This window comes from Bradysia coprophila, chromosome IV (genome assembly GCF_014529535.1).
Source record: "Bradysia coprophila strain Holo2 chromosome IV, BU_Bcop_v1, whole genome shotgun sequence".
Classification (NCBI taxonomy): domain Eukaryota; kingdom Metazoa; phylum Arthropoda; class Insecta; order Diptera; family Sciaridae; genus Bradysia; species Bradysia coprophila.
In genome coordinates, this window is record NC_050738.1 from 14,949,531 (window position 1) to 15,020,452 (window position 70,922).

At 35.3% G+C, this 70,922-nt stretch overlaps 8 protein-coding genes and 1 non-coding gene across 11 annotated transcripts in view; 5 read left to right on the top strand and 4 right to left on the bottom strand.

Moving 5' to 3' along the window:
- Positions 1 to 5,210, bottom strand: part of LOC119066447 (prominin-1-A) — an 8,196-nt gene extending 2,986 nt beyond the window's left edge. The window contains exons 1-4 of one of the 2 annotated variants that reach the window (XM_037168948.1): positions 4,811 to 5,210; positions 3,014 to 3,167; positions 2,865 to 2,935; positions 1,536 to 1,783 (exon numbers count right to left, since the gene is read on the bottom strand). In XM_037168948.1, coding sequence (XP_037024843.1) covers positions 1,536 to 1,783; positions 2,865 to 2,935; positions 3,014 to 3,149 — 455 coding nt within the window. In that variant the 5' untranslated portion in view covers positions 3,150 to 3,167; positions 4,811 to 5,210. Of the gene's footprint in view, positions 1 to 1,535; positions 1,784 to 2,864; positions 2,936 to 3,013; positions 3,168 to 3,243; positions 3,831 to 4,810 lie in introns of those variants that run through there. The other variant, XM_037168946.1, reaches the window with a different exon arrangement.
- A 6,345-nt stretch (positions 5,211 to 11,555) lies between these two features.
- On the bottom strand, positions 11,556 to 21,847 carry LOC119066435. Of its 2 annotated transcripts, none has more exons than XM_037168926.1 (11): positions 21,547 to 21,847; positions 16,240 to 16,653; positions 15,975 to 16,177; positions 15,689 to 15,905; positions 15,369 to 15,622; positions 15,183 to 15,303; positions 14,914 to 15,119; positions 14,441 to 14,848; positions 12,806 to 14,381; positions 12,622 to 12,741; positions 11,556 to 12,509 (listed from the first exon to the last, which is right to left on the bottom strand). In XM_037168926.1, the coding sequence occupies exons 2-11, from the start codon at positions 16,597 to 16,599 to the stop codon at positions 11,883 to 11,885; spliced, it is 4,092 nt and encodes a 1,363-aa protein (XP_037024821.1). In that variant the 5' UTR covers positions 16,600 to 16,653; positions 21,547 to 21,847; the 3' UTR covers positions 11,556 to 11,882. The 2 variants fall into 2 exon arrangements, with proteins under 2 accessions (XP_037024821.1, XP_037024822.1); XM_037168927.1 differs by lacking the exon at positions 21,547 to 21,847 and adding an exon at positions 18,538 to 18,557.
- Positions 21,848 to 24,345: 2,498 nt separating this feature from the next.
- Positions 24,346 to 24,857, top strand: LOC119086052. The gene is made up of 2 exons (XM_037196626.1): positions 24,346 to 24,365; positions 24,427 to 24,857. Coding segments are annotated over exons 1-2 (417 nt in total). The 5' UTR covers positions 24,346 to 24,364; the 3' UTR covers positions 24,843 to 24,857.
- Positions 24,858 to 27,150: 2,293 nt separating this feature from the next.
- LOC119086073 (serendipity locus protein alpha-like) lies at positions 27,151 to 29,813 on the top strand. Its single transcript, XM_037196649.1, has 7 exons — positions 27,151 to 27,377; positions 27,446 to 27,625; positions 27,684 to 27,872; positions 27,928 to 28,369; positions 28,424 to 29,224; positions 29,282 to 29,389; positions 29,673 to 29,813. Exons 1-7 carry the CDS (start codon positions 27,288 to 27,290, stop codon positions 29,753 to 29,755), a joined length of 1,893 nt encoding a protein of 630 aa, XP_037052544.1. The 5' UTR covers positions 27,151 to 27,287; the 3' UTR covers positions 29,756 to 29,813.
- Positions 29,814 to 34,250: 4,437 nt separating this feature from the next.
- On the bottom strand, positions 34,251 to 36,357 carry LOC119086078 (protein preli-like). The gene is made up of 4 exons (XM_037196654.1): positions 35,838 to 36,357; positions 35,443 to 35,656; positions 34,997 to 35,152; positions 34,251 to 34,930 (listed from the first exon to the last, which is right to left on the bottom strand). Exons 1-4 carry the CDS (start codon positions 35,927 to 35,929, stop codon positions 34,751 to 34,753), a joined length of 642 nt encoding a protein of 213 aa, XP_037052549.1. The 5' UTR covers positions 35,930 to 36,357; the 3' UTR covers positions 34,251 to 34,750.
- A 1,258-nt stretch (positions 36,358 to 37,615) lies between these two features.
- On the top strand, positions 37,616 to 37,705 carry Trnai-aau. Its single transcript is given in 2 exon segments — positions 37,616 to 37,653; positions 37,670 to 37,705. It is a non-coding gene; the product is annotated as a tRNA-Ile (tRNA).
- Positions 37,706 to 39,016: 1,311 nt separating this feature from the next.
- On the bottom strand, positions 39,017 to 43,044 carry LOC119086076 (importin subunit alpha-3). The gene is made up of 4 exons (XM_037196651.1): positions 42,672 to 43,044; positions 40,763 to 41,959; positions 40,525 to 40,701; positions 39,017 to 40,457 (listed from the first exon to the last, which is right to left on the bottom strand). Exons 1-4 carry the CDS (start codon positions 42,738 to 42,740, stop codon positions 40,365 to 40,367), a joined length of 1,536 nt encoding a protein of 511 aa, XP_037052546.1. The 5' UTR covers positions 42,741 to 43,044; the 3' UTR covers positions 39,017 to 40,364.
- Positions 43,045 to 46,377: 3,333 nt separating this feature from the next.
- On the top strand, positions 46,378 to 52,821 carry LOC119086077 (glutamate--cysteine ligase regulatory subunit). The gene is made up of 3 exons (XM_037196652.1): positions 46,378 to 46,698; positions 47,740 to 48,358; positions 51,342 to 52,821. The coding sequence occupies exons 1-3, from the start codon at positions 46,612 to 46,614 to the stop codon at positions 51,479 to 51,481; spliced, it is 846 nt and encodes a 281-aa protein (XP_037052547.1). The 5' UTR covers positions 46,378 to 46,611; the 3' UTR covers positions 51,482 to 52,821.
- Positions 52,822 to 63,589: 10,768 nt separating this feature from the next.
- Positions 63,590 to 66,002, top strand: LOC119086075 (alpha-(1,6)-fucosyltransferase-like). The gene is made up of 4 exons (XM_037196650.1): positions 63,590 to 63,930; positions 64,356 to 64,788; positions 64,859 to 65,624; positions 65,691 to 66,002. The coding sequence occupies exons 1-4, from the start codon at positions 63,701 to 63,703 to the stop codon at positions 65,990 to 65,992; spliced, it is 1,731 nt and encodes a 576-aa protein (XP_037052545.1). The 5' UTR covers positions 63,590 to 63,700; the 3' UTR covers positions 65,993 to 66,002.
- The last annotated feature ends 4,920 nt before the right edge of the window (positions 66,003 to 70,922 follow it).

Here is a 70,922-nt window from a genome sequence, read left to right on the forward strand (position 1 = left end):
ATAACTACATAAGAAGCTAATAACAATTTTTACTACCTTATCGCGGGTACGATATTAGATTTAAGGGTACGATATTGGTTCTGTTACTTCTTTTGATCTGAACATTTTCAAAAGATTAATGCGAAATCTATTACTTCATTTATTTTAGCAGTCACTCTAAAATTAAAGTCTTCATTGATTCAAAAGATGTCTTCGCTTTTTTTCGTTTCTATCGATAACAGATGAATAGCCTAAAACTATCAAATTTTATAGTTTTTCTTGTAATGCAGCAGCTACGGAAGTGCCCGTGTCCATGAACATCTAACAATTAGAAATATGTCTACAAGCATTTGAACAATACAGGGTGGATCACAATGTTTGTGAAAGACAGATAAAGATGAAGTAATGTGAGCATGTTAACAGGAAAATTATGATTGCACGTCCTGAGAACTTAGTCTGAGGCTTAGTCTATTACGACCTGATATTAGTGCCTTTTAACATTCTTACAATAGACAATATTAACAATATTGTAGAACATTATCTTAACATAAAATCATTGTTTCAATCTGAAATATGATAAAAACAGTGAAAAATTAGATGTTTCAAAATATTTCTTCACTTTGACCACATTTTTGGATCATGTGTTGTCCAAAAAATTTGATAAAACTTCTAGGGCTTAGGTAATTGAATTCTCTATCGATATCATCCATAAAAATACGAAATAATTTGTTCAGAGTGTTCGAAAATGGTCGAGAACTGAAATAGTGCACTCTAGACTTCCCCCTCCTTTTTCCCGACAAGTGACAGGATTTCAGCTTGGCACCCGAACTTTTCTTTTTCAGGGTACCAAGGGCTATCCAAATCACCCAAGACATCCCGTGCACCTTTCATGGACACGGGCACTTCCGTGGCTACTGGAATATTGGGCATTTAAAGAATTTTTCTCGTTATTTAGGCCTTCAGCATGAAAAGTTGTAAACGCATCTGTTGTGGACAGTTCATTTTAGGCATTTTCGCTAGTTGTAGCCCGAACGAAGTGACCGCCCACCACAGATACGTAAATAAGTATTCTTTCCAATCATAAGTAATTCTAAAAATGTTAGCCCATCAGTGTCTGCAATCCAAATGGTACATTAAACTTAATTGAAATTAATTGATAAAAATGTTCCTAACGTTTCATCGACGGCAAGCAGTTAATACAATTGTCGAATCTATCACTTGATTCGATCTTACTAATTGAAAAACAAATTTAGCGTTAGGTACTCATGGATACGAATATGATGAGTACCTTCATTGATCGGTTTTCGAAATAATATTTTCCTTTCCTCTAAAACAGCTGAATCATTAAATTGCTGATTTGTCTGGCGACAACAGTTAGGTACAATTTATTATTTCGCATTTCGACAACTATTCTCATAATTTGATTCGATTTTCAAACCCAAACTACTAAAAATAAATTCCGTTCAACCAAGCAACTAATACAGGCTATTTTATGATGCTAGCTGGCAATAAAAAACCATTAAATGAAAAAAACTAAAATTGTCTTATAAACTCACATCAACAACAATAAAATAAATTGCAACAAAAATTGCAAAACTTTTCTGCGACAATGAATAACATTTCCTACGGTTTCATCGAGTGTTAATGGATCAACTGGTGGAACGCCATCACCCACACCACAGTCATCAGTAAGATTTTTCGATCCTCGTCCACAGCTCCAAGCAGCCACGATTCCCAGTGGTATCAGCGATATTACCAAAAATAATGATATCAAGCAAATAAATCCCGATTCGATTTTAAGTGCCTTTTGGATGGGAGACAAGTTTTTTCTTGTTAATATTTTTGTTATAAAACCAAAATCAAATTTATGTTGAAAGTTTTCGCAGTTCAAATTTCAATATTATGTTGTTTACTCGCCTCGCCCTAGCGTTTCTTTTTTCACCCCTCCTAACCAACCATTCAACAGTCCACACAAAAAATGATGAAATATTAATCTGTTATGTCTGCAGAAATTTATTTCTTTTAAAAAATTTCGAAAGTTTTTCATAGGTCAACAACAGATGTAAATCTTATCTTACAACAATAATAATCAACGATGAACGATGACAAGTCTTTTTTTTCTTTAATAACATACAAGATTTATGCCAAGATTAAGATTAACCTGTCTATGTCGGAAAATCGGTCGGTTATAGAGATATTGTTATGATACCGTCAAACGACAACTGAAGTGGATACTTTGAGAAAATGATATATTCGGTTGTTCTATTGAAGAAAACTTTTGCGAAAGAGGAAGACAAGTTTTTGTCCGTCCTGTATCGTTTATATGTAAAAGTTGGCTTGCGATATTACATTGTGTTCAGACTATTTGTATAACAAAAAAAAGTTTCCGCTTAATTTCGCTGATTTTTTCTTCGGCTTTTTCTTTTACATTTTTTTCTTATCATTGAAACAGAGCTCTTCAGTCGCCACAATGTTGAGATAATGAAACAACTTATCTGATATTTTTCTACTTCTTCCGTTCAAACAACGAATGACGATTCAAAGAATTGTTTTTAAAAGTATAAGTGGAAAGAGAATAATTTCTTAAAAATTAATTGTTATGAATAGTTACAGTCGAGAAAAGCAAAGTTTAAAAAAACAATTCTTAGCTGATTTGATTAGCAATTGGAAAACTTTTATTTTAATCCGAGAGCCAATCTACTCAACCTTGGTCAGAAAAATGTAGCAGTGCAAAACTTATCCCTGAATAAATCTTATTATTCTCAATGAGTTTATCCTTAAAACTTTTTCTTGTTACCATAAAATACCAATAATAATTTAAAATAATGAGCTTATGTTTTTGCATAGTATGGAACCATTACAATCGAAAGTTCGGTTTCTCTTACCTCCATTAACAATTCCATAATTGACAATCTGGAATGAAAGGCATCTCGCAGTAATTCTAAAACACAATTAACTTAACTTGAATTATTGAAGCACTGCTCTTTATCCGACAACGATAAGAAAAAGGTTAGGCATCCAAAGTCAGACTTACCTACTGGCAAATCGTGTGGCGTAATGTAGGACAAGAAAGCATTTAGGTAAGTAAATATAAATGGTCCTTCATCCAGTCGCAGAGTAGGTAGGACATAATTGGCCGTTGCTGTTGGTTCAGGAAAATCGAGATCCATTGAAATGTTAGGCTTTTGCTGCATGATAAGAAAATGACTGTGAGAAGAAACAGAGAAATTTCGTAGGTGGAGTAGGTGCAACGTTATTAAATACCAAACTTTCAATATTCCTTTTCGTATAAAACAAAATCCTCCATGCACAATAAATACTCAGTTATATATCGAGTTATCCATAAATTATACCAGTTAGCACAGACACTACGATTCGGTGTATTAAATTAATCATACCACAACACAAGAAATCTGAACACGTAACATAAAGCGATGTATTACATCTTAAACGTTGCCTTTTATCTTTGCACGAAGAATTTTCTATTTTGTTAGTTATTATTGTAACGCATGTAAAGAGCTAGAAAATATTATATTGCTCGATATATTTTGTAGTATGTGGAGTTAAATTACACAAAAGCTTACGAAGACTGTATTTCAAATGTTGCATATAAAACACTTACGTTCCACTAAAAGCACTGAGCGCTGAACTACCTTCTTCGCTCTATTTTCATTAAAATTACAACTGAACATATGAACGAAACAGTAAATTACATTGATTGGAGAAACCATACATAGAATATATTTGTAAGATTATAAGTTGAGCGTCTGGAAATAATTGGAGAATTGGAATGAGAGTAATACAGCGTTGTTTTCAATTTCAGCAATTGCTATTGGTAATGACATAATAAATTAACCTTATACGGACGGCTATTCATCTATTATTGACAACGGCAAATTCTGCCTAAGGTGAGCTTACACATGCAAAGAAAGGAAGTGAAAGACTTTCCATCAATGACATGTTAGATCAAAAGAAGTAATAGACCCGATAACAACACAGCTGATAAGCTTGCAGTCTGTCAAAGATTAAAGGCCAGGCAACCGTCAGAAGATACCTCCAAGATACAACAGAACCGTACTGTCTTGACTGGAAATTTTTTGTTTCGACGTGTGACATATGTTCCTCGCCTTCGGATAATAATATAACAACCCTCCCACCTCAACAAAAAATTTTGTAGGAAGGCAATAATAGTACACAATTGGTCAATGAAGTAATTGCATTGGGTCCCCCTGTATGATTGTTCTGGGTCAGCACAAAGCGTTCAAAAGTAGATTCTGACCAACTCTTCTGTAAAACTTTCATTCATATTTCGAAACTGTACTGATTGATTTGTATCGAAGAATCTTGGGAACATATTAATTGTATATCGAGTCTGTTACTGCATTCGTTAGAAAAGCTTTCAAAATAGTTGAATTAAGAGTTTACTTTACCCAGACAGCGTCCATTACTTAATTTTGTTGTAACAGTCGATAATAATATGACAAATGACTAAAATACAACATAAGTGCCTTTTAAGCTTTTACAAATTGCAAGCTTTTCTTCATCGCTTATTGTTATTGCTGCTGACAATATAGACGACTAGCACATTGTAAAAGGTTAATGGAACATTAATCGAATAAACCTGAATATAATATGCAAATATCCAAAAATAATTAATTTACGTTATGGACAGGACAGGTATTATTAAACTATATGCGTTGCATAATCGTTTACACAATAAATTACAAATTACATCCCAAATAAATGTTTGATTAAATGGACTAATTAAGCTCAAACCCAATTAGCTTAAATTCGTATTCTATAGCGTTACGTAGAGCCAAACTTTACCCACCCTTCCACATGAACACACAAACCAGTTCGTCTACAAAACAGGACCGAAAAATGGCAACACTTAAAACCAACTTTTTCTGTGTGAAAATCACTTTCAACTTCGTGCGCAAACTTTTTGGAATTTAATTAACCAAGAAATCACTTCAGGCAAAACACAGAAGATTATTCGAATATTATCGAATCGAGATTCTATTTTATAATTTCGTTTCGAATAAATTTCATTTACTGTTCGGTGTGAAAAACTGGAAAGTTTTTCAGTGAAATGAAAACGAACGATATTTCCCGTCTAAGCATTTCGAGGTGACTGAATTCTTTTATAATTGAATACAATTAGCTTAATAAAAGTTACACGATTTTTTAGCTCTCGATTTCAGCGTCAAATTGAGTCAATTAAATTGAAAACTTTTTCGATCAAAAGGATGTAAATGGAATAAGAAAAATTTCGGCTACTCAAAGATTCACTCAAATAAGTTGCCGTATTTTTTGTCCGTAATGACTGACATAATAAACTTGTAAGTTAAATCTATTGAAAAATTTATATTTTACACACGTACAGAAGCAAACGTTGCCACAATTTATGTGTTAGAAGCCATAAAAATGATAGTTTGTTCCATAAATTCGTATATTATATATGCCCATCGAGTTACTTTACAAGTTGACTTTTGCTTTTGTACTCTACTGACACAGACACTTGTCACAATTTTTATTGGACAGGAAACCATTACTTATGGAATGAAAGTAGGAAAAGGTTTACGTTGGATTACCCTAAGAAAAGCACCATAACAGAGAAGAAGCGATGGAAAAGCTTTTGAAAATACGATCAAATTCATAAATTATAATTATGAGAATGTTTTGCGGTGAAGAATATATGAATGCGCGCATATTTGCACAGACCGTTGCAAACATACTTCAGACCTCAGACTACATTACCCTTCTAGTCATCTGTTATCGGTAACAATGAAAAAGGATAAGCGACTATTTTTGGCCAGTGAACTCTTATATAGAGCACAGTACAGTTAAACTGAAGAAGTAAAAGATTCGACGTCAAACACTATGAGTGATACTTGAAACAACAGAAGTACCAGATTTAATACTTTCATTATCGATTAAATGAAGGCATCGTAGGATGTACCCAATAAATATCTGCGAGGTTAATTTTTGTTTATTGGTTATGCGTGAAGATAATTTTATCTAGATAGCTCTACATTTGCGAGTGGAACGACCTTAATGCAAAACTCTCTCATCAACATTTCTTGTGCAGGATCAAGCATGGCATATTTGGTATCGTTGTAAAGGTAAGACCCCAGGCTATCACATGAGCAACACATTTTTATGCATTGTTATCTACCGGAAAGGTATCGAAGCGGCCAAATTTTACCGAGGGTAGCATAAAAGTATAATTTCTGAAAATGTAACAGAGAACTTCGATTCAAAAATATTGTTTTGATATTTGAAAGGGTTTGCAAAACTAGTCTGGGATTACCATTTAGAGGCTTCCTTAGTTACTTCGTAAGGGAGATATCAGTCTTTCAACATGCTGAAATTTTGACTTTCAGCTGCTGTTGCTCTATGAAGAAAATGTGTAGAGCAATAATTTTTACACTGTAAGTCTTAGAATTTGTCCCTCTATCAATTCCAATGTCTGTCTTAAGTCCTCAGTGTTTCACAAGCCCTGGCTGACTTTGATGTTGGTTCGCAGAAACAGCTCAGGGATTTTGGTAAAACTTCTTTACTTGAATAGCACTTCCCTCCCCCAACTCACTTATGAAAAAACCTAGGATGTTAACTTACACTTTTATTTAAAGTTCGTTCAGCCCCACCGTGTCTTAAGTTGCATAAAAAAGAGGTAACGCTCCAAATCAAGGATGAAGATCGCATTTAAAAAAATGTCAAAAATGACATAGTGAGCGACCTACCTGGTCCACATCACAAATAGAAAATTTTCCAGTCTGTCTTTTTGGTTGAAGTTGGTTGACTTTTCTCTACGTTGAACGCATCTCTGACTGAGGGAATAACTGAATTACCACCAATATGGGTTTAAACATTTCTTGAGGGACTATGCTAACAAATACATTAAGAAGTCGAATCCTTGTCGCTTGAGAAATATAATTTTCAGAGTTCATTGAAAGTATTCAATTTTTGATCACTGTAATAGTTGATCACTTTCCCAAAACATTATTTTCCGACTTCCTTATATAATAATATGTCTAAATCGTGAAAACGTGCCAAAATTTTAGATCTGACTCTTAACTGTATTTTGTTGACTTACTCCCTCAAGAATTAATTAAATCCATCTTGGTGGCAATTCGGTATTCCTCTAGTCAACTTTCAACGTTGATGAAACTCCGGCTTTTAGTAAATTTTCATCTTCGAAAAACAGCAGCCGGAACTCTTTCGAATTTATTTTCTAGAGAACTTGCTGATTTTAATCAGCACGGTCCTGAAGTCTGACTTGACATTGTCTTTAAATCGATGTACATATTAAGTGATTCTTCCATCGTCCCGGTGGTAGTGCATAACTATAATGTGACGGAGCTTCCATTACACCTTTTACTCATTTCTTTCAATTATACGATTGGCAGCTTCAAGAGGTATTAACAATTAACCATGAGTTTATCCGATTATTTCCAATAAGGGAATTCACGAAGGCAAATATACAGAAATATACGCCGTATATTTCTGTATATTTCGTATATTTCTGTATATCTCGTATATCTTATAACTCTGTATATATTTGACAACTGCCAGCTGGAAGAAAATGATATTTTTTACGCTACAGATTTTGATCAAACAAAATGCCAGTCTGTAGCGCGTGATCTCAGGAGTCCGGAAATGCAATTAGTTTTTCAATCGGACCAATATTTACCTAGCGATAAGACTTTGGAAAAACGTTTTGTTGCACATTGCAAACATCGTGTTTCCAAAGTCTTATCGCTCGGTAAATATTGGTCCGATTGAAAAACTAATTGCATTGCCGGACTCCTGAGATCACGCGCTACACACTGGCATCTTGTTTGATCAAAATCTGTAGCGTAAAAAATATCATTTTCTTCCAGCTGGCAGTTGTCAAACATATACAGAGTTATAAGATATACGAGATATACAGAAATATACGAAATATACAGAAATATACGGCGTATATTTCTGTATATTTGCCTTCGTGAATTCCCTTAATATTTTTATCGAATTGAGCCTCTCATTTTCATGGTTGTATAGAAGCAAGCCTCTGTTAACGCAACTCGATAAATACACAGACAAAAAGTTAATCAATTGTATTTTTTTATTTAAAACAAAAGATTGGTATAAATATGCTTTGTAGATAAAATAAAGAAATAATTTTCTGTCTATTTTGTGATAGAATTATGTTATGTTTAAAATGTTAAAATTATACAAAAGAAAGAAATGCTTTGCTTGTGAACACTTAAAACTTAAAATAAGATCAAAATTTTATGATTCGAGACTTATTTTGACTATTTCGTGTGCTATTATTTTAAACTTTCCACGCCATTTTAAACAATTACGCTCCAGAAATGGTTAGACATCTGTTATCGACAACGGCTATAAGAATAAGCTATGAACTCAGGATTATTGTGATGTTTTATAGCCCTATGTTATACACAAGACTTGTACAAGATTTTGTGTCTGCACTTCAAACAGAAATCAATGAAAATGCCCGTTATTTAACAACACAAAAGTTATGATTAACCCTTTTTAAACTGTCGCGAGTTTGATACCAAATCTTGTACTTCCTTACCTTTTCTTTACGGTTTGATATCTATGTGAAGCCTAGCCTGTGAAGATCACCATTTATTCTTGCCGTCGTTATCACTAATAGATTATTAGCCGTTTACAGGAGTAGCAAACTCATAAAACAAAAATCCCGAAATAAATGGTCTTTGTCTGAAGAAGTGACGTTAAGAAGGTCTTCAAAAATAGTTTAGCAAACGAAAAAGTCTGTCATTGTAATACGACCCGAACGAAGAAAATTTTAAAATACTTTTGTCCATATTCAGACGAGTATTAATAAATGTCATAAAAAGAAACTATTTCACTCGCTGCGCTCCACGAAAATTCTTCACTTCGTGTCATTTACATCAGTGCTGCTCAACATGGAACGTCTCGAGTAAAATTATAATCTACGGAAATTATTTGGACATTGTTATTTAAACCAGTGCGGAATCGCACGCGAGAAAATAAAAATGGCTAAACAAGATTTCTATTGTGTTCTTATCTTACTATTGTATCTGTACAAAATTTTAGATTCATATTATCCGATTTCGATGTGTTTTTGTTGTATAAAAAATGGCTGATTTATATAAAAAATACTTTTCTTCACTTAAAAATAATCATCAAATTTTTGTCTTTAATTTCAATTTTCTATTCCTTTAACTTGACATCTCTAAAAATTTGAAATGTTCATCTTACGGATACGACGACACAATTTTTTAATACTAAAACTTTCATAAAATTTAAGTAAAAAAAGATCATTTTGGACATTTAGAAGTTTAAAAAAAAAGATAGAAAAATTAAACTTAACCCGAGACTAATAACCTATTGAATGAACAGCAAATGAAATTATTATATGCGCAATGAACGAGGTAGAAAATTATTCTCTCATGTGTTGGCCTTTAAAACCAGTGCAGACGATAAAAGTTTGCAATCACACACAAGTTAAAAACATATTTTCTACTCAGTTTGAATGCTAGCTAAATGCACCTCTCTGGGAGCTTTGACACCAGACCTAAAAGACTTTATGTTGTGACAGGGAATTTTTGTGAGTAACCTACTTCATTTGATAAATTTACGTTAAAATTGCAATGCAAGCGGGATGATTGAGAACAAATTGACAAGATAATCAAGACAAATTAGTTTGATATACCGACACAGGATTTTCCAGTGAAGTTTGGTGAAATCTTGTGCACCAGCAGATGGAAAGATTCAATAAAGGGTTGAGAATCCATTAAAAATTGTAAAACTAATTCATTTGTGGCAGTAAACGGTTGGCGAAACAGTCTTCTTACAGTAAAATGTAAAAGGAGATCGTTGATTATTATTCATCATTTGAAGCAAGTTTTCTCTTTCCCATTAAGTAAATACAAAACTGGCGAGACCATTGATATTGTCCGTCTAATCTATCTGTTTCAATTAGACGACAATTATTGTTTTGATAAATAAATGCTGTTCGAGACCATAATTTTCAATGCGGAATTACTAACTGAAAAATAAAAGATTCGACTCGATTTGTCATTGAGTCCCTCATAAGGCCACGATTTGAAACCTTTGCCAAATTGTTGCATTATCCGATACGACAAATATTTGTTTTACGAATTTTGTAATAGGGCGCTAGAAGGGGTAGAACGAGGGTCTATCTAGTGTATATCTCAGCGGTTACAAACCAAATTCGAAAATCCAATTTGCTGTCAAAATGAAGAATTGGATTGAAAAACTAAATTATCGTTGGAGGGTTGACAAGTTGAAATTTCAAAAATTCTTGTCAGATGCGCCTAACTTGTTAACAGAAATCCTATTTTTCAATTCCACACTGACAAAAAATAGTTGAAAATCTTACCTGTTGCAGGGAACTTTGTCTCCAGGTAACCTACAATTACTGCCACAGCTGTAGCTCCCCATATGAAAAATACAGCTGTAGCAGATAAAATAGATTACCTGGAGGCAAAGTTACCTGCAACAGGTAAGATTTTCAACTCTTTTTTGTCAGTGCATTCTTCATTTGTTGCCAATACCTTCATTTCGACACCAGTTTGGATTTTCTACGATGTCTGACCGCTGAGATAAACAATAGGGCTACCTTCTTTCCAGCCCTTCTGGCACTCGTAGAATAGTATTTTTCGTACCAAGCCAGGAAATGACGATTTTTTCAGCACCAGTCCTAAGTTTTCCAGCACCAGTCCTAAGGAAAATTAGGACGTGTGCTGAAAAAATCGTCATTTCCTGTCGAGGTACGAACAACGTTTTGTGCATCGGACAACTGAAATAGACAAAACACATCAATTTACTTGAAAACATACACACTTCACATTCACCATATTAAATTTAATCAATCGTATAGTCATAGAAAAATTCATGTAATCCTTTTCCCGCACTATAAATCGTAAAGAAATGAAGTTTTTTCCCGCACGATATATAGTTCGGGAAAAACTGACATTTCTTAATGAAAAATCATGGCAAAATAGGTCGTATTTTAGTTGTCGGATGCACAAAAATGTTTTTCGTATCGGTTAAAGTAACTATTTGGTATAAGTTTCAAACTGAGTGGCCATATTAGAGACTCAAAGTGCCGTGGGGCACTTATCTACTTTGCGTTTTGAATAGTGTACAGTCTGACAATAATTAACAAAGAAAAAACAGAGAGAAATGTGCAGATTGTACAACTTCAAAAACGCAGATCTTTAGTTCGACTAAGGCTCCGAGCAGGGTAACTTTCAGGTCTTGAAAATAAATTCAATCGTCTTGCTTATGATCGCGATACTGGATGAAAGTTATCAAGTAATTTCTAGCTTTTGTTGCATAATGTCTGTGAACAACTGAAAGTTGAAAAGTACGGTAAAAGGTATACGATATGCAAAGGCACTGCGTCATTAACATTCACTGCCGTGTCCTCAAAAAAAAAAACGATTGAAAGTATGTTCGAAGACCTAAAATTGACCTGCTCGCCTCACGCTCGACCTTATCACTAAAAACGTTTCGTTTTAAACACAAAAGTGTAATTTCCATAAAATATTTTCTTAAAAAATAATTATTTTTTTGCTTTGATAAAATATCTCATGATTTTGATTAATAAAAAAAATTAATTAAAAAAACTACGCACAAAATGTCTTTAAACACAACCAGAAAATGGCCGTTCCTCTTAACTTTACTGTTATATATACTTAAACTAAGTATAAAAATGGGTACAATTTAACTACATTTTTAAAATGTAAAATTTTCCACCTAAAATTCAAACTAACCGACCACCATTTACACTAAATGTACAAAAGGAAAATGTACATAAGTAGATAGCAAACAATCATTACGAACATATTTGAGCGCCGATTCAGACTGCTCAACATGTGTCAAATGTTGCCGTTGCTATCAATGCCAATATCACTAAAAATTTGTAAATAATAGACCTCACCTTCGTCATCAATGGTCACGAATTTCGTGAATTTTTCATCGACGAAAATCTGTTCCGCCGACGTACCGATCAACTGAATACTGGATAACAGTTCCGGCTTCTCTGTCGGTCCCAATTTACCAGCCCACGGATTCGATTGCACATATCCATTTCCGTTTATCGGCTTCAATTCCTGCATTTTTTCCGTTATCGAACGGACGGACGCTTTGCGATCGAATCGTTGACTGCGCCTCAGTGCACCATTCTCGATGGGATTGTTTATGATGTAGGAAATATTCCAGAAACAAATCTGTTCGGATATGGTGGCTAGAATGGTGGGTAATGTGGACGCAGATGACCATGGGGAGAAAACCATGTCGTTGATCGACGTGTTTTTATTGGATTGTAATGTGTTCAGGTATTTGAAACCCTTGAAACTGTACAAATCAATGGAACCAGATTCACAGCCAATGGCGAAGTATTCTCGTCCCTGGTTCAGTTTAATGCATGTGATAGGTGATTTGGTATTGATGAACAGTTCTTTGTGTTTTATCGCTTCGAAGGGATTGGAGCCTATTCGCCAAATCTGGAAATGAAAGAGAAAATTTAGTCGGGGTCATCTTCAGATTTAGATTAGGTAAGTTCTGAAGCTACACAAGTCAATCTCATAAAACTTTCAGATATGTTAATGCACTTACATGAAGTAACGGAGTTTTGGTCCCAATTATTAAACAATCTACAGCAAAATCACAGCCACCGTAAATTTCAGTACATGTGTCACAAGTGCTGACAATTTCATTGTGCTCAATATTGTACATCTGGAAGTTTAAAGAGAAAAAGTTACCAATCGGAACATTCAACGCCTCACCCTTCCACACTCACTTCAAATGAACAATCGTCTTTGACAAGAATTAAATGGCCATTCGTTACGAAACTTTTGACTATCAACCTACTGGGTCGCTCCAATTCCTCCTGGCCATTGCGAATCTTAAAATTAGTTTTCGTTGCTGCTACTACTAGGCTCGGTGTAAAACATTTAAGATATTCGACGGATGAAGCCAGCGTAATAAACGGCTGAGGATTCTCGTATTCGAAGACGAAACCGTGCGCATAACCGAAGTAATACTTGTGATCGATTGCCGACATCACCGTTATTGGACTGTCCTGCGCCACAAAAACAAACTCGGACTGCATAAAATTGGAGAAACTCGTTCGCTTGTGAATTTCTCCCCGCGAATCGACAGCCATCAACTCGATTCTGTCCGCATCCATATCGTTCACATAAAACCATTTTCCACCCACCAGCCACGTATTCAATCGTTGTTGACTGCACAGATTGCTTTCGTTGATGGGCGAACCCATTCGGTCCGATGCCCATTGCATGATCTCTCTCTCGAAATTAAGTCCGGAAATATTTACAACCGGCGCGTCGCAAGTGGACCCACTAATCAAAATGTATTTGTAGATGTCGTTATCGAGGCCACATATGTCCAGGCTGGTAATACTGTCACTGACGCTGCTACGCAATTCTTCTGTCTTCCGTATCGGATCGAATACAATGATACCTTTGTACGTTCCCAATATCAGATACTTTAGGTCGTCCGACACAGCGCTGCATGAAATGGTATTTTGATCTTCGACTGTTGAATACAATTCGGTGAATTCAGTGTACAACCGGTTGCCATATTTGGCATATTTGGTGTATTTGATCTGCATTATTTTGTCATGGTACACAACGATTACGTATTTGTTGGCCGGGTCGTTAATCTTCGAGTCGTACACATTCAACGGGTGTGGATATTTTTGCAAACTAACCGTTGGTTCAAGTTTCGATGAATATTTCAAGTTGAAGAACGAAATGCTTCCTTTCTGGTTCAGTACAATGAAGTAGGGAAATGTGCAGATCATGGTCTTAATTTGCTGCATGTTCGTGTCGAAGTCGATGAGCGTTTTGCTGAAATGTGTCGTTGGATTCCAGTCGTACATGCTAACTCGACCACTTTCATGCGCAACGTACAGGCCAATTTCATTCAGCATATCACGGTGTATCAGATACAAGCAAACGATTTTCTCGGTAGAAGGGATAGTCTGACAATACGATCCGCGGTTAATGTTGGTCAATCCCAAATTCTCATATTGATTTTGACTAGCACCAACACGAGCACCATTACCATCCGATCGGCGTCGTTCGTTGGGTGTATTTTTCAGTGACCACACCTTGCACACTCCTTTCTCGTCCAATGATATGAAATAGTCACGCAGAAATATTTGAATGTCGATAATTTTCGCCGTATGGCCATTGTACTGCGTCGGCTCAACGGTGTAGGACAATGATAAATCGGTTAAGAGAATGGTGTGATTGTCGAGTGCGACCAGCAATGCATCCGGACCGAAGAATTTCATCAAGTACGGTTTCTTCGGAAGTTTGACAATTTGACGGTGCTTGGACAGATGATCACTGTGAACAACGGAATTTAGTGACGCGAAATCTAAACAAACCAACGAATTGTAACTCACTTGCCCCGGAACCAGACTCGATCCGTAAATTGTCGTGCCTGCTTCATGGCCTCTTCTTGCAGTACGCCACCTGCTGTCAAAGCATACTGTAACATGCATGTATCGGCTGACTTGCAGATCACTTCCTCGGAACTTTTCAAAAAATGAAGCAACTCGTCAAGGAAACTCTCGTTTTTCGGTATGTTATTGGTGATCAACTGGCGATATAGCTTCAAATCGCCAATGGTGTTGGGCAGACCAGTTGCACGGAGCTTCTGTTCGAGAAAACCGAAATCGAGAAATATTTTCGGAAACAACTCGAAACGCTCGGCTTCTTTCATGTGGTAGCCGATGTAGAAGAAAAAGTACCCATCGTCCGGCATAACAATTATGTTTGGTTCGGTGCGCTTATCAAGTGCATCAAGCACTCTATAAATAAAAGAGTTTTTGATTAATTTACGTATCATTGAGCGGCAACATTTTCCGTTAATTACTTGTAGCACGTAACCAGTTCAAGATGCATTTTCTTCTTTTCCGCTATCGGCACCTCATTCTTCAAAAACGAATAGTAGTGGTATTGCAACGAGCAGGCTAATGTCTCGTTCTTTATCAGGCCTTTTTCCACAAAATAGAGTTTGTCGAACTTCTTGATAATGTCTTCAACTTCACGTTCACTCTTTCCCCAGTACAGCTGAAGAAGCTGAAAGAAAATCGATCTCCGTAAATCGTTGTCCTAAAAAAAATCACCAGAGGAAAAACCTACCGATGCCGGTACGCTCACATCACTGTTGAATATAACCAAACTTCGAAAGCGTTCGTAATCTTCATCGCAGAGTTCGGTCAGCGATTGTTTAATTAGCTTATGGTATTCGGTGTCGGTGTGACTGTTTGATGAGAATCGATTTTAATGTCGTGTATCAGATTGCCGACATAATCTCAAATTACTCACCCGGTATTCTGCAAAATACTCTTCCATTTCAGCCAGCGATTTGGAGTGTTCGCATACTCTTTCATATTACCAGCAATCAATGAGATTAGAAACGGATTACCTTTGCATAGTCGATGAATTTCCGCTGCTTCGGAAGGCAATTCTTTGTATTGAATTCCCAGAACTTTGGCAAATAGTCCGAGACTCTCGTCAGCCTCAAAACCTTGAGACAATTGAACAGTTTTGGTGGTTCTGGTTGGCAACATATCCAACAGCTGTTGATTTAAGCAATTAAATAGTTTGTTATCGTTCTCAATTGTTTCGATCAACGGGTGGCATACCTCTTTGTTACGGGTCGTCATCAATATTTTACATTGCAGATCGAACGATTTCAGAGCCATTTGGTTCGGAACATCGAGCAAAACCAATAGGCAATTCTTATAATTTTCACTCAATGTTTCACGAAGATACTTTTTGAGTTTGAACTTTTTGCTGACGGCATCATCGAAGTTATCAAAACTTAGACTGGCTGGGCTCCTTGGGAGCATATTCAGAAGTCTAAATTACGTGAAAAAATGTGTAAATGTCGTCATCACATCGCAATTAGTAGGAATGTGGAATTCGTACCTTTGAAGTTTAGCGAATACTGTCTCGGGCGTCTTACATTTACCGACGTTCAGCCAAAATATATTAAAATCCATGCGCTTCATTACAGCATAATTACAGCATGCATCAAGGACTAAGTAGCGCTTTCCATATCCCAGATTTCCATGTACCACCAAATGTTCACGGGGTAACAAGTCTAGCAATTTTTGCTCCAGTTCATACAGCTAAATTGTTCAAATAAAATTTGCTTCAAGTCCTGCAACCTCAGTCTGCCAAAGAAACTTACATGTTTTGTGCGTTTTACATTCAAATCCAAATGTTTCGGCAATTCATTCCGCAAAGCGTCAACTTGCTTCCTAAACAATTCCATTTCGGCGGACTTATCCTCTCGTTTCAGCTTCTCAGCCAGCCAATCATATTTTTCGGACAAAACATCGATGAAAATGTTCAAATTCTTCCGGCCCTCCACCAAAATGTTGAACATTCTCTTGACCCGCTCCCGTCGTTTCGTATAGGACATAATGGTGCTGCATTCCAGTTCGGTGAATAAAATCGCTTGCACCGATTCCACTTGAATGTCAACGAAATCAAAATCTTCCGCAAAATCATCCTCCCAGCGGAAGAGAATATCTTCGGCAGAGTCCATTTTCGGAGTATGCTACGGACTTCCTTTTAAGTTTTCAATTTGTTTGATAATTGTCTGCAATAAACAAAATAAAAAAAAATCAGAAATTTCAAATGCACAAGATTACAGAACATTTTCCTTATGAAATACTTTGTGAATCAAAACCCATTAATCCGTGATCCCTGTCCTGTATTTTTGATACGTGCACAAAGAGACATTATGTACTTGTGCGTAAAACTATAAGTTTCAAGGAAAATTTTAACGAGAAAATAAATTTATAATTGCCACGGTGGTGTCAATGGATAGTTCTTTGTTATAGCGAATAGCAATTGCCAATGTTTGTTTAAAACTAACTTTATTGTAAAAAAAAAATTATCAAAAAAGAATTCATTCAAGGATTAGCAATTAATTAGGCGCATATTTGTCGCATATTTTCAGAATGTGTCAGTGTGTTAGTCAAAGTCAGATTAAAAATCTAGTTGAAAGTACAGTTAGAGACAATGAAATTTCAGCATGCATTTACTTGTTTATACGGTTGAAGCTGCTACACCGCTACACGCATGCGTGTTGTAGTGGTAAAACCGTATCAAGACGTTACTGTAAACACTGTTTATTAAACAGTTTTGATAGTTTGTGTGGATCAGATGAAAAACAGCTGAAGTGAATTCATGCAGAAATTTCACTGCCTCTGACTGTGGTAAATTTTATAAAAAAATTGCCTCATCTGACTGATTGTGTACACTAGTTTTAGTTAGTATTTGTTATTCTTTTCTTTAGAAAAGGAAATAATAAAAATTTTGCAAAGAAGAATTTTTCGTCGTAATAATAAAGTAGACTAAGTTGTATAAGAGTATAAGACGAAGTTAAGTATTAATGTACACATATTTACTCAGCAGTGTTTGCTTGTTTTTTGTTTATTTGTTTGCCATGTTACGATTTATGAAATTTATTTTATCTGAAAATAGCAATCATCAACGAGTGATATAATACCACCCGTGTCAATGATCTATTAAGATTGCGAAATTATGACGACCTTGTAATCCTGCGTAATATTTATGCGTGAATCGTAAAAAAGTGGGTAATCATCGGCTATTGACAATGTTTCATTAAAGTAAACGATACACTCTGGCTAGTGTCGTCTTAACAAGCAAAATGTTTATGTCATCAACTAATGAAGTAAAAGATTTTCAAAAAAGTAACAAATTGAATTATTAAATGATACGCATGCAGTCTGTAAAATTTTATAGGAAATGATTGGAGCTTTATTACTACCAATAATTAGTGGATTTAACAACTTCTAGACTTTCCAATTAAAGCGACTTTCAATCGTGCTATTGAAACAATTAAACGTTCAATATAAATTTTCTACTACGTCGATCCAAATCCACATCCAAATTTGATTTGGTCAAGGTGGTTGGTATTTCCTTGATGTGAAAATTCATTAACTCAGTTACTTTTGTAGATAACAATCAAGTATCTAAGCATAACGTACAAAGGAAGTGGAAAATATGATGAGTCGATTTCCATTGAAATAATTACGACTGGAGGTAAGGTATTCACAGAGATTTTTGTTAGTTTTATGAGTTTGTGTAAATATTTGTTTTGTAAATTGTGTACCCCGAATATAAATTTGTAATTGAGTAATCTGAGGCAAACACGAGTTAAATGACAGGATTTACAGAGCTTTGTGAGCATTAATTGTTAGCTCAGAACCACAGATATAGGAAATTAATCCCGTATGCTGGTTATAGCTTCAACAAATTTACAAATTTCAAACCATTCTGGGTAAAGAACAGGTATGCTAATCAGCCTTTATACGGGTCATCCATCAAGCCATCCTAATCAGTAACAGTGACTTTGGCTAGACATGATTACAAGATAATTTCTACTGTTTAATCTAAAGCTGATCAACAGTTTTTCTTATGAAATGCAATGATTGTCTTATTATAGATAAGTTACCAGTAAGCTCCAGTAAAAAACCATCAAAAATTGTTTTGGCGAAACAATTTCAATCGTTGTAAATGCGGACTAGTGTCCACAAGCAAAAAACAATTCAACCAATGCATTTTATATAAACTAAACACAAAAAATATTCTCAATTCAAAATATTCGACTGCATGTTCATGTTCAACAGCAAACTGAGAGATATAATATTCTTCTAACAACACGAAACACAATGCCTGACTAAACAGACATAACAAAGAAGAAAAACTATTACATGAAACGATCGCATCGCATAAGCGCACATAAAATTGGTTATAAGGTGGGGAGGAGCTCAATGTTGAGTGCATGATTCAAAAGAAATCGAAAATTGGAAATGCACGTGTGTGCAGTGCATGGTGCATGCATTGAAAAAGGTAATGTCCATACAAAAAAAAAATTGTTAAAGCTACCTGCTCAATATAATGGACGAGAGAATCGTACATTTTTATTGCTTCTGCGTAACATGTTTGTGCATGATTCATTCTTGCACAGTTAAGTAAATATTGATAAGATAGTAAATGGGTCAATTCAAACGCAGTGTGGAAGTGAATTATTTGCTGCGTATTAAAAAAAACGGTTTGATGATTTTTCGTTAGCATGTTAGCATGTATGTGAATCAGGTGATATATTGATGAGGGATCGAGTTGAAATGGTTGATTATAATATTTCATGACGTTCGTTTTTGAATCACCAGTATATTCTTGATTCGAAATGAGAGAATATTATGAGAAAAGGTAAACCATTGGGTATGGGTATCGACAAAAAAGGATGACCTACGAGTAATTTGGGAAAATTTAATAAAATAAAATGTAGAAACAAATCAAGTAAATGAACTCGCGTTTAGTCATCGAAGCTCCGTTAAAATAAATTTTAGATTTGTACGATTTTTATCGTGTTTTTTATGATATGTTTTTAGAAAAATCATTTTACGTAAAGATTGAGTAGGTCGAAGGAGTAACGTATTAAGCTATTCATGTGTGGGGGCGAAAACGGGGGTTTTGCAGAAATTTTCTCTGGTCACTTCGTTCGGGCTACATCTCGCGAAATTGCTTAATATCTACCGTCCACAACAGATACGTAAATAATTATTATATGCTTGATTATATGGCTCTCTACTGGAAACGAAAGGTGAAGAACGTAAGCCCAAGGGCCAAAGGTGACAGGAAAGTGTAAGAGACCAAATTACGCGAAACCTCTGTAACTTTGTCCCGTGGTTTTTCAATTACCTTCTCGGGTTTTCGACCCCTTACCCCTGAATTTTTTTTAGCATTTTTTTCGGACAATGGATTTTAGCCACTTTTTTGCATGTTGTAGCCCGAAAGTGAGTCAGTGAATTAGTTGTCCAAAACAGATTTGCAAATAACTATTGTTTGTAGCAGTTTGACTAGTTATGTAACCATATGTAACATAAGTGCTCTTATTATTGATATAGTGTTCGTTAGCACAGATTTTAACAGTTTTTAGAACAGGTAGCCGGCTAGTACAAAACCGAAACGAGCGAATTTTATTGATAAAATGGAACTGAAAACTCTTCATACTGCAGATCCGTATAAATCAATATTTTATTGATTGGCTTGATTTCCAAATTACTTGAGAGTAAATTTCGTTGTTTTTCTCTTGACAGCTTCGTACCCGCAGACTGACGGTTCTACTTTAATAAAACCCTCTATTTAAAGCAGGCTAGTTAAAAGTTTTTATGATTGTAACGCTATACCGTTCCTGAAAGACTAATAACCAATAGGAAAAAAAAAAACAAAAAAAATGATTTGAAAATGTACTGCCACGATGTAAGGTACCACAATTTTGAGTTATCTAATTAGTACAGTAAGCCAGGTATTACCGTACTAATTCGATTGATCTAATTAGTGCGAAAAATATTCTAATTATCGCCGGACAATACGGTAACCAGTTCAATATGATAGCGGTTATCGACAGTAGCGATGAGCAGAATATTCGGTTCAAATATTTAAATTAAAAATAAGAAAATTACAATTGGTGATTACGCTTGCCGTCTTCAAAAGCTTAGGAGCTATATTTCCACAACACAAAACGATTCGTTTAAAAAAAATCCAAAAAATTGTCAATTAAAACAGCAGCAAGAGACTAAAAACTTATTGCACAAATCTATATTTAGACTCAACAAGCAAAAAAACGATTAAATGTTAGGCGTTGCAGTGATTAAACACAATTAAGCGTTGATCTCTTAGACAAAGAAATTTTTGATTGTGACGACGGTTATCAATAAATTTATTAACCAGCGATAAACTCCAAATGCGAGGAGGGAGAAATATACCCAATGAGTTCGCAATCACAAATGTAGATCATAATTCCTGTTCTATTTATAATCTACAGACCACAACTGTATTGAAGATAACAGAAATTAACTTAAAAAAATAAGCAAAATCTCGATAAATTATCGTTTCCAGCAAGGTTAACAAATTTTTACTTGACAATGTCATGCATGTACACAGTACACATACATGCAGCTAACACTAAAAAAGACGAAGAAATCAGAATAACAAAATTCCACTTAATAAAAATCCACCATACACCGAACATTTTTGATGATTAATCCAGGTGAATGTACTGTCTCGTACGAAAGCTAGATATTTTGACTGTCAAGGCTAAACGAATGTCTTCTGATTTGGTATATGATTTTTTATGCAAATTGTCGATTGCAATTTTCGTTTTCTAAACACAAATTAAATAAATAAACCAGCCAACACGCGCTATTCGGTGACGTAGGCATTTCCTCATCAATGATTACATTAAAAAGTAAAACTTTTGTTTAGACGACACAAAAATGCATTCAAGTACGAAAACGTCATGTGCATTCAAATACAACAAACAAAAGATTCGAATTGGCTATTCACAAATTATCCTATTGAAAACACATGCAATACACAAAATAACAATTCAAGAATAAATTGCAGAGCACACAAAACACATCGTTGGCATTGTTCTAATCATTCACATAATATTTACCTTGCTCTTGCTTTTTTTATTCCATTTGCTCATCGTAGAGTAATAATTGTATAAAAATCACATAACTTTCATTGTTTGTTTTGTTGCACTTCAAATAATGACAATCTTTTTACGCGAAATATTGCACTTAGCCGGACATTTTTCACCGATTAATTGACGAATTTTAAAAGTAATTTTCTGTACAAATGGAATCGATTTAATTAAAATCACAATTTATCTAAAGAAGAGTGCGAATTCTAGAGATTACGTGCAGCAAAAATCAGTTCCAACTTTTTTTGTTATAAAACAACAACAAAAGTGACATGCCCTAAGTGAAGTTAGCTACGATACTTACGTGCATTTAGTGTGGTGAATGTGGTGAAAAAAAAACTGAGAATCGTCAGTTCACTTTAGTTGTTATGTTATATCGTTCGAACGAGATTTACTGAGTTTCACGAGTTTCAAGAACAATTAGAACAATGTTCTGAAAGAACCAGTTACACCTCTGAGTTGATAACAAGGTGTAATTATAATTATGGTTTGGTGTATGGAAAATGGTAAGTGGAAATATTCATTGAACCGTTCAAATATCACAGACAACGGACCAAGGCTGTGAACTTTGGGGAGGTCACGCAGATACAGATACGCGAGTGTCACACCACAGTTGAAGATAAAATGGCGGATTTCAAACAAAAATTCACCTTCTGGGACGATTCTCGCAGCCGTGTCGATGTGTTGATTTTTTTATATGTAAAATCTTCAGAAGTGGTGTGTTCCCGCGAATCTAATTAAATGTGGATCTGCGTGACCTTCCCAAAGTTTACAGCCTTGCAACGGACGGCTATAAATGTAATGCGTAAAACCAAAATTAGTTCTTATCTAGCTAAAGTGGTGTCAGATTTAATGACCTTCCATGTAAAATGAAAGGTGACACGTCGAAAGAATGAGTGCGTTCGATGGTGTCACACGTATGTACTGTTGTTACTGTTGTTCAATAAAAAACAAGCAATGAAAGTCTAGAACAGGTATGGTCGATCGGCGAATTCGTCTTAAACACACTCACATTTTATGTCAAAATAATATGAAAATGAGTGCGTTTAAGTACGAAAATCAAATTTTTATGTCCTCCGGGCGGACAATAGACCATACTTGTTTTACACTTTCATTGAAAACAAGAGCAAAGTTATGACAGATGGCAGTCTCTGAAATGATGACCCCAGTAAATCGATGCCAAAGTTTTATATATGTTACGGCGCGGTAAACGCAAAAATTTAATTAGGTTCATCTTGTTAGTTTTCGTATTAAGGCCATTAAGAGCCATGAACTCTCTTTACACATTTGCGATGTATACGACCATGAAGTGGCCTCAAGTCCGTAAGTACATTATCAGTTTCATCGAAACTCATTACCTCTATTAGTGCAAATTACAGTTCTAAAAATTGGTTTTGTTATCGGGTAGTCAGAAAGTGGGCGTCATTCAAAAAAGAGACGTCCACTCTTTAGGGATGGATGGAAGGAAGGTCGGTGTAACTGTAATATTATAAGGTAGGAAGGAACACATGTTCACAAATTTATGAGCTTCACGAGCCGCAACAAATGAAAAATCTCGAAAAAAAACTGGTTCTGAGGGACTTTGGGCGGCTGGGGAAGTTATTAGCATGAAGGTCTAACCTGGAGTTTTGTAGCTCAATGTTATGAAATTCACGCCATAAGTGCGGTCGAAATTCAAAACGCAAAGTGCGGAGGTCTTTTTAACGTAGCGTCATTTCCATTCAAGTGAGCGTTGAAATGTATTTTTCGGTTCACTTTTTCATTGAATCGTTCACTTGAAATTCAAATTTTAGGCACACTTACGGTGTGAATACCAGGTTATGCCACTCAATTTTTTTGCAAACTCGCATTTGCACATGATGAGTGTATGGAGTGGCATAGCCTGGTATTTCATAACATTGATGTAGCTGACATCAAGCACTATCCATTGATACACTTGACCATATTCACCATAACAGAAAGAAATGGAGTTGATTTTTCACAATGTATCTCAACCCATCAAATTTTGGAAAATCGTCGAACTTTGATGTTCCCCAGGTTATGTTTTTTCGAGTGACTTCATCAAAATTTTATTCTTTTTAGTTCCACAATTATTTGCGAAACTTTAGAAATATTATCCGCAGTATCTTCTTCTGTAATCGGCCGGCGATAACAGTATCTTAGACTAGCGATATCCCATCATATAACAACAGGAAGCATCCACTTTTCCATTGAGAATGATAAAATTATCGTTATCCTATATCTAGTTATAGCACCAGTTTGTGCGTAACCAGATCTCAGATACCATAATCGGACAGTTTTCATACAAACTCAGATACCTTAGCTGTCAAAAAATAATTGCACGCACAAGCTAGTGCAACACTCTACTAGCACCGACAAAAGAAAAATTAGGGTGGCAAAGTAACCCTGCATTTTTACATGTAAATTAGAAAATTTGACCATAGCATGTGACTCTACGAACAGATGCGTAATGTGGACGATATATTTTAGGCAATTTTGCGAATTGTAGCCCTAACGAAGTGAGGGCCACAAGCGAAAGTACCTAAAATAAACCGTCCACAACAGATGCGTATACATACTTTTCATGATTCGGGCCTAAATTACAAGAAAAATCCCAACATGAAAGGAAATAAGGTGGAAATTTGACAGCTCTCTCTGAGTGTGACGCTGCTAGAGAGAGTATTGGCAGGAGCTATGGCCAATATGCTATTTTTTGAACACCAGTATAAATAGAAACGAAATATTTTATTTTACCATCAGTGCAAGTGATACGATTGCAGAAACAAGAAGTAAGTTGATCGCAGACCTGAAATTATTTACTATATTCACTCAATTATTCATTATTTCAAGTGTTAAAACTACTGACGACCGCCGTTATTTTTTTGTCTGCGTATGCAACGGCCTCACCACCGAATTGCGCACACTATCCACCTGGTTTCTTCGTTAACGATCCGTCGAACTGCCAAGCTTATTGGTATTGTGCGAATGCCCAAAGCCCACCACAACCAGGAAGGTGTGCAGTGCCCTTCAATTTCGATCAGGCCAATCAATTGTGCAACTTTCCGGAAGTATTCCCATGTTACGTAACCTCACCTTGTCCGATTTGTCCGACGACATGGGCGATGACGACGCCATTACCGCCGACGACGATGAAAACGTTTCTCAGTAAAATGGTAAAGAATGCCCAAACAAACAATGAGAGCATAAAACATAGTGAAGACCCGTCAAGCAGTGAACTCAATGTAATAAAAAAAAGTTTTGAATAATAAAAAGTAATTACTCCACCACTTTATACCGTTTTATTCAAACTTATTTATGAACTATATCTCCTTACGTAACCTCATACGATTTGCACTTTACTTTTGCAACATGTAAATATACCGAGAAAACAACGAGAAAACCACCGGTGTCATTCACGTCATGACTGACGTGGTTCTCCATATGACCTTTTCCCTTTACAAAATGTCATAGTGTGAAGATAACTTTGTGAATGGCACCGGCGTGAAACTCCTAGCAGCCCGAGTACAGCCGCTTAGGACTTGTGTTCTTGTGTTTTTAACTGAGAACAACCACTCAAAAAAAGATGTGTGGCGGAACGATATAGAGGGAATTTGATTTCGACGTAATAATAAAACACGCAAGCGCCTGACTAAGGCAATTGCTTAAGCGAAGCGAGCAGACTTCGCTGGCCATCTCTGCCTTCGTCACTCGGCGAAGTTTTCACGTGTTGTGCCAAGGCAGCTTTGGTTGTGCGCATATTATACGTGACCCCGTTATAAAAGTTGTTGTGATTTCTGTGTTTGTTGAATAGTGACTTAAACAGTTATTGATGTCATAAAGTGCGAAATACTGTATTAGGCTCTAGATGTGTAAATGTCATGATAAAGTTCTTCGCACCGAGAATCTCTGTCCAACATTCATACAACGTTTTGTGCATTAAATTGTCTTCTCTTATCGTAAAATAGGTTTGCATAAAATAATTAAGGGCTCAAAACAAGATCTCTCCTGTTCTAAGAATTATAAAAATTTTTTTAGACCAAAGTATAACATGATTATTTGAAGACTTTACTGTTTTGTTGAATAAAAACGTTTAACTTAAAGGCTTTAAGGAATAACGGCAATTGAGTTAGTACAGTCGAAGAAATATACATTTTGGGATTTTGCGGGACATCATCGTTTTTATGTATTCTCTTGTTTCGCATGTTATTTCAAATGGCAATAGGAAAAGGTTGTTTTGAAACTAATACTAAAATGTAATAAATTTTTCTTTTAAACTATTACATTTTAGTACGTTTTGTCATGTGTCACTGATTCTATTTTTTCGTGAACAAACTTCACTGCTGTGACATTTCATGGGAATGAACCTATGTGAAGTTGTTACACAAGAAAATAGTACAGCGAGAATGAAGTACTATAAAAAAATGTGGCTCCTCTACAGTCCAACCGACTAGGCGAATTGAGAAATTAAAGAAACGATGATATCTCCAAAAAATACGAAATCTATATTTCTCCGACTGTACCGTACAAATTTCCCAGATCTCATAAAACCCCTTAAAAACCCACCTTCAATGAATTCGGTTCACAAAATAATGTTTGTAACCGAAAATTTCGGTTGATGTCCTAAACTTGCGACTATATGATCTCTCTTCATTTGTCATGTGATGATCATCTGTAGGACTACGTCTCACTATGAAAATCCACAACACCGATCCGATGCATCCGAACACAGAAAATATGCTCTTCCAACCAAGTGAAACAGCTAGAATGTCAGACAGGGGCATCGCCACGACTGTCCCAATATAATTTCCAGCAAGCGCAAAGCCTGCCATTTGTTTTCGTTCATGTGGCGGAGCCATTTACTCCGAAGATCATATAGACAGGGAAATGTCATACCTTCGAAAATTCCTCAATTATCCGGCGTACAGCAAGTAACATGTAAAGCCCAGTAAACAATAGATCATTGTCAATGTCGTTTGAGCTGTCAAATAAATTGTCATTTTCACAAAGCTAACCTCAAATCGAACAAAAAAAGTATTGGATGGTGAGATGCCAAACAAATTTTCATTTTTCAAGGGGCGGCTCTGTGAACGAAACATCTTTTGAGGTTAGCTTTGTGAAATTGACAACTCATTTGACACTTTTTGAGAGAAGAAACCGCTATTTGACACTGATCTATTTCCCCCACAAAATGTACATTTTACATGCTATTGCACATAAAAAGTGCCTAAAAAGGGCCTAGTTTGTTGATTTAACATTAAATACTATCTCTACTGTGGTAAGGGAAAGACACTGACACTAACACCTGCTAGATAAGAAAAAAAACAAAAATAACCAATGACAGTATACCTACTCTATAGGTATGATCTAATGTCAAAATTTGTATGTAGCGGAGGAAATAGCGATTTCATATAAAGAAACTTACCTCTCAATGATTTTCATTGAAAGGTGAGTTTGTTTGTATGAAATCGCTATTTCCTCCGGCTTGTATGGACAGACCATACCTGGTTTGTACATTCACTGCCACAGCTGCTTCGTGATAAAGTTAACACGTCCTCATGGGTTTTCATGACATAGTTATATTCACCTCTACTCCCTCTACCGCCTCTTCGTGCTCTCAATTCAAATAAAAATAAACGTCTTCGGAATTTGTTTACAATTGCTACATTCGAAATCTAAAATATATTTGAGTAAATTTGGCAAGAACAATCAGTATGGACCTAGACAGTCTAATAACAAAATGTGAAAATGAATTGTACCTGGGGTTTACTTATGTGGAATCCAGTGGACTTAATTGGTTGAATGTATGTCTCTACCTAATTAAACAATTTCCAATTTAAATCCAATATTTTCTTTTCTCCTTTAAATGTAGAAAGTTTGTGCTGAACTATCATCCATCTGTCGCTGCCTTCAGCAATCACTTGCATCAAAAACAAATAAAAATCCAAACGCCATCGAAACATCATTGCTCTGTACATCACAAATTGTTTGCTGCATTAAATACCTCGAAAAGGCTTTAACAATCGAAGAGAAGGACAAAATTGTGCTGGCGGTAAGTCTGGCTCTGTATCTGGTTCATATTTTACAACCGAAAAATATTTTCCCGTTAGCCAACTCGTCAGTTTTTCTTGGATCGTATTATGTGGTGTCTTTCACACATTAAAACGATTAGTGATTCGTGCACAGTCACCGACACCAATTTTGTTCATTTGATGGACGTGGCTTTGGATTTACTAGCTCCACTAACATTATTTGGTTCAGAGTCGAACACGACGAACATTGCCGAGCACCATGCTGAGGTAAGTGATCTTTTTACCTCAAGCCTATTAGCCAGCTCTAACAAGACAATTTAAGGCGTCCATTGAAAGTGGTAAAATTCGCTCAGTTGTGGACTCAATCATTGGTCAGGTCTTGAATTTCGTTAATGTTACTTCGGATGATGATAAAAAGCCACTGACTTGTATGTGTCAGAAAGTCTTGAGAGATAGCATTGCATTTGAGGAGGCATGTTCGTTGTTAAAAGGCATCCCAGACGAGCAAAATCGTCGACTAAAAGCGGCAACCTTGGAAAATTCGCTCTATCAATTGGACAGATGGGTAAATGACTCCCTGTTGAAGCTGGTCTTTACTGTCTTCGTTGAAATGAAAGCTGATCCAGTCCAGAAATTGAAAGATTTATGTGAACGTGGTAGTGCTCAGGATGAAATTGACAAACAAACCGAAGGAATCGATGGAATTTATGAAAAAATTGTCCAGATTGGTACTTTTGCAATGTCGTTCTCATGGGACTACAAAAGTGAGTACTGAGCACTGGTTCTGCAAGACAAAAATTTTCTTATTTTCCTTTCAGCTAAATCAAATCTGCAAAGTAGTCTCGCATCGCTTGAAGCTCTTGACTCATTCCTCATTCCCGCTATTTTGTCACACTCGAAAATTCATTCTATCCTCCTGCAGAGTCATTGGAACGACGAGATTGGTGTGTTGATACACAGCATTCAAAATATAATTGATACGCAAGCGTTTTGTAGTTGCATTATCGACATATTCAGTACGTCGATCAATTCTTTGACTCAAACATTTGACAAGGAGATCGTCCAAAATCTACTTTTCCAATGTGACGTACTTAATCAGCACTTTCAAATTAACTATAACGATCTGGAGCTTGGAACTGAGTCACCCAGATCGTTGTACTTGAAAGATTTCCATCTTATGATCAAAGAATGTAACGCAGCGCTGGTGTTGTGCAAGGAAGATGAAAAAAATCGAATTATCAAGAGGGTGAAAATATTACTCTCCGTTCTGAAGAAATTTCACTCTACTTTAAAAGCTCATGATGAGCCGAAGGAGGCGAAAAATCTAACATTCGGTGAGGTGACAATGCCAGCGACTAAATTGTCATTGAACATAAAGACGAGGACTGAAAGTATGGAAGTATTGCGAAGTGACACAGTGCGAACGGAACATTTTTTCGAAAGTATGGGTATTGCAGCGACACCAACCAAAAAACTTCTTTACGAATCGAAACGAGAAAAATCCACTGCACGAAAACCAACGATTTTGGACAGCACTTTTAAGATCAAGACGAACAGTGAGGATATTCATGATAAGGATAATTCCAAGCCGTTCACACCATCTAGGAGAATTCAAAGAAGTATTTCTCTTCAATTCTTCGCTTGGCAATAAATTATGATCTCAATGTTTATTTAAGGACCGAGTCTTAGGCGCGTTGCTCTGTTCAAACAACGATCCAAGGAAAGTGAAGCCAAACAGTATGAAGATGCGTACAATGATGACACTCTTGATCTGCATATAACAGGTACAATTAAAACATACAACTTTTCACGGTCAGCATATCTTTAGAACAGTTATCGATTCTATTACTTGATTCTATCTAAGTGTTTTCGACAGACTGAAAATGAAATCTTTTACTTCACGTGTTTTTATATTCACTTTCCTATATAGAATGACATTAGGTACAGATCATTGTACTTTTGTCGTAGTTCAGTTGTCAATAACAGATGTTATATCCGTTCCTAAAACATTACGATTACTTATTTAATGTCTGTAAAACCATCGAATTACAAATAAATTTTTTCCAGATATTTTGGACCAAATAACCGATCTCTCGAACACTTTGTCCTGCAATCGTATGTCATTGGAGCAAAATTCTGATTTAGTTTGAGTCTGTGACAATAATATTTTCACAATAAATGTTATTTGGCAGGAGTCGCTAAAAGCTAGCCGAGATTGTTTAACATTATGAACGACTTTAGCATGATTGCGACTTTAAACGATACACGAGAAGGTAAGCTATTTATTTATTTATTTATCAACAGTATAAAACCAACTGATATTTATGACAAAAATAGAAATTAAAGATGAAAACAAGAATCATATTCAAACAATTGAAGAAAAAATATTCGTCAAAAAGATAAAAAAAAGCTGAAGGAAATTCAAAAACAAGAAAAAGAAAAAGAAAAGGAAAAGAGGAAAACAAATCAGTAAATCAAATCAATCAAATTGCAATGAACGAAACGGCAGCTAAACACTTAGCTCATCCTGTAGGTGATAAACGAATAGCGCTCTGGTAGCTCCATGGTACGAATGCGATTACGGAACGTAATCCTAGAGGTTGATCTGTCGTACAAATATGCAAATCGATTGAAGATCATGCTCATATAATTGACTGGTTCATATAATCCATAGTTGGTTCGGTGTTGGTCGATTTGCAGAAATTCATTCGAACGAAGATCGCGGGCAGGTCGTCGAATGTTTATCTTAGACTTCAGCTCGGGAGCGTCAATTCGTTCGGTGAGGACATCGTACATGAAAGTTACACTCAAATTGATGCGCCTTCTTGATAATGCCTCAATACCAACTGTCCTACAGCGAGAATCATATGAAGGCAGTCAGAAGGTATTGTCACGCCGTACAGTTCGTCTTAGGGCGTAGATGATGAATTGTCTCTGAATGGACTCAATTGCAGATATTTTCGTGGTGCAGTGCGGTTGCCAAACGTTGAATGCGTATTCTAGACGTGATCTTACGTGAGCACAGTAGACGCTTTTTAGGGCGTTGACGGAACGAAACTCGTAACAAATCCTCTTCAAGAAGCCGAGCATTGAGTACGCTTTACTTGTTATATGTTCGATGTGGGCTGAAAAGTCTAATTTTGTATCCAGAATCACACCCAAGTCACGAATTCGGTTGACTCGCACCAGACTTTCACCGTCCATTTTGTAATCGAAGTGAATTGGATGATAGTTCCGATGAAATGAGATCGAATTGCATTTATTTATGCTGACTGTGAGGCCGTTAATCCTGAGCCAATGTGTGACGTCATCAAGATCACGTTGCAAAGCTGAGCAGTCCAATACTGTTCGTATTTTCCGAAAGATCTCCAAATCGTCTGCGTACAATAGACACTTCGCACGTTGTATTACTTTTGTTATGTCGTCGAAGAATAATATGAAGAGAAGGGGGCCTAGGTGACTCCCCTGTGGGATTCCGGATGTAGCACAGAACACAGTTGATGAGTGACCTCCAATTTTAACGTATTGCAACCTTCCGCTCAAGTAAGACTCTATCCAATTTAGCATTTCAGAGTGGACTCCCATTTTACGAAGTTTCGATATCAAAAAATTGTGACGGACTGTATCTTAATATCTGTGTAAACCGCATCCATTTGGTGACCCTTTTCCATGGTACGAATCGCTTTCCTCGTGAATTGAAGCAGATTGGTCACAGTAGAACGACCTTTAATGAATCCATGTTGGTTGATTGAGATTTTGCCCTTAAACTTGTCCGTGAGGAAACTGCAAACGATTGACTCGAACAGTTTGCCGAACGTCGGGAGAATGGCTATACCTCTGTAGTTAGCTATGTCAATTCGGCTTCCAGATTTGTGTATCGGTGTGAGATATGATAATTTCCATTTATCTGGGAACACTGCTGAACTCAACGAGAGACTGTATATTATATGTAGTGGTTCGGCTAACGATGTCGAACAGTTCTTCAGTTAGCACGCGCGTAGGCACGCGTTAGCATAGTGAAGCAAGTCCTGTTACTAGAAAAAACATCTTTTTTTTTGTATTAAAAAAACGGGAAGAAAGAGGAGATTTGCTGTGATAAAAGCACTGACTAGTCTTTATAACAGCTATTTTTATATATGGGTAACTCCAGGGTTAGTTGCATTACAAACTTCGCCATTTCTGAGGCATAAAGTGAGCTGTGTCGGCTATGTTTTGCGGTAACAAATCAGTCTATAAATTTTCTAATACTCAGGAGACCCAGTGCTTTATGTCTATAAAACTGATATTTTTCGGTGGTTCATTAATAGCCAGATTTTTTTTTCGAAATTGGTTGTTGCCCCACAACGGTTATTCTGGCTCAAAACCATTGAAAAATATAGCTAACGCCGACCCGTACGAAACACCTATTCGTATCAAAAGCCTTTAATGTGAAACTCTTTATTTCTCTTACTTCATACTCTTCTCTACTACAAAGCTATTCGCCCTTTAAAATCACTTACATTATCCACTCTTTGCCTTGTTATCATATACAAAAAAAAATGCCGGAGGCAATATAGACAGCCCCGTACGAAGTCAACTTTCATAAATTCCTATTTAAACAGCTATATACCGCTATATTTACCTATATTTTCCTATAAATAAACATTTCATAGATGAATATGCTATTCTATATGCCTGTATATAGCTCAATATAGGTGAATATAGATATATATAGATGTCCATGTATGTAATGCCTGAAACACCCCACACACATAACCAATTACTTCTATGTTAACAGAAACTCTCTAAGTACCATTTTTCCCAAGATATATCACTTTTAATAAAATCCAATATGGCCGCCGGCAGCCATTTTGTTAGGAGACCGGAAATAGTACCGACGCTTTACATTCGTTAATATCTTTCAAACAAAAAAAAACATGAAATTCAGTCAAAATTTACTCGAGTGGCAAAATACTCCACATTCACTGTACGGCCGAGTAGCCAGATAAGAGCTCACTCCAAGAGACCCAGCTCACGCTCCGGTAAACATAATTTCATAATTTTTATTTTGAATGTTGTATTGCTTCGGTGGTGTTCCGAACATTGAAATAATATTTTATGCATGAAGATTGCAAGTTACTTGACAATGAAATTGAAATTTGGAAATAAAATTTTTGTTTTACGCGCCCTGACGAGATTTGATTTGGGGTTCAAATCTCGTCAGGGCGCGTAAAACAAAAATTTTATTTCCAAATTTCAATTTCATTGTCAAGTAACTTGCAATCTTCATGCATAAAATAATTTCATAAATTTTTCCCTGATTGGTACGGTCAATACCTATCTAATAAAGCGAAAACAGACGAAATATGTTCAAATTTGGCCGACCTACAAGCAAAAACTGCTTACCACCCTGTGCCTAGTTCACACCAAGGGGTCTAACTCACGAGTCGGTCATCCGATTTCTAAAAACTTTTTTTTTTGTCGATCGGTATTGCAAATACCTTTTTTTCGCGTATCACTGACAAGTGTTGTGCTTAAATGTCTGGAGATATCGTCGAAAAACATTTAGGCACATATTGGGCCACAGCTCCGGAGAGGTCGATCCGAAATCACCCATCTTCGAATTTGGCATCTCTATACAACCACAATAGGTTTCTCCTTACTCAGTGAGTCCAATTCGACGTGTTACAAACGTATGCGTAAACCTATAAGACCCTAGTACTTCGTACGGGTCTAAAAATGGCTACAAAAATTTTCGAGATAACCTCAATGAGTCAAAATTCGGGGATGACACTTATAACCACTGGTGAAAGCTGATTTCACTCACCCAACTAACCTATTCGAGCCAAAGTTATTTTTCTCGTGAAGTCATATGCTGTAGCTTTCGAATGACACCGATATTCAGTTTTTATATGAAAAATGTAATTTTGGCAACGTATGGGTCGCGGTGATTTTACCTTACTTCGAAGCAGAATCAACCAAAAATCTTCTAAAAATTTGATTTCGTGTCATTTGGAGCAATTCTGGAATTATAGCGTTCTAAAGGGAAACAAGTTTACAGAAATCATTGGAGATTCATTGAGAATATCTCGGAATGTCGAATACAACAAAAAAAAAAACACTTTTGGTCATATCTCCCCGAGACCGCATTTTACAATGACCTCATATTGGTGTCAAACTACGCGTCTTGTCAATAGCTTTCAGCAAAAAAAAAAGTTTAGTGAAATCGGTTCAGGTTTCGTGAAATAAACTAGAATTTTCAAAAATTTGCTACAAACCAGCATACATTTTTATGGTGGCATCTCTCCGAGACGGGCTTAAACAAAGTTCACCTTAAGAAAAGACAATTTTAGATTTATCGCAGTTTTAAAACTCATCGATGTCCCCAGTCAATTAAGTGATTCCTAGTCTATGATATTTTGGCATAAAATTTGATTTCGCTAAGGAGCTTTCAGATTTTGAAATTACATTTTGCTCGTCATATTGGTAAGAACGGTAGAACACTCGACCCACTATCGAGAGGTCACCAGATCGAATACCAGTGGGGACAGGAGTTGAGTCAAGGGCAATTCGTAATTTTTCATTTCGTACTCAGTTTAAATTCATGTTTCACCGGTAAGTAAAAGTTTCCGAAATAGACTTCCACTTCAAAACCAACACGAATTATTTTCAATCATTTTTAATAATAAAAAGAATTGTACTTAAACGTCTGTTACATTCACTGCATTACATAACTAATTTTCTGTTGAATGTTAACACTAAAATGAAAGCATCTTAATGAGAAAGCACATCACAATTATAAAACATTAGGGTGGTCCAACAATTTAATACTTCTGTCTGGCAACTAATCAAATTGCACGAAAGATTAGCTATGATTATCCTATGTCATCGTTACTGGATAGACTCAAAAGATGCTTTGATAATAGAGATCTAATGGCTACCAAAATCAAATATTATCCTAAAATTAACTCAAATTTATTTACAAAAGGGTGAAGTTGTTTGATAGAACGGTTAAATCTAGTATATATACCACCAATGACAACAGACATTTTTTCTGTCATTTTTTGTCGCTAAACGAAATTCTATTTCGAATTATATGCAAAACATTTCTCAAATCATCACATCAATCACACACAGCACCTGCAATTTTCATTCTGTTTAAAAACTCAATTTTTAACGGAATATGCTTGGTAAATCTGTTCAGCCTGTGCCTTGACCTGTGACGATGCCGTTTTGGCAGCTTCTTTAATCTTATTCGCTTTGGACATGTAATGATGATCGGCTTGATTTGCAGATGGTGTATGCATCGGAAACATTGCGCTGAGGACATGGTTGAAGCCGAATACCTAATGTTTGACATCAATAAGAAATTAGAGACAAACGATTTGCCAGCCGGTGGTCAAGTGTCTTACCATTTTGTTACAATTTTTCTTGAACCTTTCCACGCCAAATGCTCGTATTGCTCGCGAAAATCCAAACACTTGTGAATCGATCCAAGCCGATCGGATGGCTATCGTTTTTCCGGGATGTTCGTCAGACATTTTGTAGACAACTTTTTCCACCACACTCTGTAAATGTAAATTTATTTGATTTATTGATTGAAATTTGCTACTACAGCAATACGTTCAGATAAGGAATTTATTATCAGGGTCGTTCGTCATGATGGTCGCCATATAGTATGGCGCAGAAAATCTGTACGTCTCGATAATGGAGATTGTTTAGTTCAAGTGTGACCGCTAGTGGTCACGTAATTTGCATTTTGTTAATTACTTTCTTGAGAACCAATAAAATCTCCTTTCACTCGAGCAGATGATTCCTATCTCTAACAAAATGTTGCACGAAATATGAACCAACTCACCATGACTTTCGTAAATGCAATGTTTCTAGTGTAAGTGGTTAATGTCCTCTCCTTTGGATCTACGACTGATTCCTCCACAATTTTCACTGATTTCGCATTGTGGAAACGTTCTCCCCATTTCGGCAAATTGTTCGTCTTCGACAGCAATCGCTTGCTGTGCAATTTACCGTTACGTATTTCTCTTGAAATGGTGTCTTCGGTTAAGACATGTGAGCTAAAATCAAATTTAAAAATCTATAAAAAACCAGAACATTACATCAATTTCATCAGCAAATCAATGCCAAAATGCGAACACACGCAATGCTCTTTGTCACACATATTTCTTTTTTGGATTGCATAATGTGTGCGGTTTTGGGCTAGATTTAAAGACGACGACAGAATATGATTCAAATTACCTATGTGGATTCGGATATCTGTTCCAAAAACCCTGCACTACCTGCTCCCAACTGTAGTTAAAAGTTGTGGTGGTCTCGTAGTACTTAGCCATATTATTTGATCAGTTTTGTTTCGTATACAATGCCAATGGAATGGAGTAAATAATACCACAACAGTTCGATTCAATAACAAACTAATTTGAACATAATTTGTCTTTGTTTTGGAAAAATTAAATCGTCTCCAAACGCTACGGATTATCGACGATTCAAGATAAAAATCGTACTAATGAGCTGTCGATATTGCAACGTGAGTTTTATCGCGTTTTTTCAGTTCGAACCTTTCGTCTTGATTCTTTGTTTTTCAAAATTTCATCACAAACAACAATTTTACAATTCAATTTCACGGGAATCGATTTGAAACTTCAATTTCTCGAATCAGAGCTATAACTTAATTTAGAGTCCGAAAGGCGATCGTAGATTCTCAAAGGTTCGACTGAATTTTTTTTTCCTGTCAGATTACGTTCGATTTCTTTTCGATTGTCAAAAAAAACATGTGTGTGTGTGTGTGTGTATATATATATTAGGTGTATTGTGCATCCTCGTGTGAGTGCATGCTGGGATACATACTTTATGAGAGACAATGTACAGACAAATGGCGCTCTACTCTTTGAAAATAATTTTCCGATTAAATACATTGGTCAAGCGATTGCTATCCATTCTTCACGTTTTCATTGCTAGGTGAGTAAACTACATTCTCCTCATAGAGCTATCGAATGCTTCTGCACCTTTTTTTACTGATCGGAGCACAAAGATTGTTCACATTCCTTTCATATGTGAATTGATTGTAAATTGTTTCCACTTGGCTTATGTTACAAATCGTTCAGCGACCTTATGGTCATACTTACCACAACAAAAACTTTTAGTTTACATTACCAGTTATTCATAAATTGTGGCTAATTGCCTTCTCTATATGGACATTGTTTCTGCACCAAGGCCAACGGTCTGGAATAAATGAATATATCGTGCCAGCAATATCTAAACCAGTTCGCTGAATCGGTGAATGCATATGATTCTAGTTTAACGATATAAATGACATGATGTTATCTGACGTTAGAGCTGTACTCGAATGAGGGCTGACTCGTCCTAAGATATGGAGAGCAAATCCTAATTTGTAGTACATACATTACGTCTACATCTCGTCACAAACTTTCTGATGCAATTTAAATGTTTGTTCAATGTTGAGCTTGCACTAACTGCAGTTTAGTATTAGTTTTTGAATGACGATTTGAAACTGTAAATTTAGATAGGCAACAATTTAGATTTGATAACAGCGACGAAGATGAAAGCGATACAAGTGGCTAACTAAGGCGACAGTAACCAAATCATAACCACATCTTAACACGTAGGGGATAATGCTCGAGCAGGCACTTTAGGCACGCCGGAAAGTGCTAAGGGCGTCGAGGAATACCTCCAAATAAATTTCTAAAAATCAAAAGTCAAATTTTTGATTTTTAGAAATTTATTTGGAGGTATTCCTCGACTCCCCTAGCACTTTCCGGTGTGCCTAAAGTTGACAAGTTACAATAACCGGCAACGTGTTAAGTTGAAATGCGTCCTTCAATGCAATTATTTATAATTCACAAAATATAAAACATGCTCAGGGACAAAATCTTGAGATAACGTGAACAGGCAATAGTATACCTACGACACAAACACCATTTCACATCACAGTTGTTTTCATAATAATAATATTTTCATATGTTCTGACCATATGGGAAACTAGTCTTCCAGCTACACATGGCCCATTAGCTCAGCTGGTTAGAGCGTCGTGCTAATAATCACAAAAATTAGAAACGCGAAGGTCGTGAGTTCGATCCTCCCATGGGCCAGATTTTTTTTCACCTGAAAATTTCCTTGTTTATCTTATAAAAGTTGTAGTTTGAGTGACTTTTTTGAAATATTACGAGCTGTCTGAATTTCAAATTACCCGTGAACTGACAGGAAAGATCTTCTTTACTGCGTAACAAAACTCTATAGGAAAGGGCTATGTCATCTGTTGTCGTAAATATCTTCTTTGACCTCTCATTCAAACGAAATACAAACGAAAGTTGTACTATGCGATTTTTCCACAATTCCACATGCATTTCAGGCTTGTCTATGAAAAAAGGAGGATGCTTTATCTATCCATTTTTAGATTTGAAGTTGACGAAAAGTTGCTCATAGTAAAAACCTGAAAACTTGAACTTGAAAGTCACGTCTGAGCTGATCACAAAAGCAGTGGCCTAATTTTCCTCCACAAACTTAGAAAAAATTTTCTGTGTGCTAAATACCTAATTGGAAAAGATCCGTTCGGGTGCTAGCTGCCTGCGTAGGTGTTTTAACCTGTTCGTTCTGAACCTTGGTAAAAATGGCTGGTTCAATATGCCTCATATATGTCCAGTGCGGACCTGCAGAGTTTCCATTATTTTGCGTTGAACTTTGATGTTGAGTCTTACCTTCTACTTTCTTTAAAATAATGGAAGAGATCTTTTAGATGATCAGAGGTCTTTATAAGCATAATTTTGTCTAGAAGAGATTAAGTCTATGAATGATGTCAAAACATTCTTCATTTACTTCATCATGGATAACAGGTTCGGTTAGAGTAGTTTTCATTTCAAATAAACTAAAATTTAGGATGAACTCAGAGGTAACAACACAAACAACATCAAAAAGTCTGATAGTTTCATTATAGCCAGATCATTTTTGCATACTGATGTTTTGGACTTGTGATTCTAGTTTCTTCTATTTTTCCTTTCATTCCTGATGATGTGACGATAATGTTAGGAAACGTCTAAAGACTAAACGTAAGTTTTTGTTTTTACTTTGGATCGATAAATTGAGCAATTTATCTGTAATACAGTGAACGACATCTCAAATGTCTCACTGTCAAATTTTTCTGAGAATTTTATTGTGTCATTGCAAATTCACAATGACATTCTCTGAAAAAAAAAGACAGTGAGACATTTGAGATGTCGTTCACTGTAAATGGCCAAAATTGCTGGATTTTCTGATCGAAATAATAAGAAATTGTTGTTAAGTTGATGATGGGTTTACAATGCGTTGCATTTAATTTAAAGTTACGCGTCTATCACATTGAAATTTCGGTTAAAAACCATTTTTTCCCCACAAAGTTTCAATAAAATATTTTTTTCTTTTTTTTCTAAATAAAAAAACCTCTCACTTCCTTTGCTCTCTCTCTTCCGAACCGAAAGGACAAAAGATATTAAATAGCAAGAAAATGATTGAATCTAACTAAATAAAGAAAGAAAAAAAAAGAAATCAATAATTGAATGGCAACTCTATGTATAAATATTTATGTACAAAACAAATATTTTTTCTCTTTTTCGATCTTAAAATTAAATAGCTCTGCATTGCAAACAAATTTTTCTTTTTATTTAATTTTTTTTTGTTTTCTTTGTTGTTTGGATATAATTAAATTTTTCTTTTCATTTTGTGTATATCGTTGAAGACATGACAATTGATTTTAATGATTTCAATAATTTATTTAAAAATAAAAAAAACGAATTCGAACGAAATGTGTTTGTATATAACCGCCAGTCTATGGAAATAAAGAATTAGTTAATATAAATCTAAACAAGCTCGCTAAAAGTGTAACTTGCTTCTCATTTTCTTATTAAAAATTTATTTTTTCTGCTGTTTTCTGTTAAAATTTATAATACCGAGAAAGAATAGAAAAGTATAATTGACAGGCTCAATTATTAATTAATTAATAACAGACCCGTACGACTACACTAATTTCGAAAAAAAATAGAAAGAAAATTAAATCTTTTAAGCTTTGATTTTCCACTTAACTCATCTCCTTCATCATATTACGTTTCATTTTGTTAAAAACACTGTTTGTCCATCCATTTATAGCAATTTAACTAGAATTTTTTCATTTTAGCAAGAACATTTTCGAAACTTTTTTTTTTTGATTTTGAACAGACAGACTAGCATAAAATTCCCGATCGTTTTTTCCACTTTATATCCAACATGTGATTTACCATTGTATAATAACGAGAAATGGCAAAAATTATGTTCGCAAAACCGATGGATCTTTTTTTTTTGTTTTATCGTACGGGTCCAACAATGTCGATTCATCCATTTTGTTTTAATTATGTAGCTGAAGTGAAGGTTATGTTACAAATTTATCTTTTGTAGATTTAACGATTTTTGCGTTTGTTCGCTGGAGGAACAAGCTAAAAGACAAAAAAGAAACGTTTTTATATGCAAAACTACCGGCAACGTTTTTTTTAAATATTTTTTTTTTCTGTTTTAAACTGTGTCTCTTTTACTGTTTTTTTTTTATTTTATTCATTTTAAATAAGTTTTGCTCAACGACGTGAAAGGAAAGAAAATGTGTTGTTTTTTGCGTCGTCAGCAGTTCAAGAAATAAGAATACAAATATAGAGGAAATATCCGCCAAAATATTTTTTCTGTAAATTATTTTTTTTTGTTGTTGTTGTTGTAGTTGTTTGCTTTGTGCCATGGTACCTCGTCACACAATCATTAAAATTTAAATCCATCTGTTGGTATGTTCGGGGTTTGATTGAATTGATAACCACTTTCACCAGCTACTGGAACGATATTTGATTCGTCACCCTGCGATTGAAAATAGCAAAAAATTATTTTCCATTTTTTCCGGTTTGGCTCATCACAATTGACATACCTCGTCCGAAAAGAATTGCTCAATTATGTCGTAAGCTAATTTATAAATCTCAATGTTTTCGTGGTTCTGCAGTTCCTCAATTTTCGCCATGCCTTCACATTCTTCGATCATGTTGGCAATATGTACGACATGAGGTCCAGCCATTTTCAGCATATTATTGATACCATCCAAAACGACCTGTTCAAACGGGAAATTAATTTACAAAATTACAATTTACGCACACTGTCACTGCACTTACATTGATGACTTGTGTGTCCTTGCAGGTCAGCAGATCACAAAACGGCGGTATAGCTTCGTCTTTGATCAATTGGGCAACCTGTTCCCGGTTGCCGCTTATTGTGAGATTGCTAATTGCCCACGCTGCCTCCTTCTGTGTTTGAAATTCGCCGGTTCTCATATTCACAATAATTTTCGGCAACAAACCCGCATCAATGACGGCCTGGACCTGTGACTGATTGCCGGCTGTGATATTTGACAAAAACCAAACGGCTTCCTTTCGGATCTTCTCTTTCGGATGGCTCAACAGTGTGGGGAAATACGATAGAGCGTCACAATTCAAAACTACTTGTGTTTGTTCGTCGGAACCGGTTACGATGTTGCCGACAGCTCGTAGCGCAGCCGTTTGCACTTTCACTTCAACATGAGCTAACAATGGTATTAATTTTGGTACAACACCGCTATCGATGACCATTTGGATTTGTTCATTGCCGCCGTCGGTTAAATAGCTCAATGCCCAAACTGTGTCCACTAAAATGTTCACATCTGTGTGATGGATTAGCACATTTAATGCGGGCAAAATGTCCAAGATTGTCTGTGTCGGTGGCGGTGGCTCTTTGTTCCGGCATAAGTTGACAATGACCCATGTCACATTTCTTAAGAACGATATGGGAATATCGGGTTTGATAAACGTGAGTAACGGTTGCACGACACCATGTTTGATCACATAATCCCGCAAATGTGGTCCATCGCCGATAATGTTACCTAACGCCCACACAGCCTGTTCGCAAACACTGGGAGCAGGGGATGTTAGTAATTGAAGAAACAATGGTACCGCACCGGCTCTAACAACTTGATTCGTCTGTTCGGATGTTCCCGACGCAATGTTGGTCAGTGCCCAGGCGGCTTCAAATTGTAACATTGAATGATCGTTGCGCTCTAAGCACGCTACCAAAATCGGTAAAATTCCGCTGCTTATCAAATCGTCGATTGGAGGATTTCGATCGGAAGATAGGAGTTTCCGTGCTGCTTGAACCGCAGCCAATTGCTTATCGGGATCATGCGTATTGCCAGCATTTTCTACTAATTTCTGTAGGTTTAACGATGTGAGCATATCGTCTTCGTCAGCTGAGTCCACATTACGCCGTTTGAGATGAATTTCGTCGCGTTTGTTTTTACGCAATTCGACGGTCACCTCATTTCGCCGTCTTCGCATCTCCTGTGAAAGAAAATTTTGAACATCAGACACCGATGGATTGTTGCGAAGAAAAATTGTTTTGAGTGAATTTGAATGGAATGCAGAAATACGTCTTTCATCAATACCTGCGGTTGAACAATGCAAAAATTACACCACTCATCGCCAAGAATATATCTGGTCACAAAGAGTGACTCATACAAACAATTGTATTGACTGCTCGCACGAAAACATATTAATTGTAATATTGACCGGAGACTTTGGCTACAATGTGTGGCACAAAGAAACCGATAAATGAAATGGAAAAATTTGATATACTGTGACATTCCTTTGTTCTATACGCACACAGTGCTTTCAACATGAAATGTTATTTTGGTTAGACAGCTCATAACCTCAATGTAAGACTTTTTCAGATTAAATTATTTTCCGTGCACATCAATATAATGACCTCGCCAATGACATTTTGCAAAAAAAATCGAAAAGATTTCGTTGCGTTGAATAACTTTCACCGGCCGATCGAATATCGAAACGAAACATACATTTCTAATGTTAATTCCATGAAATCATATTAAAGGTCGTTCTCATAATATGTTATAATGAGTGCGCAGTAAACCGGGTATAATTAAATTTTGCGATGCCACATATCAACCTAACCACCCCTAATCGACACGATTTTTCACTCACTAGTAATTTATGGAAAAAATAAGTTTGACAACGTTACGGTGCAATTACTTACATCGGGATCTTTCCCTTTATTTTTGTATCCTTGGTGTCGAGTTTTTGCCTGAAAATTCACATCAGCCATCTTGAATAGACCACCTTTGTGGAGGTTTTGCGAATTCTATTGGAAAAAGCTAATTTGCTTGTGATTCTTTCGTTTTTTATCCACTACACAGATTGTGTACAAAAGCTGCGGCAACCGAATTTCGTTAACTATATAGTTTCAAATCACTGAAATTTGTAGAAACTAATAATAATATGTAATGTCGGACACTACGTTTCTTTTCTCAAAAATCACTCGACCGCCAAGAAGTTGGTTTCGTGTTGCGAGGAAATGCGTTTTCAACAATTTTGATGTGCGACATTTTTGTACATAAATGGACTAGAATGGACACGGAGGAACACTGGATGGACTAAATGGTATCGTTTCAAATATATTTATTTACAAAGCGAAATTCAAATGTTTATCCAAATATTTATATCAAACACATAGCCTATCATTAGATACATAAGTCGTTTGGTATATTCACTGATTTAGCTGTCTCCTAACTTTTTTTTTGAACACACGTTACAATTGTATTTTAAAACATATCTAAAAAGCAACTCAAATTTTAAATGTTGACTAGAATCTAATTTAAAAAGTCTAAGCCAACCATGTGAAATCCAAGGCTGTAAACTTTGGGGAGGTAAACTTTTGTATGAAATCCGCCATGTTATCATCAAGTGTGGTGTGTAACCCGCGTATCTCTTATCTGCGTGACCTCCCCAAAGTTTATAGCCTTGGTGAAATCAAGCAAATCTATCCAAGGTTCTTTCAGAATTTTGAATCTATCCACCAGGCTGTATGAGGTTATAGTTGCAACAATTAACTGAAACTGATGTGAAATCACTGAAGTCTCATTTTACAATATACCAAGCAACGTTTGGCAGTGTTGCGGTTTGTGAGTGATTCCACACAAATTATGTTTAACAAATGAAAATGTAGATTTCTTTTTGCTTTAATATTTCATTTTATGGTAAATTTAGTTTGGAAAATCTAGATTTTCATTCATTCAACAAATTTTCTGTGGAATCAATTAAAAACTTCAACAACTACATTATTAGAATACATGTCAAATTTCACTTTTCTCTCACTGTACAATCAATAGTCTAACAGTTGATAATCTCATTGCAACGGAACCGAGCTTACAAATATCCTCATCTCATAACAAAATAGTCATTCAGAGAATTTCATAAAACATTAAAATAAAACGACCCGTACCCGTAACAGACAATAAAAAAAACTACGGATCGGCAATACATATCGAACATAGAATGATTCCATTCAACAGAGACGAGGTGTCTGACGCAAGACTATAGATTGTTGCGGAGGTCACGCAGACCGCCATTTTATTAGATACGCGGGACACACAAAACAGAAATCACCTACTATGAAATTGTCTTTGAGAATCCATCTTCTACGAAAATGTCAAATTTTTTGTGTGCCACCCGCGTATCTCCGAGACCTACATACAGTTTACAGCCTTGGTCTGACGAGTCATAATGGGTTGTGATTTTCGCCATCTTGTTTTTGGCAAAAATTGCATGTATGTAGAAAGACTAACAGATGACGCTAGGAGTAACTCTATGATAAATTTGAATATTTGTATGGAGGATGTGAGATTTTTCTGAATCTAAAAGTTTTGGAGTGCGGAAATCAAAGTTTTTGATTTTTCTTGTTAAAATTAAAATGTTTTCTGTCGTATAAAAATAGTTCCGCATGAAATTTCAAGAAAAAATAATTATTCACTGGAACTATTTTTAAACGATGCAGAACGTTTTATTTATAACGAGAAAAATCAAAAACCTCCATTTCCGTACTCCAAAATTTTTAAATTCAGAAAAATCTTACATCCTCCATACAAATATTCAAATTTATCATAGAGTTACTCGCAACGCCATCTGATTTCCCCTGATTTCCCCTCTCGTTGAACGAAACTATATCACAACCCATTGTTTGGAGATTCTTATTATGCCACTAGGGATTTTAGCCTTCGGCTCTATCTACAAACCTACGGAACAAACTATTTTGTTATAACTTATAAGTGATGAAAAGTGGAATTTTTCAGGACTAGTCGTAAGCTTGTCCCAACGAGACGAAGCCGAGTAGAGCAAGCTTGTCCTGAAAAATTCCGCTTTCATCACGAATTACAAACTACGTTTGTGCAATACGAACGGATCATAATGAGACGGAACACACAAAAACAATAACAAAGAAATGACTCTACAACAATATCACTTTTACTTGACACACTCGATTGCGGCCGAAAAAATATGAAATTCCTTTGTTAGATTTGTTTACCGACCGACAGTTACTTTTTCGGACGCAAATATGTCGCTGTATAAGCAGTACTTTGATCTTTGAACTTTTCGATCGTAGGTGTAGTGACGAAAAACGTCGAATTATGATCCTAAGGCACAAAAAACTATTTTAATAAAAAACACTGAAACAATGAGAGAAGCCCTTGGCATGTTCAGGGTCCGACATATTTAAACAAGGAAAACAAGGATGTCCTTAAAACCAAGAATAACTATTGTTTTGCAGCGTTCAACAATCAACACAGCTTGCATTATGGGATAATTTATTTGAAGAGGATTTCGAAAATCTGTGTTTCATGAAGATTGAAGACATCTTATTAAATGGAAAATGGTTCCGCCTCAGTTCTTAATTTGACTGGATCCATAAACTATCAAACTAAATTCGATGTTTTTCGAACTCGAGATTGCCAACTATATTTTTGTTTGCATGATGAGGTCGATTGCAGCAAAAGAAAACTGTTGGTTGTAGTTGTCAATTCTGATGAACTTCAAATGCTCCTCTTAGTATAGGAGAATGATGTTTAGAAATTAAGAAGAAATGTAATAGAGTTTTGCCATATTTTAGTACATTCTGTCATAAAATTACTGCTGTCACTGCGCTTTTTTTCATGTGAACCAACTTCATATGGTGACATTCGTTCTGTAATGTCAAATGAGAAGTTGGTTCACATGAAAATAAGCCACAGACATTGAAGTACTATGAAAAAAATGTGGCGCCTCTACAGGCCAACCATTTGTCCCATTCGCGAAAAATCTTGTTTTTTTAAAGTCTGTGTCAATAGTCATGTTCGCTTAGTTATTTAGACTGTAATTTCAATTAAGGAGATAACTGAAAGCAGTGACAGAGGAGCAACTTTTATTATTTTTTTTAATGAGAATTTTTCATTAAATGGGCGATTTGATTCGCAATAAAAAATCGGTTTATGGTCACAAAAATAATGTCCAAGAAAATATGTAAGATACTTTACTCACGAAGTCTACTGTTTTAAAATAAAAACTACCACAAACATCATCATGTAATGAATCACTTTCGTGAAGTGCTTTACTCTTGTCTCACTTGTCAAAAAAAAAAAATATCTCAAAACCATTCGTACTTTTCTTTCGAGTTTGGAAACGAAATTATAATATTCTCAGTTGTTGTGGTAAAAACTTGTATGGATCAGGGATCACCACAGAGGACGTAAACAATATCAACCTATCCATTTACATCATTTACATATCTTCGGCGCACATATGAATTTTTTGCCAAGACAAGAATAATAGATTTTCATACATATATGTCAGTACCTTCTAGTACAAAATAATTTGTCGCAAATGTCACTTTTTGTAAGAAAATGTCTGCGCAGAAGGTTAACACACACACATGTGCAAGAACATACCTACATTCATAATATATACCCACCAACTGTGAAGTTTCTCATCAGTAAAATTTTAATTTCTGTCCAGTTGTTGTAAACGTAGACCAGTGTGATAAAAATTAATTTTTAGAAAGATATTTAGAAAAAAAAGCAAAGTAAAATTAGCAAAAAAATTGCGAAATTCCGTACGCGCAAAGTCAGAATCAAGTTTAATCACATTCGAGTTTATATTTTGGAATCATGTTTACCGACATGGATAAAGTAATAATTAGCACTGGAAACATTCTCAGTGTGAACAAAAAAGTTGGACAACGGGCCGAAGATGAGGTAATTGAAACCATTCAGCAATTCATTCACGATTCCACGAAATGGAATGTGTGTTCCTGACAAATTACTATGAGTGTTGAGTGCGGAAACTCGGTAACATTAAAAATAGAACTAAGATAGCGCGAATGTTATCAATTCTATCGGCGCTTTCCTCTTTGCTCCTAATGCAATGTAATGTTCGTGAAACCAGAAACCCCCTTTCGACGGACTCACTGTCAAGGTCAATATCGTACATACAAATACATTAAAATGACGTCATGCTAATCGTACTATTTTCATCGATTCTTGCCAGTCAACTCGCACTCTGTATTAATTAATTTATTGCGCAATGAATGTGGTTGAACGATTTCATAATGATCATTTCATCGTGACAAGTTTTAAACGGTGTGTTCTCAGCACCATATAGTCGTATATATAGTGCAACATAGTCTGGTTCGAACGTCATGTTTTAATGTTTGTATTTCCCGAACATTCTCAACAAACATTTTTCTTATCACTTAAGTGACAATGTAAAAAAAAATAAATAATTAGATAACACTCCCCAAGGTTTGTGTGTATCTATATAGAGGCCTGTCAGTTTTAATTAGTTTTTATCAAGAACATCGAGTTTAAAATTCACATTAAAACAGTTTCCCGTTCAAAATATTTCAGTCCTAAAACAATGGAAATTTTTCATGCCTAATCAATGGAATGTCAATGAGAGTCGACATGAACCAAAACACTTCAAACACGTGTGTACTGGGCGTTTGAGATATACTTGACGGTGTCGCATTTCTCTTATAAAAATATTCTTTACTCTGACTAACACACGACTGAACGGTGTAATATTAGATCGTTGTTGAGAGATCTGGCGGATCAATATTCACACTAAATGAGATGTTATGTTCCAGTCTTTTACTGTAGATAGACCGGCTTACAACTTACGAGCATTTCTACACATAGACGTAGTCAATGGTGACTGTAATTGATTTCTAAAAATACACCACAAAATTCTAATGCGTTTTTTCTCTAATTTTTCTCGACTGTTTTTCTATTTTACAGCTATTCGATTGCTTGAAGGCCACCATTGACGATCCAATTGTATATAAGAAAACTGGTAAAATATTTCGAAACAACGACGATTTGAATGAGAAAATCAGTGAATTCAAACGAGAAGAAGTGAAAATTGGAGCCAAGGTATTTCTGAACAACAGTTCCGTCGAGCATCTGGAAAATGCTCTAGAAAATCTACTCTTGATACTGGGTGTCAATTACTTGGACAATTTGATCTTATCATTTCATCCAAAACAAACGGTCAACATAACAAACGGAAACGGTTCACATAACGGCACATCGAACGGATCGATTAAGGAGCCAGATACACCAAACAGTGTAGATGGAAAGGAGGGAGTATTAGAATGGGGTGTTGGCAATTCAAATGCATTAAATGAATTGAAATCGTTGTGGAATGTATTGGAAGACTATGCGCAACAGAAGAAGATCTGTCAATTGGGTATATCTGATTTGGATACCGAATCGTTTCAAGAACTGTACGAAAGCAGCACAGTGAAACCAACGATAGCGCAGATCAATTTGAAAGCATGCTGTGTTGTTCCGCCATCTCTGCAGGAATTCTGTACGAAAAATGAAATTCAACTGTTGACACACTCGGATCCTGAAGGTAAGATCACTACTCTAATCTACAACTTCTACAGCATCCTTATCAAGTAGCTTAATTACGAAAATTGTTGTTCACATAAATCGATGTTCCAATTATAACTTAAGTGATAATCGTATTCCATATGTGGCATAGGGCATATGCATCATGCATACTATTGATCAATACAAATTTTAGATTTATGTTAAAATTGGTTCAAAATATTTGAATTTTGAGATTTTTTAAGTCAAGAAATTAGAACACATTTCGCATCATACTTGATGCTAATATATCTTATATGCATTGATGGCCTCTGTCAGTTGATGTAGATAACAACATCCGCAAGTCGCTGGCTTTCCGGTTGATTGATTATGATTAAAGTTACAATATTTTAGACTATAACTATAGTTAGAACACCTATAGATCTGATTTGCTGATTCACTGGTTGTGTATTCACTATCTGAAATCAGAAATGTTGATAACTCGTCAAAGCACGTTAATTTGAAAATTTCTAACGGAAGTCAGTTGTCACTTCCAAAAATAATGCTCTGTTGAATCGACTAATGTTAAAATGTAAATCGTGCAACTTCAGACTCCTCTCTATCCCGCATCATCCTTGCACATAAATTTAAGTCTGCCGCCAAATCATCTCATAATTTTCATTAGTAGAATACAGGGAAAAGTAAAACATCTTGTCAGGCACATAGTTAGGGGGCAGCCCTAAGACAGAACGCTAAAACTAGCTAATGGGCAACCCTAAGACAGAACGCTAAAATTAACATGAAAAAAAGAAAGAAAAATGACAAACTCAGGAGCGGTTAAGAACATTGTCTAAATCGTATTATATTACGTAAGAGTTCCCTTTGACAATCTGTGTCTCTAGCATTTCACTGAGCTCATTCACTCCGAATTAACGCGATTCCTAAACAGTCCTGAACTGTTCTTTCGTTTATTATAAGCTCAAAGTTCAAATTGATTGTTAAGGTCTTTGTACCGCACATATTTTCGACTATTCGGTTTCTGTGATGACGTACAAAACGAGTAGAATTACACTTGTATGTAAATTGATAAGAGTGAAACGCAATATCAATTAAGCTTTGGTGGAGGTATACAAGTGATTCGAATATTATTTCTTCTTATCTCTTATTCCTCGTTCATAACGGCGAAATAGGTCGTGGCGGAGCTTTAGTCAAATTATTCACTTGACTAAAAGTCAGAGTCTTGCGACGGAAACTCACTTGCAATGTCCGTAACGATACGCTTGTTTCCACGATAGCTCGAGTAATTCTTAATCCATTCTCAAGATCAAGACTTTTGCTTTCATCTAGGTCCTTCTTACCTAGCTGCGTAATTTAGAAAAAACAAAAAATTTCGGCTTCCAGCACGAACTGGAGGCGAGTTATGGTATCGGATTCATCAATTTTTTAACCGACTTATCAAAAATTATTCGCTTAACACGAGTCATGAGGGATCAAGTCATATATGAATGATCAAGTACCGGTACCTAGTTTTTAATCGACGCAAAATATCACTACACAAATACGGTATGTCCTCGAAATCGAATGATTTTTAGAGATAAATAAATCATTTTACGTGTTACGGCATGCTTCATTTTCATTTACAATTCATTGCCTAATCACGTAAAGCATTGTACTTACGAGGTTCCAAGTTGTTATTTGACAAGTGCCCTCCCCTTCGGGTCGGGCTGTAACACCCCACTTATCAAATACACAACTTGGAACCTCGGAAGTAATATACTATTAGAGTCTCAGAATACATTTTTGCTCAAAATAATGTTCTGCGTCGAACGTTGCCTGAAAATTTTTTCTCCTAACCGAGTCTGAAACCCTCTTTTTGAGAATCGAATTTGAATTTTTGATTAAATGGGTAATTCCAGCTAATTTGTGACTGTTCGAAATATTTTCACCAATTGAAATGCGATTTCTTTTTTTTCCTTGAAAGCTGTTAACTAGACGCGTCGTTTAAGCCCCATATTAGGTCGGTGGTCGGGGAGATACCACCATAAAAATGTATGCTTGTTTTCAGCAAATTTTTGAAAATTCTAGTTTATTTCACGAAACCTGAACCGATTTCACTAAACTTTTTTTTGCAATATGAGGTCATTGTAAAATGCGGTCTCGGGGAGATATGACCAAAAAGTGTTTGTTTGTATTCGACATTCCGAGATATTCTCCATAAATCTCAAATGATTTTTGTAAATTTGTTTTCCTGTAGATGTGAACGCTATAATTCCACAATTGCTCCAAATTACACGAAATTAAATTTTTTTAGAAGATTTTTGGTTCATTCTTCTTTGAAGTAAGGTAAAAACACTTCGACTCAAGCGTTGCCGAAATTACATTTTTTCCAATAAAAACTGAAGATCGGTGCCATTCGAAAGCTACAGCATATGACTTCACGAGAAAAATAACTTTGAGTCAATTAGGTTAGTTGGGTGAGTAAAGAAGGTGAAAACTGCTTCCCAGTGGTGATAAGTGTCATCCTCGAATTTTGACTCGTCGAGGTTATCTCGAAAAAAAAATTGTAACCATTTTTTTAAACGGTTTTGAGCCGAAGCAACATTTTCTGTGGGGCAACAACCACCAATTGCGAAAAAAAATTGCTGGCTCTTAATGACCTCCGAAAAATATAACTTTTTTAGACATATCTCCCACAAATTTTGGGTTACCAACCTTATATTGGGCTTAAACTGTGCGTCTTGACCATAGCTTTCAGGGAAAAAAAGTTCACCGAAATCAGTTTACATTTGGTGAAAATATGTCGAAAAGCCACAAACGTGTAACGCAACTAACCGCCGTCTTTTGCGATCACACAAGTCACAATTCGCAGGCTAAAAATTCCAATTCTTGTTGGTATGAAAGCACTGTGTCTCCTGAGTATTAGAAAATTTATAGACTGATTTGTTACCGCAAAACATAGCCAACACAATTAACCATGGAATTACCCATATAGAGTCTAACTTTACCATTTTCTTACATTCCAACAGAAATCATCTCCAGCGAAGCCCTCAACGAGTTAAACATTCAATCATCGCGACCATTGTGGACCACACGATACCAAGTACATGTACGGTGCCGAGGCGTCTTGACAGCAAAAGGTTTTATCGTTTCCGCCACGAAACATTGAGCGAACCACCATCCAACCGACAACATTGTGATGACATTATGTTCAAACAAAAGTATTATTTTTAGACATATAAATCGCAGCGAAATCAATGTTCAAAATGTTTTTACTTACAAAAAAAAATTAGGGGATAGAGTTTGTTTTAGTGGTTTAAATGAGAAACAGCGAACCATAGATTCCATAGAATTTATATTTATTAATTCAATGTTTTTTGTAGAGTTGTTCATCGTTTGTGTTTTAAATTTAGAAAACCAATGGTATCCGAATGACCGAAAAGTTAATGGACGGAGGACCCGTAATGTGGATCGGTTAAAATTTTAATTTTAAAATTACCATTTGATTCTGCCTCATTGTTAGGGATGCAATGACTTTTTTAGCCATACATTTCAGAAAAGGTCTAAAGATCAAGTACATTTTTTAGGTGTAACATTTCCTGAAATGCCTCAAATCAATCCTAACAATAACCTGGAGATTCTCGTAAAAGCCAATGTTCAAACCCCGTTAATTTTTGAAATGATTTCGATAGAAAAGATTTTGTAAAACGAATGTGATATAAATCATTGGAAGGGATTACACTCTGTTTTCTAATCACAGCCTATGGCCGACCTATTCTAAAGTACTTAATACATCTATAAAGAACACCATTTTGACCTGAATTGTTAAAAACTTGAGTTCGAGACTTGTTCAAAATCTGGTCAGATCACTGCATTATGTTGTTCATGGAAAAAAGGACACTGGGCAATGTTCGAACTCTTTTTTTCGCGTTGTATATAACCTATGTCCAACGCACAACAAGAACCCATAAAGATTGCTCTTCGCAGTTTTTGTTAAAATATTTTTTTTCATTAACTCAAGTTGTAAAGGAAATAGTACAAACGAACAAGACTATACAAATCGATGGCATTATTTAGTTCACAAGCCGATCGACGTTGAATAGAAAATAGGTTCGCAAATCGGCATTCCTTACTAATAAAGTATGTTATTCGGTTAAGCAATTTGATTGTACTTAGATTGATGAAATTTGGAAGTTTTTTTTCGTAAATTTTGTGAAAACCAAAAATTTTCCGGATTGATGTCCGAACCATTTTTTTAAAAATCACTTTAACTTTTGCCTTACAAACAAAGCGTTTTTGTATATTTTTTTGTAGTGATTTTTTGGCGGAAGGGATACTTTCTATGCAAGGATGTAAAACATTTTTGAAAACTATAAGGAGCCTAATTTTTGTAGCACTTTTTTATGCTAAATTTATATATTATGAGCAAGGTATACAATTTCTATTATAATCATTGTTGATTGTTATGTACAAACAAAGATCTATGAATAAAAAGATTTTTTTTTGACAAGTCATCGAAGGCGTATATTATTCAATATTCTAGTGTGCTTCTTAGAAACTAGGCCCCACCTTGTTGGTGGGTCAGGTTGAAATTATCAAAAGACATCGAAACACTTTTATTTTAACTGCAAAAATCTATAAACAAAATGGACGTGACGCTGCAATGAGTTCAAAACGACAGTAAAAAGAAACAATACAATTGGAGGCATAGATTAAGAGACTGAACCACAGGAATTTGGTGACCATTAAAAATATCGATCATTTGTATCACTCCTGTACAACTTAAAATATTTGCCCAAATGCACTGCAGTGATTTCAAACCGTTTTCAAAAAGAAGCAATAAAAGTGAAAGACGACATGACATTGAGAAACACCCAAAAATAATTGACATTTACCCCTCTACTGTAAAACAGAAAGTTTTTGTATTTTGTGCCTTATGATGTGGGTTTCATGACTTAACATACACGCCATAAAGCTTTTAGAACGGCTGAAAAAAAACATCAAAATCGAAGCCATACGTGAGGAGGTAATACCATGGGAAATGGACAAATCTTCAAAAATAAGCATAAGCCATTTATAACACATTCAGAATCACTGTTCAGTCAAAGAACCTTACTAACCCAAGAGGACTGGTCACATTAGTCTGGTAAAGTTTGGAAAACGAATGCCTGTTGCCAGCAATAGACATTCCAAAATTAGTTCAGATCAGCATAGTGAACATCAAGACCCTGATGTAAGACCCTTACAGTCGATGGAATAAGATATGCTTATGCTCACGTTTCATGTTATTTAAGTACGACCGCCAAAGGAAATTACTTCATAGCCTAGCTGTTTTAAACGTGTGTCAATTAATCGTTGAAATCCTTTGTCATTAGCAAAAATTCTTTAGAAATGGCCCAAGCCGAACCCAAGAGTTAAGATTCACTAGTCAAAACAACAGTTTCCAAGCAGTTGTATACTGTGGCTACATGTATTTTAGTGTATTTTGATAACTCATATAATCTTACGCGGATTTCATCCTTATCCGAAAGGAAGAAATGAGTTCTCTGCTCTAAACTCTAACATGGGATGTATCGGCCTGACGGTCTGTGAGTATTTCCTAAAAGAAGTTATGTATAGGGTGCTCTTGATATCTTCATGTAATTTTTTGTCTATTTGACTAGTAAGCACTTTACTAAGTGAATGTCGTGTTATTTCCACTGGTTCTATACTTCCTTCATATGTATTGCTTCCTTTTAAGAACGACTTCAGCCAAAGCACCTAGCAGGGTAATAGAGATTTTTTGGTGTCAAATAAAGTAGTTTTTAGATCGAGTTGCCATTTACATTACATTAGACAGGAGTCGCCGTGAGATGCCGCAGTGGAGGCAAATTTGAAAACGAAAAAGTGGTTACTGCGAAGGGTTTTCATTTAACTTTTATTAAAGAATTTACATTCAGTTACGTAATTTAGTTATTTATATGCAGACTGCTAACGTGATGTTAGATTATTTGTTAAAATAATGTACATTTCAGTGATCATATTTTCATTGAAAGAACGTTCGTGCCTATTTTTCGAATATATCTTGGCTCTTACCGCATTTTTAAGAGTGTAAAAATCTTATAAAATAAAAATGTCATTTGACACTGCCAAAATTACCTACTTTATTTTTTTCTATTACCCTGCTTGGTGCTTTGCTTCAGCTCATAGCTATTTGTCTATACTCTGATGGTTATTATTCTCCGTTGTGTAATATCATACATAATAAGAAGGAATTAGTGATTGTTGTGGGTTTGGTTTTCTTTCGTCTATACAACGCCTCTAAGTCCAAGAAAATTTCAACATGGAATTAGTGATGACATAGTATGATAGCACAGCATCTTAATTCGTTCATTCATTCAAAGTTTAAATTCCGTGTCAAAACTAATCTTTCAGATTTGTCTATCATTTGTTATCGACAACAATGACATAAATGATGAACTCGACTGGTATTCTTTTAAAAATATTGAAATGTAAAGTAAATCTAAAGAAATACAAGACTTGGTATCAACAGCTCTAAGAAATGCTATAAACAAAAGAAGTAATAGATTATCGTCAAGGATTATTACGAAGTAAACTGCTCTCTATAATATTAATCAATTATAACGTTCAAATATTGGTTTACGTTTCCAGATAATTTTTAGTAGACCTTTGACCTAACAAACTGAGCATTAAAAATTGAATTTATATTATCAAATATAATATTCCGCGTGTTCTACCAGGACCGCCGATAACATTTAAAAAAAAAGAAATGGAACAACTTCTGGTGCAAAGGATAATAAATTATATTTCATTTGTATCAAGCAGTGCAAAGAAATCAGAATATTATGGAAAAAGTTCAGAACAAATCCCATACAAAGCGGACATTTCTTTAATGCACTAACTTATAATACGATCGCCAAAACATTTGATTGTAGAGGACGTAAATGGGAGTGCGTAAGTTCTGCAACGATTTTTTTTTATTACGGAAACGTAAGGCGTACTCATACACGTATACAGAATAATACAGCTGGAACAGACTTGCTAGTTAAAATTTAAACTATGTGAAAATGTCTTGGAAAATGTGAGTTTTGCTCTTTAATAAATTCTTTAAGTTACGAAACTTCGATACGAACAACTTCAGGTCTAAGTATAATTGTCCGTTATGCATTTGTTTCGGTTGGCTATCTTTTTAGCATTTTATTATTCGCTTTTTTTGGTAGCTTCGTATCTTTTAAGGAGATGTCAACTCGTTTCGAATTATGTTACGCTTACACATTTAAAATATACTGGCGCGTTCAGTATATTTTAGCATAATGTGTAATATATTATGCACATGCGTCAAAATAAATTTTTAAAATTGTGTTTACGAATAAAAATAGGGATAAATAAAATAAAATTGCGAAGATTTTGAAATTGTTTGAATTGGCTTATATTTAGAAGTGCTGTGGAAAGCGTCTTTTTTTGCAATTAATAACTGAATCAGAAATCCTCTGCGTATTATTTATGTCAATCTGCTCTTTATGATTTTATTTTAATCTCACGAAAATACTTTTGTACCTTTTGTATATAAATATTTGGCGTAAGTACAGCGTCATTTATTTATTATTTCTAGCGTCGAGATACCCAAGACTATTTTCAATGTCTACTCGAAAAAATGCTCGCCACACTCTGTCTCTTTATAATACTATTGTTTACACTGTGCAATATAGACAAAGGTATTTATTGGGATGGGATAGAGACACCCCTATCCCCGAAAAATATCCAATGCTCAAAAGGACAAAATCGTCTTATTTTAAATGTATTTTTTTTAATCATTTAAAACATTTAAGCCAAGCCAGTCGTGAAATTAAATTTTAAAAATTTTCGAAACTTTCCGTGTGGTTTTCATGGCAGAAAATAGTTATTTGCTATACAAGATGTAAACCACTCAATCGTAGTACAAGTGTGAATAGATTGTGGATTTGAAGCAGCACTTCACAAGACCATCAATGATTGACGCTGTCGGCAAGTCGGTCTTCTGTCACTTCACACGGACATGGATCGAAAATTTAAATTTCCTAACAAATGATTTTGATTTTTAAATTTCGTATATCAAAAGACCGACTCGACGGCAGTGGTATCGGTAATTTTTGCGGTAGTGGCGAGAACAATTTCCACAATCTATTTGTATACCGTGACAATTATTTTTGCAAAAGCATGTATGTTTCGTCGAGACGAAGCCGAGTAGTACAAAGTTCTCGGTTCTCGTAACAAATTTGTTCATATAATAAAAAACCAGTCTGCTGCATACTGAGCTTTAAAAGAAGAGGCGTTTTATCTGTCTACTATAAAAGTATACTAAAATTAATGAAAAATCAATGTTATTTTTACAAAAAATATTTATTGTGCACGTTCTATGCGCTACTTTATCAGATATGTTACAAACGGCCGAAAATATAATCTTTTGGAATGGTTCGAATTAATGCTAAAATATAGTTTGGCATTTAGGTAAGCACCGTCTTATAAATAAAAAGTAAAGTTTAATAAGAAAAGTAATGAGATTAACATATTTTTAAGTGGTAAGAAGTATTGAAGCAAAATCCAGGTCAAATCGGTTATTATTTACACAAAAATTTTGTTTACCAAATGAAGATCTAGATTTCATGTTGTATGCCTTTTTGGTCTTGACAACTTAATTAAAAAAAACTTCCAAAACAAACATTTTGAATTTATGTCATCTTCTTGATTCAAAGCTTTCACACTTAATCTGCGCGTAAGTCTATAGAAACTATACGATTCTAATCAAATGATACAGATTGCTACTTATTATTAAATTTAAAATTAGATTGATCTTTGATTTACAATTGTAATGTATTATTAGGCAAATAAGATCGCTAGTTCTATAAGATGTAAGTATGTTTCATCTTAATTTTCTAGTGAAAGTTCAATATTTTCATTATAGTTTCACACACAAAATTGCAGGAGATCATCTTCGCTGACGACTTTGCCGACGATTCCCTTACTTTTCCACTCCACATACAAAGGTTTATTTTCTTCCTCTTTAACACCCAAATAAGCTTTCATTACTGTAGAATTATGTGAGATTTTAAAAAACATCTGCAGAAATTTAACAGTATAAATACACCCGCTAAACCTTTTGTCTAAAGATCCGGTTGTTTCTTCATATTCAAGTACACTTGAAGCGATTCCATTGCACATGTCTTGATATGATTCATGACATTCACCAAACAAACGGAATTTTTTCAATTTATGACTTTGTTTCACAATTTCAAGAAAACGTTTTATTGAAATATCGAAGACATAGAATAAACTAAGCTCTTCAACCGTCGATAGAACACGTTCTGCGATAGTAAGCTCTAAACCTGGAAAGGTCAGCAAAGTGTTGCTACAAATATCAAGCCTTGATATCTCTTCATTTTTGTCGCAAAAATCCACCATACTATCATTATCAAAGATACAGTCGGTGGCGCTGAACGATTTAAGTTTCTTAAAAACGAATGGGTTTCGTGAAACTATTCCTTGTTGACGCACCCGCAAATGAAAATCGTCGACATTGTCGAATTGAAACAATTCGTGAGTAGTTTCGAATATCGTTTCTTTGTGGACAATTAAATTTAACTTTCGAAGCGACTGAAGATGTATGCTTATGCACCTTAGTATTCTATGTCCATGATTTTGCAGCAAGTGCAGTTTTAATCGTTCCAATTGTGAATTAATTGTTAAAAATTCGATAATTTCATTCTCATGAATTAATCTATAAGTCTCATGGGCTGCTATAACCTTCGGTGTAAAAGACAATCTTAACAAATTCGGCATATGGGGCACAATCAGTGGTGCATAATGATAATTCAGTTTCAATTTCAGATATTTCAAATTCGGAAAGAGCTCTTCAGTAAACATTGTTGAATAATGAAATGAACATTCAACGAACTTAATCGTAGCGAGATTTACAAACGGATTTTTCAGATCAAACAATTTTACAAAGCAGCGATAGAACGATAATTCTTCCATTGATTTGTAACAGTGTCTGTTCACATAAGACTCGACTTTATTACACCAAAAAGATGACATGCGCAAATGCAGTTTTGTTATTGTATGGCCAAAATTACGTAACAATTTCAAATTCAGCAATGGATATGATTCTGGTGACTTGGCATCAGAATTGGGTGCTGAAAATCTCCTGAATAAAAGAGGAAAATGGAAATAAAATGAATTCGGAATTGGAATGAAGTATTTACCTATCAAGAAATTCTAATTCCACTCTCTTTAATCCGCTAAACTTTCGTTCAAAAGCCCAACAGACATCTTCTTTTAGTGATTTGCATGTATCGGCAATGTTCACCATATCCCGCATTTCTAGGTTCGCAAAAATTAGTCGCAAGCTGTCATTCTTTAGCGATGTGATGTTCAAGTTCTTTGAACATTTCTGCTTCAAAAAATCACAATCACATACATTTGCACTTAAGGACTTATTAGAATCCATCTCAAACAAATTATCAAATGGTCAATTAATTTGGTTTATCAATGAAAATATGTCATTTATCGATACTCTGTGAGAACAATGTCGGACAATACTATTCCGAACATAAGTATGCCACCGAACTCACATGCCATTTCGAAGTAAACAAACAAGATGGTCGCCATCAAAAGAGAAAATCGAAAAGAGTTTTCCAGTTCAAATTTCGAACCGCTTTAAAAATGGATGCTGCGGGTACGGAGTTGTCAAAAGCAAAACAACAACGGACAAAGCCACATTTTTTCTTCAAGTAATTGACAGCTGCGTACCCGCGGCATCCATTTTTAAGAGCTGTTCGAAATTCGAAGTGGAAGTTCCAGTCTTGAACACTCTATAAAATGTACGTAAAACGAATGTCAGTTGTTAAACTGATGACAGTTCGACACGCAAACTTCGAAGTAAACAAATAAAATGGCCGTCATTCAAATTCTGACAGTGCGAAACGTTGCAGCCCACGTCAATCGAAACAGTAGCACAAGCTGAAATATTGAGAAATAATTTTTAATGGACTTAGTTTGTCATATTTAATGACACTCAGATATAACTCAGCTAGAACCATCGATACAATGGTAGATTGGCCCCTTTGTTATATAGATGGCTAGATCAGAAAAGCCAATTTTTCGTAATATCGTTCCAATCGTCATTCAAGTCAACGGTCGAGAAATGTAGAGAAATTTATATGGTATCTTTCAACCAATGAAGAGCCTTGAGGGTTTCTTTTGAAGGACAGCCTACCGAAATCGGACGCATTTTCTAGTGGAATTTTTTATATGTACCTAGAAAGGACTTCACTTTATCACCTTTCACTAGCCACACAAGCTTCAAAGATTTTTTTTTAAAGTGGTTTTGGCTTCTTCGGTCGAAGCCCTTTCTAGGTAAATATAAAAAATTCCACTAGAAAATGCGTCCGTCCGATTTCGAACCGTCCTTACAACAAACTCGTAGGTCATTTCTCATTGCATTTTCAGGGAGATTTGAGATCAGATTTTTATTCGGGTAGATTTTTCATCTCGTAGAATGTATTCCAAAAGTACCTAAAATAAGCCGTCTTCAACAGATGCTTATACAACTTTTCATACTGAGGGCGTAAAAATTCTGTAATTTTGTTCCGTGTCATGAAAAAATTTGATCGTAGCCATGAGACAAACACGAATAAATCTTCACAAAATTGCATATTGTAACATTTTCACACTCTGATTGAATAAATTTGACTTTAGAAAATGGTTTTTATGGTTTTGACAGAGAAAATAAAAGTTAAATTTCACTTTCCCAAACGTAAGTGCTATGACTTGCGATATCGTCTTTTGTGAAACGTTAAACATTAGATAATAATGTCTCTGCTTACATGCCTTTACACACTCAATTTCTTAACTTTGAAATGATTTATATTTAGTTTTTTCTTCTGTAAAATTGTCGACTGTTAAACATTTACTTATTTGGTTCGTTACTTGCACTAATCATTTCAGATTGTGTGCAAAAGACTAAAAATGTACATTTGATTCAATTATTTTTGGTTCCATCTACACATAATCATTGCCATAATAAAAGAAGTGAAAACTTTTTATTAAGTTTACTTGAAATTAGAGACATTGAATTCGGTCTTACGAATCTACATTGTCTCAGGGATTACACCTGTTCTTAGATCCTAAAAAGTATTAAAAATACGATTTTGTACATAAGTAGCCTCTACGTACTTTTTCAACGCTTAAGAGCGCTCACACCTTGGCAATTTTCTAGCCTACATTTGTGCGCAAAAATATTCGTTTTTTGATGATTTCTCTGAACCAAAATCTTTTTTTGGAAAAGTAAAACCATTAAAGCAAGCAAAAATGTGTTACTTTTAAGGGAAAAATTGGTTTGTGGTTTGTGGTTTATTCCACTTGGAGAAACCTTTGCAAATGTGTAAATTTATGTGTTTTGCAAAGGTTTCTCCAAGTGGTAAAGTTCTCGACCACAAACCAATTTTTCCCTTAAAAGTAAGAAATTTTTGCATGCTTTAATGGTTTTACTTTTTCCAAAAAAAATAGAAATCATCAAAAGACGAATATTTTTGCGCACAAATGTAGGCTAGAAAATTGCCAAGGGGTGAGCGCTCTTAAAGAAATGATGGTTGACCGCGGACCGCTGAACTAGGGTCTGTGTGTTTTTTAGTGTAAGTATTTTCATTCAAATTACTTGTAACACGAGAAGGATACACTTGGTTGGTCAATAGTATGTTCTACCCCACCATTCAGAGGGTGTATTCAGGAGTAGGACATAATATTGACCTAAAAAATTGCATCCTTGTGTTGATTTGAGGCGAGGTCAATCATCTCACGTTGATTTTCAAAAACGAAGCAAAAAGAAAGAAATATTTTACAACCCAAGGGTTGTGAAGTATTTTACATGAAAAAAAAGATGAAAAGTAGAGTTTTCGTGTGAATTTTGTTGATCAGAGGCGTAGCCGAAGTCAACAAACGAACGAAAACGAGACTTTTCATTTTTATCCCGAGTTATGTAATGGATTTTGCATGCTGAGGGCGTCGAAAGTAGTGCTTGAAACATGAAAAGAACGGTTTTCGACGCATGTAGCATGTAAAATACATGAAAATTGAAAATCTATTGCACCACTGTAACGTCTATGAAATGTGTGCCAACTAATTATTTAAGAAAAATACTTTAGCAATGTTTTTGCTTCACAAAAGAAGATGAAGAAAAATTTAATTATACAAAATTAATCTTCGCTAAACGAATGAGGATGAATGAAATTTAGTAACTGGAAGAGTTTTCATAACACAGAATTTGTATTTAATTTGTGCTTAAATCTCGGTTTAAATACTTATTAAACTAGTTGACTAATTTAACTGGAAAACTCCAGATCTTTTATTAAAAATTTATCGAATGACAAAATAAATAAATAATCCACAATCAGAATTCCAATTAATATTGCACTGACTCAATTATTAATTAGAACTCATTCCCAATCACGCATAATAAAACATATGTGGAACAAGTTTGTTTTCGTTTTTTTTTCAGTTTTGTAAATTTTGATAAAAATCTTTATTTTTTTATTATTTCTTATGCATTTTGTCCTCATCGAAATTCGAACTGTACGCATTCGGTAAAGCGCGGACTAACGATATATAACATTGGTCTTTAAAAAGATCAAAACAGAGAGTACAAAAAAAACGAAACAGAAAATAAAATAAATAACGAATAAATGCAAATAAAATAAAATGTTCCATCGAGAACATCGGAATACACCATATAGTCTTTTATATATAATATTGAAAATGGTATAGTGTATAGCGTACAAAACAGAAGTAAAATGCATTCAGCAATAATTTTTAAGTCCGCATATGGTCACTCTAAAGTCTAAACAGCGACAACCCCTCTTTTTATTCCTTTTATTTATGCCGCACTTTATACAGATACAACGACTTAGATTAACAATAAAAAATAAAAAGAAGCATATGTGGAAATAAATATTACGTATCGAAGATGCACAGTGGAAGAATAAGGTTGATTTGAAAATATTTCTTCGCGCACTTTGTATAAATTACCAGAATATGCGTGTTCTTTTTAATCTATGGGCTAGAGAACTGCACCGTTCGGCGAATCACATCTCATAAACGTTCCGAAGTCAGAAGTCGTGTGCAATGGTATCTGTTTCATTTGGATGATTTTAGGCAATTTCAATTCCAAAAATTCTTAAAATCAAATATACAGCGAAGGCCAGTCAAAAAAAATCGTGAATTTGCTTCAGATGTATTGTTAAGTATTGTTAAGAAAATTGTTGAAAATTGTGTCCTGAAAGAAGGGAATTAAAACGGTAGAAAGTCGAATCATCTGCCACTATGTGACGCAAACCTTTTTTTTAGGTAGAATTTTATTTCTACAACTTTTTGGGTCAAATTTTACAATTTTTACCGTACAGGCGCAGAATACATAACCTACAACTATATCAATTATTTTGGAAGTATACACCGGGACTTGTGTCACTTTTCACTCTTTTAAGGGGTTTTGACTGATGAACATGAAAGACAAACGTCATATTTACACCTTCACTAAACAAATATTGAATGTGTATGTCTCTCTGTGTGCTTAGCTTACCTATCTATCCAAAATGCAAAGCGAACGAGTCTGAAAATTGAACAAAATATGGAGTTAGAGTTACTATTACTGTATTAGATGAATCATCATTCGTAATAATGCATTATGATACCGGTGAATATGGCTAGTGTATTACACAAATGTGAGTGGAAGAAGTGCGTAACAACTCAATAGCGCAGTGTGTAAGTCGAGCCTTCACATTGAATTATTGAATTGCCAGTTGTGGGTTCGAAACTCAACCGCAACACAAATAATTCGCTTCATCAGGTTGTTGTCCACAATAATGAAATCTGATTGAATCGGTTATTAGGTTGCGTCTTGGATTTAGTACCGATAACATCTCTCTCTGTTACATGTAATTGTTCGTTGGTAATGTCATTCAGTCAGTTAGGCAAAAAGTCCGTTGACGGTGTGTGTTGTCTTTTAATATATATTATGTCTTTATTGTCGTAGGACTTAACAACTCTAGATATATAGTCACTATGACAGAATTAATTTTCGATATATTCCCCTGAAAAACATCATTTATTGTTGATATATTCACGCGGATGCTATAAAATAAGTAATAACAGAATTCACCACAGACGTGCAAAAACAATTGAATAAACAAGAGAATTCAGCTAAAAGTTGATTGCATTAAAAGGTACGAAGCTAATACTTGTACGTTCTATTTAGTTTAATGCAACACTCGAAAAAAATTGTTAAAGTCTACAGTTTTTAACTAAATTTAATTGAAGTGATCAAACCAATTTTCTTGTGTTCTTTTATCCGTTCCCTATAATGACACCCTTTCGCCAATTTCTGGCTATGAGCTTTTTGAAGTGGGCTTTGATTATGATCCTGATGTTATGGAGCTTTTTTGTGTTTATTATTTATATTTCGAAATTGAATGTAGAGAATGTATTGGACTCCGATTACAAGATAACGCGACTGAATCAAACGACAACCTCTACGGAACAATCTGAGAAAAGGAATGTCGAACTGGAGGCTTTAATTGACGAATATTTAAGGTAAATATAAAATAGTACGTCCAAATTCAATTAATCAAATACCCTGAAACAGTTTAGGTGACGCAAGTCCTTCAATATTTACTCACACAATATCCGATGTCGCATTCTGCTTCTCACCTCATACCCAAATAATATTTTATACCAAGGGGGGTGTTCAACTGTTGTTGATATGTTCCTAAGTCCCAAAAAAATGTTTTAAAATTGTATAGACTGCATTCACTAGACGCAACGTACTTCAAGCATGAGTCGTATTCTACGTGCGTCTAGAAGTGCGTTTTTAGAGGTGTTGCTGATAATTCAGTTCGTCCTAGAGACAAAATGCAAAATATAGAGAAATAGAGAGACCCCTCGAACGTCAACCAAATGACCCATGAAAAAGTTCAATTTTTGCAGCGCAGTTGCAGATTTTTTTTTTATTACTGTAGCGACAAATCAATACGGCCTGAACAAAAATGGAAACTTATCGATGTCATCGAGAGCAAGCTTGTGCCATATGCTGCATTACGGAACAAAATCATCGAGCCTTCCGTCGAATACGAGAAACTACGTCGGCGCGTTCAGAGCAACACACAAGAGATGTGGAACTATGTGAATAGCGAAATGATCGAATTGAAAAAATTTGGTAACCCTGGGAGTGCAAATTTTTCGGTGCAGATTGATGCAATTATAAATGCGGCAGCTGAACAAAAGAACTCATTGCTGCATGACTTGGATCAATTGGCCGAAGTGGATGGCTATGAAGCCTGGAGATTAAAAGAAGCCGCAGAATTGAGTGATTTGATGCAGAGGCGATTATATCATCTACAAAATCCAGAAGACTGTGGCAAAGCACAAAAGCTAATGTGTCCTTTGGAAGTGGTTAGTGGAATGAAACTTTAAAATTTTTCGTGGCGGCTTTTATTTAAAAAATATTTGTCTCTGTCGACAGGGTTGTGGTTATGGCTGCGAACTCCATCACGTCGTATACTGCCTAGTAATGGCCTACGCGACCGAACGAACTCTGATATTAAATTCCAAAGGTTGGAGATATCACGAAGCTGGCTGGGAGGATATTTTTGAACCGATATCCGATACATGTCTCACATCTGAGGGAGCATCATACGGCACATGGTCTAACGACATACAAAATATACAAGTGGCAAAACTTCCAAGGATGGGTAAACTGAATCCACAAACACCTTTCCTTCCACAGGTGATACCAGAAGATCTTGCACCACGTTTAACGCGTTTGCACGGCGATCCATTTGCATGGTGGGTGGGACAGTTTCTAAAGTATTTGCTTCGGATGCAGCCGCAAACTCACAATATGGTGGACGCTCACCGTCAAAAATTGGGTTTTACGAAACCAATCGTTGGAGTCCACGTTCGTCGAACGGATAAACTTACGCAAGTGAAATCGCACAACGTGGAAGAGTATATGATTTGGGTGGAAGACTACTTCAACAGGTTGGAATTGTCTCAACCTGTGGTTAAGAGACGTGTTTTTCTGGCCACAGACGATCCGAAAGTTATTGAAGAAGCTCGCAAGAAATATCCAAAGTATGACATTATCGGCGATCCTGATGTGGCTCGCATATCGGCTGTTGCGACTAGATACTCCAACTCGTCATTGAATGGCATTATCTCAGACGCTCACTTATTGTCAATGTGTGATTACGTAGTCTGTACATTCAGTTCACAGATTTGTCGTATGGGTAAGGGCAGATTTTTAATTTTCATCCCAATTTCTGGCTTTGTTAAAAGTGGCACTTTCTATTCAGCTTACGAATTTATGCAAACGATGTATCCGGACGCTTCAAATCGATTCAAATCGGTGGACACAATTTACTATTTCTATGGCGAAAAGGTTCATAATCGAGAAGCGGTTATTTCGCATCGAGCTAAAAACACAATCGAACTTTCCATGAACGTAAGCGATACGCTGAGAATATTCCATAATCTTGGCAACGGATTTTCTCAGGGAAAATCTCTACAGACAAATCAGACCGGCATATTTCCGTCATTTAAAGTTGTCAATAAGGTTGAAACGGCTGACTTTCCAAAATATATGAATATCAACTAGAAACAACTGATGTTGTGTGTTTGTGTTTTTAAAAGAATTACTAGATTGTTTACTCATCGTATAGAGATGAAGAAAAATTTCTTGTCGTTCTCCTGTCACCGAACACCTCATATCTATATTTTACAGTGTTTTCCTGACTCCTAAAAGGCGCTGTAAAAGACGAGACGCATCTCCCACATTGGTTACAGTTTACAGTTGGTTTTTTAGTTCTGAACACATTTGACAGTTTTTTTTTATTGTTATAAAAGTCATCGATGCTCCCAGTAGTCAAGTTAGTGTTTTCAGTTTGTATGATATTTTAACGTAAAATTTGAAACACCGCGAATTCAAACTTTGCGCCAAAATATCAGTACCGGACTGGCTCGAAAAAGCCCATCGGGGGCTCCATGCAACTCAATTTAAAAAGGCCCACAAATTAAAAATTCTCATACAAAAATCCAAAAGGCCCATCGGGAATTCCCCGAATTCACCATATGGCCAGTCCGGGCCTGCAAAATATCATAGACTGGGAATCACCTAATTGACTGGGAACATCGACGACCGTGCTGATCCAATCATTCAAGCAAGGTTGTTATACTCTGCGGGCTCATAGTCGTCACATCCGTACATGCATAAGCAGCAAGGTTGTGTGAGTGGCAACACCATAGACACAAATATACGTAGAAACTTCAAATAATGAAAAAGCATTGCTGGAATTTTTTAGAGTTAGATTGGATTTGCTCCATCTATTCTAAATAAAAGCTGCAACCAATTTTCACGAGTTGGTAATTTGTTCAACACTTTTGCCCAACTGATTGAAGGGAGCATAAATTATTCTTAACTTATATGAAGGTTCCAAATTCGTTCCTCAACTTGTTCGTTCATGCTTCCATGAAGCTTAAAATGATTCAGTACATCTCGTCCAACAGAAGGACTCATATGTCAATTCCCATTCCCCATTAGAGACTGATAAAGATTTTCATTGATGGTTTTTATTTTAACAGAAATTTAAGTAAAAGTAAGTAAGGTCAATTTGAGCCTTTTTACCTGTAATAATGTGATAAAATCTCTGATAGAGACCACTATTAAACTCGAGACAAGACAAATATCACGGCATTGATCATATAAAACTTAACTCAACATAAAGCTTTTACTTATTCATGGATTTTAGTAGTTCCATTAATTACACTTCAATTTCTTCACATAAATGAACCAATTCTCCGAAAAAATTGTACAACCAATGCATGGACTTTGTATATTGACAATTTTCGTTCAAACTTTTAGTGAAAATAAAATTTGAAATTAATTTAAGGTAAAGTATCGCGGCTCGACATGTCAAAAACGGTTCGTTTCCCACACTTCGTGTTGAGCATTTTTTGATGTGAAAAAGTGAATCAGAACCAAATAATTTAGCGCAAAATACAATTTTTCTAATTAATTTAAAAGTTTTTCGAAGTGAATCAGTAAAATCCATAGAAGTAGACTACCAATCTATTCTTAACACAAGGTTAACGTCGTCTGCTTCAACGCTATGCATGTATGTACGATCACTTGCATCAAAATGAAAAGGAGTGGATCCTGTGTAGATCAATCGTTGCGTCCTTTAACAGGACGTTTGGAATCAATGAAAATATCCCCACCTGAAATGCCTATAAATAAGGAGCTAAATTCAGAGATAATCTAAACAACAAACGGATCTTTTGCTCTTCCCTACCCACTCATGGTTCACGTTGAGTGAATTTAACGAAGATAACAGAGCTGTTTCGACCTCGGGACTCAGTGGCGGCCTGAGGCTAGCGTGATCTAGCCATCATCAGTTGTTTCCACTGATCCCTTCCCAAGACAGCAGCAAAACTTTTTAATCCTCTAACAATTTGACAAAACGTCGAAGCCGGAATTCGATTAAAACCTTATTAATTAACTGAAATTAACATTAAAATCAACATAATTAGGCTAGTTTCATAAAAAATTAATTGTACATGTGATCTAAAACGATTTCCGCGTACATAATCGACTCTACGACAATAAACGATTCTTGGAAAGGATTGCATCCGTTAGATTCGCGTTCAAAAAACAATTATTGTTAAAAGTTACTGGATAACTGGTTGATTGCAACTTTGTATGATCCAATGTAACACTGGTAGTCTTGCATACAATGCGTTTGGTTCACACATTACAATTTTAAGATGAGAAATTTTACATAAATAGATTCTGATTCATCCAGTATACTTTCTAAATTTTCCATTTTTTTAGATCTTTGTGAAGAAGAAACTGTGAATAGGTTGTGTTTACTCAGGTAAATTGGATCTTAGAAGAATTTATTATTAGTTATTTGTTCACTAAGAGAAAGAAAGTTGTAAATTTCATTTTGAGGGTGTTATCACCCGAGCCCTAGAACATTTTTTACAACAAAGGCTCCCGAATTTTCGGCTGAGGTAAGAAAAAGTATTTTGGAGATAGAAAAGATGCTTTCAAACTTTTCTAGCATTTACATGTCTGCATCATCTGTCTAAGGGTCTAATATATAATTCCATTGTCAATCGTTGGTACCTGTGTAACAAACAGCCACCGATTTGATAAGAAATGCCGTCGTGTTAGAGTATCTATTTACACTTTAAGTCAACCCTACGGAAAATCGTGGGATCAAACAGCCTGTGTTAAGCTCATTTAGTTCTCTGAGAGTCTATAATCACGTCCAATATGTCCATCGGAGGACAAGGTGCAGGATAATATCAAAAAAATCCACCCCCTTAATCCTACCTAGTCTGAGAGAGTACCATGAACTGAAGATGCTTCACGTAAACATTTCGTTTATAATTCTGATTTAAAGTCGAGAAAAAGCGAAAGTTCCGTTCCGGAACACATGATAACGTTCGTTTGATTTCCCATTTCGTTGCTGAAAAACGTTTAAATATTAAATAAACGACTCATGTGTTTTAACAGAAGAAAAAAAAATCAAAACTCCAAAGATGCAACATAATTTCATATGTAGGTACACATCAAACGTATTTATGGCTAAAGATGCAAGAAAGTTGAAACTAATTTCCAACAGACTCAATTTCATACTTTCTGAATTTTCCAAAAGCGCGTCATATGATTTCAGTCACAGCAAAATAACTTTATAAATCACAGTAATTGTTTAATAATTTGAGATGTGACGTTTTTTTTCTTCCAGTCGTAATAAAAATACATTTCAATTACTTAGTGCACTGGCTGTGACAACAAAGCCAAACATCGTGATTGACATGCGACAGTACTTGTATATATATATATATATATTTTTCGCTGTAAAGTGTTTTGGAAAGATTATAATGGATTTAGCTAAGTGTATGGTGTAATAAGTGAGGTGACGAACCATATATGTATCACCATGATGGCGAAATCGATTTGGATAGGTGTAAGTTTTTTTTTCTTATCGATTAAGATTTAATTGGGGGCATTTTATGTCTACGACGCATTTTCTTTCACGTTGCCATTTTTATCATCATCATCATCATTTATACTTGTGATAGATTAGTAATACACAGCGGGATTATTTAAATTCCGGAACGTCGAGGCATTTTTTTTCTTTCTTAGCTGCTTATTCCAACATTTTTTTTTGTTCACAGGTCTTTACCAATTTCAAATAAAAATCAACGGTGTTTTTAATACAAAATATCTCTTTACGTTCGTTCTTAAGAGAATATGTTAATGAAAGACGAATTAATTAACAAAGTTGATTGCAAAAGGTCGATTCCACCGGAAATCACCAAGTAAGTAACAGCAGTAGATTAAAAAACGTTTTTTCATCGTTAAACTGTGTGTTGCAATAAAATTTATTATTATTTTTTACATCAGCCAGACAAACGATTTTTAATGCAAAAAAAAAACCGTATACGAAATCACAAAATAAAACCTTATGGAAATTAGGTGTAGAGTGAATCAAGCGATGTGCCACTTTTCTTTTTAATTAATAATTTTGATAACTATTTTGAACGTTATGCGCAATATCGTTAATTGTTCAGAAAGATATTACATGCTTCAGTTACTTTTCGCACATTCGATACAATCTTTTTATTGGTACAGACAAGGTTACGATCATTTTGAGAATTGCTAATATTGAAAGTGTATCTTTTGCGTAAAAATTATTTGCGGAATCAATTAAAATAATTTTGGCTCAATAAAGTTTTTTTTTTATCAGGAGATCCTCTCCTTTAAAACAGGAAACATGAATTTTTGATCCTTCCTAGATTGGAACTCTATGAAATCCTTAGGGAAACACGCTGACCTTCAGAAGAAAAAAGTTTTTTTTGAAGGAACATATCAGATATTATATGGAATATGGAATGGTTTTTCTGAGTTCCTGAGGCTGAAACTCTTGTGAAAATCTTTTTTTTTTGCTGGTGACTACCGTGAAAAGCCACACAAACATTTTATGGGGTAGGAAGCTCAGATATCGTAGAACGAGAGTTCTGGGTCTCTTAAGTACTAACAAGAATACTATTTTTAAGAATAACATTTTATGTAAGTAATCAGGGCCTATTTTACAGATTTTTCGTGTGAAGAATTCTACATAGCTTCAAAAGACTGGGTGGTGCTTTTATTAATAGTTTTTATATGACGCCCATTCATTTTTGATAATGTGAAGATTGGGTATATGGGTAATTCCAGCTAATTTGTGACTGTTCGAAATATTTTCACCAATTCAAATGCGATTTCGGCAAACTTTTTTTTCCTTGAAAGCTGTTGACCAGACGCGTCGTTTAAGCCCGGTGGCCAAAAATCTCGGGGAGATACCACCATAAAAATGTATGCTTGTTTTCAGCAAATTTTTGAAAATTCTAGTTTATTTCACGAAACCTGAACTGATTTCACTAAACTTTTTTTTTTGCTGAAAGCTATTGACAAGACGCGTAGTTTGACACCAATATGAGTTCATTGTAAAATGCGGTCTCGGGGAGATATGACCAAA

Coding starts and splice junctions, on each gene's coding strand:
- LOC119066435 (XM_037168926.1), bottom strand. CDS start 16,599: ATGGACTCTGCCGAAGATATTCTCTTCCGCTGGGAGGATGATTTTGCG. Junction 16,178..16,239: donor ATGTAAAACGCACAAAACAT/GTAAGTTTCTTT, acceptor TGAACAATTTAG/CTGTATGAACTGGAGCAAAA. Junction 14,382..14,440: donor CGAGTCTGGTTCCGGGGCAA/GTGAGTTACAAT, acceptor CGTTGTTCACAG/TGATCATCTGTCCAAGCACC.
- LOC119086073 (XM_037196649.1), top strand. CDS start 27,288: ATGGACCTAGACAGTCTAATAACAAAATGTGAAAATGAATTGTACCTG. Junction 27,873..27,927: donor TTGCCGAGCACCATGCTGAG/GTAAGTGATCTT, acceptor AGACAATTTAAG/GCGTCCATTGAAAGTGGTAA. Junction 29,225..29,281: donor ATCTAGGAGAATTCAAAGAA/GTATTTCTCTTC, acceptor TGTTTATTTAAG/GACCGAGTCTTAGGCGCGTT.
- LOC119086078 (XM_037196654.1), bottom strand. CDS start 35,929: ATGGCTAAGTACTACGAGACCACCACAACTTTTAACTACAGTTGGGAG. Junction 35,153..35,442: donor TTGCATTTACGAAAGTCATG/GTGAGTTGGTTC, acceptor TTACATTTACAG/AGTGTGGTGGAAAAAGTTGT. Junction 34,931..34,996: donor AGAAAAATTGTAACAAAATG/GTAAGACACTTG, acceptor GTCAAACATTAG/GTATTCGGCTTCAACCATGT.
- LOC119086076 (XM_037196651.1), bottom strand. CDS start 42,740: ATGGCTGATGTGAATTTTCAGGCAAAAACTCGACACCAAGGATACAAA. Junction 41,960..42,671: donor ATAAAGGGAAAGATCCCGAT/GTAAGTAATTGC, acceptor TTTCTTTCACAG/GAGATGCGAAGACGGCGAAA. Junction 40,458..40,524: donor AGCAATTCTTTTCGGACGAG/GTATGTCAATTG, acceptor TTTCAATCGCAG/GGTGACGAATCAAATATCGT.
- LOC119086077 (XM_037196652.1), top strand. CDS start 46,612: ATGTTTACCGACATGGATAAAGTAATAATTAGCACTGGAAACATTCTC. Junction 46,699..47,739: donor GACAACGGGCCGAAGATGAG/GTAATTGAAACC, acceptor TCTATTTTACAG/CTATTCGATTGCTTGAAGGC. Junction 48,359..51,341: donor GACACACTCGGATCCTGAAG/GTAAGATCACTA, acceptor ACATTCCAACAG/AAATCATCTCCAGCGAAGCC.
- LOC119086075 (XM_037196650.1), top strand. CDS start 63,701: ATGACACCCTTTCGCCAATTTCTGGCTATGAGCTTTTTGAAGTGGGCT. Junction 63,931..64,355: donor TTAATTGACGAATATTTAAG/GTAAATATAAAA, acceptor TTATTACTGTAG/CGACAAATCAATACGGCCTG. Junction 64,789..64,858: donor TAATGTGTCCTTTGGAAGTG/GTTAGTGGAATG, acceptor CTCTGTCGACAG/GGTTGTGGTTATGGCTGCGA.